At 33.4% G+C, this 72,089-nt stretch overlaps 1 protein-coding gene across 2 annotated transcripts; it reads left to right on the top strand.

Annotated features, from left to right (window-relative positions):
• Positions 1-40,033: 40,033 nt before the first annotated feature.
• Positions 40,034-56,050, top strand: LOC128244641 (galactoside alpha-(1,2)-fucosyltransferase 2-like). 2 transcript variants are annotated; one of them, XM_052962660.1, is made up of 2 exons: positions 40,034-41,007; positions 55,593-56,050. In XM_052962660.1, the coding sequence occupies exons 1-2, from the start codon at positions 40,182-40,184 to the stop codon at positions 55,625-55,627; spliced, it is 861 nt and encodes a 286-aa protein (XP_052818620.1). In that variant the 5' UTR covers positions 40,034-40,181; the 3' UTR covers positions 55,628-56,050. The 2 variants fall into 2 exon arrangements, with proteins under 2 accessions (XP_052818620.1, XP_052818619.1); XM_052962659.1 differs by lacking the exon at positions 55,593-56,050 and adding an exon at positions 41,744-44,497.
• Positions 56,051-72,089: the final 16,039 nt, after the last annotated feature.

Below are 72,089 nucleotides of genomic sequence, written 5' to 3'. Positions count from 1 at the left end.
TTTCAAATTTTGTAAATTGAACACTGAAAACTTGGAATAGATTCATTAATATTAAAGTGAAAAACCAAAAATAACGGGAAAACTTTGAAGATTTTAATAATTTGTTTTTGTTTTCAAAACAGATTTTTACACACAGTAACATATTAAATAAATAGGTCAAGTTGTCTCATCATTTAGTGTTTTCTAATCTGCTTTTCCTATTCTGAATAAAAGTATTATTAATACTTAATTGAAAAACTACAGAAGCAAGCTCAGTAGCAAACGTAAAACATAAACCCGGTTTAATGGCACCTAGTAAACGCCAGTACTCTTCAAAGTGTTGCATTTATATCCACGGTTTAAATAAAATCCAAGCAATTTTTTGATTCTATTTGCCCAACTACCTGAGTAGTGATGAAATGCATAAACAGTGAGTAAACACAGAATTGAAAAAACCGGGTTTATGTTTAAACTTTTTGCTACATAGCTTGTTTCTGTAGTTTTACGCATAAATTTTAAAGTGACAGAAATATACAAAAATAACTGGTAACCTATGAGTAAAACGCCATTTTATTGTCGGATGCTATTATTATAGAAATATAATTTCTAACAAAAAAGGATTGAGACATACACGGTGGGGAGGGGGGGGGGGTAGTAATGATAGAAAAGAGGGGAGAAGGAAGGGGGTAGGTGTAGTCACTCACAATACTCAGAGATTGTGGGAATGTTCGTAATCGGTATGTGCTAGAGCTTAAAGCGTTTTGTACTAAATGTGTATGTGAGTACATGTTGGAAAATAGTCTTGTTTACATCTGATGGGGCATTTTTATCGCCAAATAGCAAAATTGCAATGTGGCGTTAAATTGTGATCTAAGGCTAGTAAGCAATGCGATACTCTGGTCGGCAAATGGAGGACAAAAAAATAGTGAAATGAATCTTTGATTTCTCCAAAGACACATACAGGACTGTCAATGATGTTGTTTGAGAACGGATGTTCATGCAAAGAACTACAGTGCATGCGAAGTGGTGTGTGTGGAACGGATATGTCTCTGGTTCAAATATAAAATTGGTCTGAAACGACCAGGCTATTTTTATTGAGTATATGCTTAAAAGAACAGAGCGATTGTGATTCTCTAGTTCAATCGGAAAGAGAGTTCCATAAAGGTATGGTTGAAAGAAGAAAGGATGAATCGAAATGTTTAGAGTTACACTGGATATTGCGCATATTGCGAGGGTTTCTTAATCTGTATCAAAACGCTTTGATGCTGCAATGAATCTCTGGACTTTTAAAAACAAGCTTGAATTGGCATCAAGGGTAAGACGATCATTACCGAAAAGAAGATTTTCTACAGTAGCAGCACAAGGTAAATCATGGATAAAACGGTCACGCATTAATTGATATCTAGGACACTGAGTGAGATAATGTGACACAGTTTCAACGGCACCACAAGCACAAAGGGGAGAAGGAATAATATTTCTTCTGTGAATGTCATAATTTAATGAGCTACATCCTAATCGCAGACGAGCATGGTTAACTTGATGTTGTCTGTTTCCTACATTATACAGGAGTTGTGATTTCTTTGGTTTCGTGTTAAGTTGTGATTTAAACTCGCTGAGAGTAGGTGCATGTCTGATATCTTCAGGAAGTGAGTTCCACTGGTGAATTCACAGGGGTAGAAATAAAGTAGCATAGGCTTGAGTTTTACAAGGGATGACTGGAACTTCTGAGCGATTTCGTAGGGCATATGGCTGATCTCTCGGCTGAGGAATAAGATTTGTAAGATACTCTGGAGAAAGACCATTTTTCATTTTAAAGAACAGAATAAGGCGATGTTTGCGTCTCCTTTCCGCAAGTGTATCCCAGTTAACGTCAGCCATAAGCCGCTCAATACTACAAAGTTTGGTAGCACCGGTTACAATTCTACCCGCCTCGTGTTGGACAGTTTCGATATCATTTTTTAATTCGTTACTACAATTGTCCCAGACAACATCGGCATAATCGAGTAAAGGTCTAATAAAAGTGACATACATTTTGTCCAATGCTGCACGGGAAATTACAAATTTTAACGTCCTAAGAATACCAGTTCTCTGCCATGCCTTGTTGACGTTTGAAGATATGTGGGATTGCCATTTGCCATCTGAAGAGAAGGTTACCCCAAGATGTTTATGAGTGCTGATTTGAGATATGGGTACATTGTCGAGATAAAGTGAGGGTTGATTTTGTTGTTGACGTTTACGAGAAAAAAGAACAGATTCTGTCTTGGATGGATTAAAAGTTACTAGCCATTTCTTCGACCAAGATGATATTTGAGATAGGTCATGGATAAGGTCGGCTGCAGAAGATACGGGGTCTTCGACAATAATGTAAAGACTGGTGTCATCTGCGAATAAGCGCATGTTTGCCTTAATGTCATTGACAATGTCATTAATGAAAATAAAGAGCAAAGGACCAAGGATAGATCCTTGAGGAACACCAGCGTTGATAGTGAGGATTCCTGAAGCAGAGTTGGATAGGACTACCCGTTGTTTGCGGTCAGAAAGATAAGAGGAGAACCAATGAAGAAGTGAACCACTTATACCGATGGATGACAGCTTATGAATAAGGCCACGCTGCCAGACTCGGTCGAACGCCTTTGAAACGTCGTTGTGAAAGAAAGCTAACTGGTTGACGCTAGAATCGCCTTTGATGAAACCAGATTGGAAGGATGTAAGTATTTTATTCGAGATGACGTAGTTGTAGAGGTATTTGTGGATACAGCGCTCACCAATACAACTTAGAAGTGAAATTGGTCTATAATTGCAGCGACTAGATGGATCAGTTTTTTTTTAAAATGGGGCAGACGTTCGCCAACTTCCATGGAGAGGGGAAGGTAGAATTTGCCAACAATATGTTAAAAAAATTCGAGAGAGGTACAGCAAGTTCGTCTTTGCACTCTTTGATAAGTTTAGGACTAATCGAGTCAGGAACACTGGCTTTACTAGGATCAATACAGGAAATTGCATCTCTAACGTCCTGGCTTGTCAATACTATTTCTGAGAGGAAAGTGGATGGAACGTTCTCAACTGCTTAAGTGGGATGTTGCTGGGGTTCTATGGTTGATAGTTTGCTAAAGTATGAGTTTAGAAGGTCTGCCTTTTCTTCATCGGACTCTGCCTTAACTGTTCCATCAATAAGAGTTGCAATTGGTGAAGATGTTTGTTTTTGAGTTAGTTGTTTAGCTAGTTTGAACCATACTTTAGTTGTTATGTTATCAGAGTTAATTTTGTTTATTATTTTACGTTCGTATTCCTTTTTAATTGTTCGAATTATGTTTGTTGTTTTGATGCGATAGTTTCTGAATTGTTCCCAAGCCAGTGCATTATTTAAAAGTTTAGCTTTTCGGTGTAATTTGTTACGTTTTCTGATTCGTTGTTTTACCTCTTTGTTTATCCAAGGTACGTCACCTGGACGAATCGTTTCGTTTTTATTTGGAATACTCTCAGAGGCTGATTTTAAGATTGAGCTAGCGATTGTGTCTGCGGTAGCATCTAGATTTTGATTGTTTTCGATGAACGACCAGTCGGTGGATCTGAGTTTTCGTTATATTTAACATAATCGCCTTTGTCATATAACCATATTTGGCGCTGAAAGTAAGTCTGCTTAGGTTTTGTGAATTTTAAGACAGCAACAGTCGGACAGTGAATCCGGACAAGATTTGGAACAAAAGGATCTGCAACGAAACTTGAAATAACTTGATTAGTGTGTTTAATGAACATGAGGCCAATAAGTGAACTAGAATGCTCGGTGAAGTGAGTTGGTGAGTTAATGAGCTGTTCAGAATTTAGGGAGTCTATCAATCTACACATTTTATTTGACGAGTTCAAGCTGATGTTGATGTTAAAATCACCTGCTACAAGTATGCTGTCAACATGCTGGTTGAATGCTTGGTCGAGTGAATGTTCCATGTTAAGCCACTGTGTGTTGTTTGAGTTAGGCGGTCGATACATTCCGCCCACAAGTAATTTAAGCTGGCATACATGTATTTCAACCCAAACCGCTTCGACACCATTAACATTAATATCATTTCGTTGAATTGCATGCAGAGTATCTCGGACATATATTGCGACACCCCCACCAAGACGATCGTTTCTGTCATAACGAAATGGGTTTTTAAAGTTTGGGAGTTCGACATTTTCGTCTGAAATTGTATTTGACAGCCATGTTTCAGTTAGGAAAAGAATATCGTACGGTTGTGCTTCTACTGTTAGAATGTCAAGTTTTGGTTTCAAACTTTGTATGTTCAGATTCATGATGCTCAGACCACTATTGGTTAGTGCTGCATACATGTATGAATTTAATGAGGAGTTCAAGCTATCAGAGTTTGTCGAAGGATCAGGATTAAGCTCAATATCGCCCGATCTGCTGATGAGCAGTGTGGCGATGTACAAGAAAACAAGAACAAAGTACATTAATGAAGCCAGGGATGCTACAAGTTGGCGAGTTAAATAAGAAAAACTATTTGAGATTAGCATCTAGAAAGTTGGTCGTTAAATCATAATATGTCGCCAGCTGAAATTGGAGGGGCGTCCGATTTCCCAACAATATCTCACCAACAGTGAATCGATGATCGATAACAGTGTGTGTGTGTGTGACAAAACAAAAATATGAAGAAAAGGAAGATAATTGAAAAGAAAACAAAAAAACATTGCCATAGAAAAACTGTTGATATATGTGGAGGGACATTTATAAATACATAATACATTTTAATTTGTCAGTATGTTAAAGATGGTAAACTCCATGGAGTTGAAAAGTATAAGTTAAGATTGAAATATGTGATATAGTAAGTATACGAGAAATACGAGAGGTGCACTGTTGTCATTATCTGTTGATTAAACACTAAAAAATACATCTCCAGTCTGGTTGTCAACAAGTTTCAATAAAATTTAAACAACAAAGAAAAAATAAGAAAACAAAAACAAAAAACAAATACAGATTTTGAACAATGTGTTTGAACGTGTACCTTTACAACGGTTTTATTATTATACAATGTATATTAAAAAAACAAAAACAAAAAACAAAAAAACCTTCGTCTAGAAAGAAAACAAGTATCAAAATGCTTACAAATCGACGTACAAGAAAAATAAAAAGTAATGAACACCATAAGTGTACCTTTAGCTTAATAAACAAACAAACAAATAATCAATAAAATAGAAATAATACTAATACTAATTAAGACTACGCTCTTATCAACTTACCAATAATGAACTGAACAAATAAATACAGCAGCGACTCACAGCAACATCAAGCTTAATTAACAATTACAGGATATAGTCAGATAGAAAATGTCAGGCACACAGACGCACACGTATGCACGCACGCACCCACACACGCACACACACGCGCGCGCACACACATACTTGCAAGCACCACCAACTGAGGACACGCAACATTTCACATCCAAATGAGGACACCATTTTCCAGGGTGTAATTTTGAAAAATAATTACGTCAATGTGTTAAACGGACTTAAAGCTATCTGGGTAGAGGTTTAAATACGTAAACATTTTTTTTAACAAAACACCGCCAACCAGGGACATTGACACACCCCAAAAAATGCAAACGAAACACCTCCAACCAAGGCCATTCTGCCTCCGACCTCCAAATGAGGACAATTTATTACCAGGCAAATTTGAAGAAAAAAACAAAGCGGTTGTTCGGGAAACGTTATACGTCAACCTGTTCGTTGTGTGATTTGACTGTAAACCCTCATTTAAGAAAAAAATATACTCGGACAACGAAGAACCCAACGGGGGTCACACCGACCTCATTGGTTCATTTGTTTAACATTATGCATGGCGTTTTTTAACAGATTCCGTCTGTCATTCTTACATGTTTGCTTCCTTGATCCACATATATCCCTCGATATTCTTTGTTTACGACAACTTCTAAATCCCAGAATCTGTTCAGGATGCACATTATCAAGTATGTTCATTCTAGATGGACCTTCGATTTCGATTTCATTATTCTGTCAAAGTCGACATTGTTTCTCCGTTGTGTTTTTTTTCACTGGTCCATGGGACTCGTTTCGTGGCCGTTGGAGCGCTAGATTGCAGAGTTGGTGTCATGGACGTTGAAGCACAGGCTCGCGGGCTTGGAGTCATGGTAGTTCCGGCGCTGGGTCGCGTGACAAGATACGTAGTCGTTTGAGCGCTAGGTTGCGGGGTTAGAGTCAGAGTCGTTACAGCGCTGGGTTGGTTGATGAGAGACGTGGTTATTAGAGCGCTAGGTCGCGGGATAGGAGTCAATGTCGTTGAAACCATCGGCTTGTAATGAGACACGTGTTCGTTAGAGCGCTAGGTCGCGTGAATGAAGTCATGGTTGTTGAAACGCTGAGTCGTGTGATGATAGACGTGGTCGTTAGAGCGCTAGGTCGCGGGAATGGAGTCATGGTCGTTGAAATGCTGGGTCGTGCATTGAGAGACGTGGTCGTTAGAGCGCTAGGTCGCGGGAATGGAGTCATGATTATTGAAACGCTGAGTCGTGTGATGAGAGACGTGGTCGTTAGAGCGCTAGGTCGCGGGAATGGAGTCATGGTCGTTGAAACGCTGGGTCGTGCATTTAGAGACGTGGTCGTTGGAGCGCTAGGACACTTGAATGGAGTCATGGTTGTTGAAACGCCGGGTCGTGTGATGGGAGACGTGGTCGTTAGAGCGCTAGGTTGCGAAATTGGAGTTATGGTCGTTGAAACACTGGATCGTGTAATGAGAGACGTGGTCGTTGGAGCGCTAGGACGTGGGAATGGAGTCATGGTCGTTGAAATGCTGGGTCGTGCATTGAGAGACGTGGTCGTTAGAGCGCTAGGTCGCGGGAATGGAGTCATGATTGTTGAAACGCTGAGTCGTGTGATGAGAGACGTGGTCGTTAGAGCGCTAGGTCGCGGGAATGGAGTCATGGTCGTTGAAACGCTGGGTCGTGCATTTAGAGATGTGGTCGTTGGAGCGCTAGGACACTGGAATGGAGTCATGGTTGTTGAAACGCCGGGTCGTGTGATGGGAGACGTGGTCGTTAGAGCGCTAGGTTGCGAAATTGGAGTCATGGTCGTTGAAACACTGAATCGTGTAATGAGAGACGTGGTCGTTGGAGCGCTAGGACGTGGGAATGGAGTCATGGTCGTTGAAATGCTGGGTCGTGTGAAGACAGACATTGTCTTTAAAACATAAGATCGCGGGATTGGAGTCATGGTCGTTGAAACGCCGGGTCGTGTGATGAGAGACGTGGTCGTTGGAGCGCTAGGATCCGGAAATGTAGTCATGGTCGTGGAAACGTTTGGTCGTGTGATGAGTGACGTTGTTGTTGGAGCGCTAGGTCGCGGGATTGAAGTCATGGTCGTTGAAACATAGGCTCGCGGGGTTTAAGTCATGTTCGTTCCAGCGTTTGGTCGTGTGAAGACTTGATCGTTGAAGAGCTGTATCACTGGTTGGGGTCGTGGTCTTTGAAGCGCTTGGTCAGACTATGCTGTCAATATACAAGATAACACTGGGCGGACACTTATTCTTAGTAAATCAATAAGGTTATTGACCAGATAAGGCGTTGTACGTATGTAAATCAAACAGTTCAATGGAATTTCGCTAGATTTCGCTTATGTTTATTTTTATTTAATCAAGTTCTGCCCGTAATCATTAGCTGCATTATGACTTTGAACTGCCATGATGCTATCACTAAATGTGTTGTGGTTAATGAACCTAGTAAGATGAGATAGCAGTGACTGCACTTCTCAGTCAATTTATATGAACATTTGAAGAAACAGAGTGATCCGTGACAAGAGAGCCGTGTGCGAAGCATGCAACCGCTTGGTTCTTTAAAGCACCGGCACTTTCCTTTGTATCACCAGAACAAGGCAAGAAATGTTTATTTGTAATACACGTGTATTAACAAATGAGCTATTTTCCGACACGTTTAACATCATAATAAGCAATATCATAAAAAAGTGCTCAGCGGGAAAGAAATACAATATAGTAAATTTAATGCCGAAAATAGAACGACACAAAGGCAATCATAAAATTGATTCCTAAATAGTGGGTGATTAGGAATTGATTCACACAAATAGAAACATTATCATTTTGGGCCAAGGCATAAAAATAGCTAGCATAAATATAGCCGTGATCCATGACAACTTTATAAATATTCTTATATATGGTTGACTTCGCCAGCATTCTACGATTTTGAATAATATATTTCCTTTACTTTTTTCTTAATTTCGAAAATAAATTTAGATAAAACAAATAGGACCATGGGATATTCATTTGAAAAACTTTGTCGCCAAAGACTGTGAAATCTACGGTCATTTTTCAAACTTGCATATTTTAAAGCATTTTAATACTGTACTTTGATAGCTGTATTGGTAGGGAATTTCTCATGCATTTTGTTTTCTTTTTCATAAGCCGAACTTCAATGAGTAAATATTTTTTTCAATATATCTATAGAGTCGTATACCACCCAATAGAGCGGTGTTTTACCCTATACAGTTATTCACACTATTACCAAATAAGTTTACGGTCGGAACGCCCGAACGAAATTTAACAATGAATTAAGAAATAATTAACATTATACAGGATCCCTGAAAGGGCCGTGTTTTCCGTATACAAATATCATAGGGCCTTACTTGGGCCGCATTTTACACTAGTTCACAATCGGAACACCCTGACCATCTCTGCCATAAAACGACGGCCGAGGTGTTCCGATTGATTACTGTAAAAGGTTGCGTTGCACGAAATTTGTGATGGTTGGCTTATACCATATTTATAATAAATAATAAATTTATAATTTAAAATATTGATACTTGAACACAAGCACTATTTTTTCTGTATTCACATCCGGATCTTGGTCAAGGGGGGGGGGCGTTAGATAATTGTGGTCTTGAGCCTATTTAAGCAACTTTTTATCAGAAAACTTCAAAACTCCTATAGTTCAGCTTCATGCTATATGCAGCACATACTGAAAGTTTGGCAATGATATATTAAACACTAAATGAATGAGACAAGCATTAGCACCTGTGGTATTTTCACAAAAAGCAGAAATAGCCATTTCCTTCAAATGGTAAGCCGCAAACCTTTGAAGAGCCATTATTTCCTTATGCATTGGAATAATTTTGACCAAGTAAAGTTTTCCTTGTAGATTTCAATGGTGTCTATAGAACAGCACCACAAAATGGCCTGCCTACTCTTTTAAGATTTTTTTCTAAGCAAAATAAGTTTTACAAAAGAAATGTAGTGATCATGTGTTTATAGACAGTCTAAACACCACTATATGCCAAATTGTTTGCTTCCGGGACAAATTGCGCAACAAAGGAAATGGCAAAAAAACACCAAAACTGAAAGATTCATGACAACTGCTAGTGTGTTCATGTATGAGGTGGCTACATGATGTAGAAAATGCAGAGATAGCATTATTATGCCCATTTATTTTTATTTATTTTTATTTTGAGTATCTGTTTTGAAGGCTAGATTTGGCATTAAATTCAGAGTACAGCAGTTCACCATTGTCTATTAGTTGCTTAATTACACCTGAAATGCTATACATCTCACTCTTTGGAATAATTTACACACAAATAAGTACTACAGAGTTGACTAACATCTTCATTCTTCTGAAATATTGGATTCAGAGCTGCATCTCCAGAATTCAGATTGCAGGACTACCGCCGGGGGAAAAAGCCGCAGCTAACTGGAGCTTATTGGCACATCATGATCTGCAAGCAAGACACAAAAGCAATGTTTTACACTAATAAAACTGTCTGCAAATTTTATGAAATATATAATCTTTTGGACATTTTGCAATCAGCCGGTATGGAAAACCACACGAGACCACATTTTGACCAGCACTGGTTTTTTGTCCTTGAAAATTCCTCTGTGGCTACAGCAACCAGGCTGGCTATTGAAATAAGCAATAAATTAGGGTTTTTAAGACATTTATAATGTATTAAGGTTTTTTTAATGCATGCAGGGAAAAGGCTCGAATCTTTATGAAAACGGCTCACATTTTATTTCTTTTGTATTGAGAAATGTCATGTTTTTCAATGTATAAACTGAATAAATGAATGAATTAATGAACATATATGAATGATTAATATAATGAATTAATGAATTAATGAAAGGTGGCATTATTTCTTTAAAATAGGGATCTCATTGTGTTGCCGTGATTGTTGAAGTAGATGTTTTCTTATCCATAAGCTGAAAATCATATGCACACTAAATAAAACATCAGTCTGCGTCATATATTTAGTAAGTTTTGTTTAATTGCTTATAGAATTTTCAATTAATGTAATGTTTGCTTAAAAGAGCAAAAAAAATCTGGCAGTAGTTGAAAATGTAAAGTGATAGTTGGAAATATTGTCCTGGAGTTTTTACTATATGATGAATAAATATCAGGTATAATAATTTTAATTATCTGAATGTGTGTACACAAAATTCTGTTTGCAATAAAAAATGCAAACGAGACAAGTTTTTTACCTGTTATTGAATGAGCTGTTATGTTGGCAGGACTGTCCTCCTCAGCAATGTAAAGAACAGCAATGACTGGCTGGCACTCTGTAAAATGGCGATTAAAACATTATGTCCAATTAAAACTGTCCCATTCTAAACAATCCATCAACAAAATATATAAATGAGCTGCGCCATGTGAAAATATGTCTTGGGAAGTTGACATCATTCCATGTAATGATGTCATAAAGATGAGCAAAAGACATTACTTACTATGCAGTAAAAGTTCTTACTTTAACAATAAAGATATCTTTTTTTGAGAAAATTAATCAAACTGAGCTCTTTTATGTCATGTTTCTAAAGTTAGTCTTATACACATCTATGTTACATGTATAAATAATAAACAGGAATTTACTGTTCATAAAGTCTGCAATTAACATATGAAAAAAAATGAGGAGTTGTGTACACACTAATTCCTCCTTATGTACTGTGTAACTCAAGAAAAACAATCCATAATTCTCGTAAATTTCTAGAATTCCCTTACTTTTCTCGCTGTACAAAAATGAATGAGGAGTTGCAAACAAGCAGGGCCATAAAACTTTTGCTTTTAAACTGTAGCAGCAATTTAAAGACAGTGATACTCATTGACGGAATAGGCACTTAGACAGCTACATTTTCTGAGAAATGGAGACTAAATTCTCCAGAGATAATTTATAGATTTATTTGAAGTAAAGAACATGTTACAGTGTTTGTGTTAAACTTGTTACTTATCCCTGATTTAACACAATCATTACCTTCAAAATGGTGATAAAATAAAAACAAATATACCTACTAAAACACTGTTAACTATCACATCTGTACCCCCCCCCCCTTCTTGCATACTTAAGCAGCTCTTATCAAAGTAAAGAATGAAAGGTCCACAAGGCCACTTATAAACCATGAACCATGAGAATCCTGTTTACTAATTTGATTTTAAATCACCTAAAAGGCTTTCTACACATAATGGTTCCTTAATTTAAATCAAGTCTCCAAAGGTGTCACAGTTGTGATTTCATTGAAAGACTTGAGATAAGTTATTTAAAAAATGACGAAAGGAAAGCTTAAACGCAGAAGTCTGGCCGGGTATACGAGCCTGGAAATAAATACGCAAAAGCTCACTATGCTGCTAAGGAGTCTTATATAATTCCCGGCCCCAGTTCAGCTTGAGATGTTGATTCCACACGGCTGGAAAACTGGCCCGGTGCACCCAAGCTTCACCATCGGCAGTCTCTGCAAGAGGAGGGTGTAAATCTGGGAAAACGCATTTATAATCAATTTGCGAAAGTTCTTATCCGTCATATGTAGTGAACATGTATGTGGCTTATAGAACATCTGAAATTAAGTTTAATGAAGGAGACAAAGTTCGGTCTGGGATCTAAACCTGGATTTTGATGCTGAAATTGGAAGGCCGAATTCAGAACATCCACTCTCACTCACACTCCAACCACATTCCCGTAAGGGACACTCAAGTGATCACTTGAGTGGAATGCGGGGAGTGACACTCAAGTGATCTGTTCGTATTCACACGCCTCGCTAACACTCCACTTCATCAAGTGAGCAATACAGTATATAATTATACACGTATGTTTACATGATCATATCGGATTATCTGTTAGAGTATAGTGATGTTTACATTATACATTGTAAACATATGTTTATTTGAGATTTGAGTACCTTATTGTTAGTTATGGCGACAAACAAATGATAATAATTGATATTCTGAAACTGAAATTTACATTTTAAAACGATTGCTTAATAAAAATAAACGTTTTTGATTGTAAATAACTGTTGCACAATGCGTTTAAATGCATGTTTTTTGTTGTCGTTGTTGTTGCTGTTTTAAATATGTAGCCGTTTTCCATTGTATCACGTAATCTAAATATGTATTCATATATAATCTTGCTTTTGTATTCTACATAAAGCGGTCTCGGGCGTTTGAAAATAATATATGGATGTTGATAAAATAGCAGATGGATAGAATTAGCGAATGAATCTACTTCTTATGGGGAAATTCACCTCGGAGTGAAAAACAACTCCAGAAATGTAGGGGAAAATGGATGAAGATGACGATAATAATAATAATAATAACAAAAATAATAATAATAATAATGATGATGTTGATGATGATATGGTGGTGTTGGTGTTGGTGGTGCTGCTGCTGGTGTTGTTGCTGCTGCTGCTGCTGATGATGATGAAAATGATAATAATAATTATAATTATAATAATGATAATAATAATAATATTAATAATAATAATAATAATAATAGTAATAATAATACAGCTGAATGTAGGCTGGAAAATACATATCAATTCCCTGACCACGCTATGAAATGGCCTAGCGGCGTCAAGTTAGCGGCCTGGCGGCCTAGCTGCCCCATGTGACTAGCGGCCTAAAATTGTTTCCTATTCCAAAGCATTTTATATGCGTTCTTTTCTAAAACAATGATAAATTAAATGTTCCTATATATAAATCAACATCCTTTAGCGAATATCAGCATTTCCCCCTTTTCCTGGGCTGCTGGATTGAGTTTTTGGGGATTTTTAGGTCGCTAGGCCACCAGGCCGCCATGTTCACGCCGCAAGGCCGCTCCAACGTGATGTATTTTGCATAGGAAAACAATTATTTTAGCATTGTTTTAGAAGAAAACTCATATAAAAATGCTCTGAAGTAGAAAACAATTTAAGGCCGCTATGTTAATGTACGACTAAAAACATTGATTTATCATATTTCCCATTTAAACCATTGAACCTTGAAATAGAGAACAATTTTAGGCCGCTAGGCCGCAAACTTCATGCCGCTAGGCTGCTAACTTACGCCACTAGACCGCTAACTTCATGCCGCTAGGCTGCATACTTCGCGTACATTTAGCTGCCTGTCTTTGCAGCCATCGATGAATTGCAAACATCAACAAGATCATTGCGAAACAATACAAATATATGATAGGCGCATCCTTTTGAATTTGTTTTGTTTATAGATGGCCACGTTATTGAATGAACATGTACTTCAATGGATTATCCCGGTCTCTTGTCTGGGAACGAGCATGTCCTTTATTTGTTCCAAATATTTGATATATTTCATCTTTTCTACTTGCCATGTATTTTTTTCACTCCCACTCATTCAATTCGTATTCACAACCAATCATCGAGGGCGGTTCAAGTGGCCTAGCCGAGCACTCACAAATGTCCCACTCACGCAAAACACTTGAGTCTCACTCACACCTGTGAATACGGATATATCTTTCACACGAAAATATCTCGACCTTTATGTGATTACAGAGGATTAACTCATTGAGTGTGAGTGAGAGTGATTGTTCTTAATTCGGCCCTATGTTTTGTTCAAATGAAGTATAAACTTTAAGTGAGTACATCTTGAGTGAGATATCTTGAAGTCCAGATTTATCGCTTACCTGAAGTTCGTAGGGCTACAATTGAGAGCTTTGCTGTAAATTGCAGGAACTGTCCCCATGAGCCTTTTGTCTGTTAGGGGAATGGTGGCTTAGGTGATTGTTGGTACCACTCTGCATGTCTTATCCACACACAACTCAGTGTATCTAAAGATGACAGAGAATGGCCATGCACTTATGAAAGCTATGCTAGAAATACGCCGTTATGAGTGTATCAGAAATTGTGAGGCCTCCAATACAGCAGTACTGACATCAATGACGAAAACATATATATCTGTCATGGAGCTATGCTGGTTCTGTGGCGTCTAGAAACATCTTTTCAGAAAAAAGAAACAACCAATACTGGGTAGCCTTTGTCACCCAGTGAACACCCAGAGCATCTAGTTACTTTGAGCATCTATTTAATTAGAAGTAGCCTCATTAAGATCTCAAATTAACAAAAAGGTGTATCCGAAAGCTTTCAAATACTGAACGAAGTGCAACTTTGAGGCGGGCTGCGAGCAAATATTTTCAAGGGCAGAAATCTCGCAGAAGTTTGAAAAAGATTATGCAAAGCTCTAGCTTGATGATTTTGGCCCAATTTCAAATTGTTACTCAGTAACACGGCGGCGTAAATTCAATCAAACATCAATATAGTTACACAGGAAAATAATAAATAGCTTTAAACTCTCTCACATTCATGGCAGAGTGTCTGATGACGGTCCAGTATGCCAACCAGGACGGAGAATTTGTGAAGCATGCACATACTCACACACCTTTACAGCCCAACATTTGGTTATGGTTTCACAGTTATTCATTTACACAAACTCACAATCAATCAATCAATCAATCAATCAATCAATCAATCAATCAATCAATCAATCAATCAATCAATCAATCAATCAATCAATGCACACCCACCTGGAAAGGGTCGACATCCTTTGGAAGAGATGAATCTTGCAGTCTGGTAGACGGTTGCTGACTTAACTTTATTGTCCCAAGCAGCAACTGCAATTAGATAAACATGTTGATGTTTGCACTAAAACAAAGCTTAGTATTGAGTAAAATTAAACATGCAGCCTGTTGGCTGGGGTAACATATCTGAATCCCCAAATGGATGATCTGATCCCAGCCAACAGATCAGCGAAACATGAATTGTATTGCTTGTCCAGGGCGGGGTGGGGGGTCCCAAGGATATCTTGACGCAACTTACCATAGCCGCCTTGCGTTTTTATTCACAAAGCCGGCACATACAGTTCATTCTCAGTTTGCATGTTGTGTACTGAAAAGTTCCAGCTTTCCATGACACTCGCAATAAACCTATCCATGAATTAAAACAAATTAACAAATAACTACAAGGTAATAATGGAAATATAAATGTCATTTTTTACTTAAATTGATAAATACAACTTATATTGCAGTCAAACTGGATAAAATATCAAAAAATGTGTCCTGTTCCAAAAAGTGTGTTTTGAAGTTGCAGACACTAGTCCAAAGACCAAGAATTTAAGTGTTCAGACAGGGGCAGGCAAATCTTAAAATAAATGTCAAAATTTTAAAACTTAAATAAAACAAAAATTATACAAACCTTATATAAATCATGTGTAAAATTAAAAATACATACAAGAATACAATGTTCACATAATTAAATGCTACCTGAGAGAATCATTTTTTTCAAGAACTACTTGAAGGGGTACTGCGACCTGCAAAGCATTTCGTTGTGGGTCGACACCTTTAAACCTCTTTCCCGCACATTAATTAAACACGTCTTATGTTTTGTCAGTGCCGGTTTTGATGACCAGTATCAATCCAAAAGCAGTCTTTCTGCTAATATTTACCCAAATGATTTGGATGAATGCTTAACAAGAAGGTGCAGTGTACACCATCAAATCAAGTATTTAGTGTTCCAGAAATAATGAGCAATCAGAAATCTGACCCCTTACATTCCTTAAATATTCACAAAGTGTTAAGTTCTAATTTAAGCAACAGAAATCACATTCAAGCAGAATAATTTCAAGCAAAAATGAACAAGAAAATAGAAACCAACTGAATTGAATTTTCAAATGTTTCATCCGTGTTTGTTTGTTATCTTTTTATGATTCAAAGGGTAAAACAATGGTGCAAATGTGAGAATCTCTGAAGAAGAAAACTGATACTTTAATAGAAAAAGTGATGAAATCACTGACATTATGTTTACTTAGCAACTAAAGCAACAGACCAACCAGACCTACCAGTATGCTAATCTATATTTAACTGCTAAATTTTAAAAACCCAAAACATACAGATAAGATCTGTTGCGCAGTTGTTTACATTGTGTGATTAAAATGCATATATTTTTGTTGGTGATAAGTTTAAATCCAACTGAAGCAATCTCTTATCAATATAAACCTTAGTTCATCCAACAAATTAAATTAAATATTTGAATGTTAGAAGATTTGTTTTCAGAAGATCAGCAATAATGTTTTTTCTTTAATTGTCTCAATGAAAAATGTAATGTTCAAGTTCATAAGCGCTGTTTTATCTGAGAATTTCCCTGGGTGTGAACCGCTTACTGTGTCCAAGTTATCAAAGCTGATCTAAGACATTACTACAATATGGGCAATTTGCGTATTCCAAAGGTATTTTTTGGTACATTGAACTCACTACAATATTTGAACTCCTGACGTCCAGCACCGCTGTCAGATTATCTAATCCAACCACTATGCCATTGCATGCTCTTTACTGAACGAAAGATAAATGAATACGCACAAATTTGAACAGTATTTTTTTGGTCACAGATAGCAGCCTTTTAACCCCACTTAAACCTGTCTTCCCTATTTGGTAAACAGAGAATTTTTAGAAAATTTGTTATCTGATGATCCTGTGAATTTTGTGTGGATAGACTAAATACTGTTAGAATTTAGCAAATCAAAACTAACATTTTGGGTTTATTCAGTGTAGAGCCTTAAATATCAATTTTGATTTATAAGTATGTAGGTTTGTTCAAAAGCTCAGTACAGTTTACTTTACTTGTTAAGTTATCCAATTTCTGTAAATAAATATTACTAAACTCGACTATAAAATACTGTAGAGGGGCGTGTCGTAAAATTAGTAAAAAAATCCAAATAATGCAACAGTCAATTGCAGCATGGGCCCCCAAGGTCCTGCTAATAGCGGGGACTTTGACTTTCGATCCAGCCAATCACAGGTAAAATTCCCGCTCTGCACAGACAAACTTCTGGTAAAAGCCCCGTCAAATGAATTATGTTCATTTCGTAACCTTTCCATTTCGTAACCGCTCATTGTAGGTCATTTTGTAACCATTGTGTTAGTCAATTCCTAACCGTTAAGAATTCGAATGGTCATATCGTAACCGTTGACTCCTATATGAGGAATTAGTTTAATACCATTTGAGTTTACAAAATAAATTTACTGTAAGTATAAAACATAAAAAATTGCAGTTAAATCTAGTAGTTGTATTCCTTCTTTATTCCTTATAGTGTAGTGCGATTTGCCAATAAACTCTGAAACTATGACAAATAAAAACATTCAAATTAGCTATTTTTTATGTTGCGAAGGAAATATTATAAGTAGGCTGAGTATTAAATGTAATATTTTTTAGTTCATAGATGTTTAACTATTGAGAGGAATTGTGACCTTAAGCCAATATGTTTAGATATATAGACCATATAAATTTAGACTTTCATTTTTTTTTTAATTGCATAGAAGTATTGTAAAATGTAGTGAGTTTGCCGAATGAGAGTATGCGCTTTTTTATATGCTTATTGTATTAAAAATGTGCCGATATGTTTAATTTTGTATTTTGTTATTGGAAATTAATAATTTTAGGCTGTATTTTGTCGGTTTCGGATATAAAGTATGCAGAATGGAATATGGATCAATTGAGAAAAGAACAGAACAAAATTTTGTTCGTTTTAAACAATTCAAACAAATATAGTCAATGAAATAGGTCAAGAATGACCCTTGATCATTTATGTAAACGTAATTTTACTCAAAAATACATCGCGATCAGTCTTAAATTATTGTTTATAAGTAAGCAAAATGTAAGAAAATAATTATTAACATATTAAGGTAGTATAACAAATCATTTCTAAAACACCATGCTATATTTATATCTAATTACTATTGAGTAACATAAATTATTGGCTTGTTATTAGCGAGAATTTGAGTAATATCTCCCAATTGGTGTCTTGGTTGCTGTGCCATATACATCTTGGTTGCTGTGCCATATACATCCAGGTTCGAACAATACACTTAACGAGGTGCTAAGTGTACTATTTATCACCTTGTTAAATGGTGGTTACCATATGACCAATTGATTTCTTGACGGTTACGAATTGACTAACAGAATGGTTACGGAATAACCAAGATTCAGCGGTTACGAAATGGAAAGGTTACGAAATGACCAGATCCCCGTCAAATACCCCTGGGGACATCCTAAGTTAGGCCCATTCCCCGTTTTCGGCGCAAAACAATAACACCGCATTCACTCAGCACTGCCGGTCCACCTGGAAGGTAAAAACATGGCGCATTTCCCCTGCTATCCCCGGTATAAACAAGACCTGGGGGCCATGGTTACAATTGACTGGTGCATAGCTGCGGCAAAATAAGGGAAATGTTTTATTGTTGCATTTATTATCAAATATAAGAAATTAAGACACATGCAAAAAGCCACAATACGAATGGGTGATAGTGTTCGTTCTGTTCCGCTATTCATAGGTGATGAGAATGACTAATGACATGATATTGACAAACAAAATGTAAGGCATTTGTATCCTTTCGTCTTTTATTTATTAAAATCTGAGATGTTAAGGGAGCAAATCCCTTTTTAGATTGGAACAAACCAACTAATAATAAGCGACGATGTAGTGGTAAACCAAGTTTGCTAGAAATCAATCGAGTTTCTCCAAAATACAAGCCAAAATTATACCGGATGTTTTTTTCTCTTTGGAACTTACTCACAGTCCGTTTATTTCTTTAGAAGAATATACATATAAAATGATACATACAACTGTCATGAATATACACATCTTCAATATATCGTTAGATAATGTGTTTAATGTTGTTAATAAGCTCATTCAGAAAACAAACATTCACATTTTTTTGTCTGTAAAGTAAGCAAATCATAAAACAAATTATTTAAAATAACAATGTGTTTTGCTCTCCTATCACTCATGAAGTATGTTTTATAAATACAGTAGCAGATTTGGCTCAATACAATTTTGACGCAATTATATTCTTTTTGGTATATCTTATATCCTACCAAGATGTATTTTATGTTGTTGAGATGTTTGTTTATACCACTTTTTTTAAACACGGAATTTATGGTGTTCCAAAAAGTTGATAAAGAAGAACACTGTATAAAAAAAATGTTCATAATCTTCTTCTTCATGGCAATATATGCATAAAGGACAGTATCTCAATTTCAACGTGAATAAATTCAGGTTAGTTGCCACAAGATTATGTAACAGTTTAATTTTGAACTGTTTAACTTTATTGTCAACAATACATTTATGATTTATATAATACCATGAATTCCATTCTACTTTTTCTCGAAGACTGCGATTCCAGTAACCATGAATGGACGGTTTTTCAAAAACTTGCCTAATAAAAAGCTGGTAAATGTCTTTATTTGTCATTTCGGTTAGAGGTTTATTTTGAATCTTTATTTCTAGCTTTGTGCTAACTCTCGCATTTAATGATTCATTTGATTTAACAATATTTTTTCCAGCTAGCTGGTAAAGGTTTGTTTAACGTATAAATTTCTGCCATCCAATTTGTTTTGTTTTTAAGATTATTTAAAATTAAATGTGTTTTTATGTCACCGCTATTTGAAATTATGTCATTAATGAATATCAAATCTGAATCAATCCAGGTTTTGAAGAAGAGACTTTTGTTATTACATTTTATGAATTTAATACCCCAGATTATTTCCTTCCTTATATTATAAAAGGTGTTAGACATTTTGTCTTGATGAACAGACATTTGTTTGTAAGTGGTTGTAAGGACTTGATAGAGTCAATGTTCATGTAGAAAATTAGGAAGTTCTTGCCGAATTGGTCAAACATAAGAGATGGTATTGTTTTCCAGCTTGCGCTTGCTGTACTGATAAGGTGGGTTACCCATTTTATTTTAATGGCTTTAGAAAATAACATGAAATCTGGCATATCTAGGCCACTTTCAAGTTTGTTACCAATAACTGTCTTACGTTTGATTTTATCTTTTTTTTCCGTTCCAGAAAAACTCGAAGATCATTGAATTAATTATTTAGAAATATTATCAGGAGTTACAATATTTTGAGCTTAGTAAACAAGCTTGGGAAAAAGTAAGGTTTTTATGGCCGTTATTTTTCCAAAGTATGTAAGTTTTCGTTTAATCCAAGTGTTAATTAGCTGCTTACACACCGATTTTGTCGGTCCAACTTAGGTTCACACATTCATTTTTATAATTTCCAGAGTAGACGCCAAGAGATTTAACATGTTTTGTAGTAAATTGTACACCATGTAACAGAGTGACGGGTTGATTTTTCGACTTACCTATCCAGAGACCTAGCGTTTTCATCTTGTTAAGTTTAAGACCCGAATGTTTTCCAAAGGTATCAATTATTTCTAAAACAATAGGTATTTCTACATGGTTTTTAAGAAATAAAGTAGTATCGTCTGCAAGTTGGGTAACTTTAAAGTTGTTTTCTTTTACTTTTATACCTTCATATGTTTCGCATTGTTTCAGTTTAATTGATAAAACTTCAACAACTATAATAAAAAGAAGAGCAGAAAGAGGGCAGCCTTGTCGAACGCCACGTTGTAAATAAAATGAGTCTGATATCCATCCATTGTTTGCTATTTTGGACGTAATATTGCAATAAAGAGTCTTAACCCATCTAATAAACGAGTTCTTAAAGCCGATTTTTTTCAATATGTCGACCATAAAAGGCCATTCTACTGTGTCAAAGGCTTTTTTTGAAGTCTAAAAATAGAATCTCACCCTCTTTGTTATAAAGATCAGTAAAATCTATGACGTCATCTATAAGTCGTATATTGAAACCTATATTTCTGTTCTTGATATAACATTGCTGATCAAAACTTATAATTTTCGGTAGGACTAATTGCATGCGTTTTGCTAAAATCTTTGCCGCTAGTTTATAGTCGATATTTAAAAGTGATATTGTACACCAATTTACAAGATTTTCGGGATCACCATTTTTATACAATAACGAAAAACCTCCTTGTTTTTGAGTAAAAGATAATATGCCTTTTTCATAGCTTTCGTTAAAAGAATTAATGACAAGATTTAAAGACCAAAAGGCTTTATAAAATTCAACTGTCAGACCATCACGTCCAGGACTTTTATTCAGTTTAATTTCATTGAGCGCTGCTGTCGCTTCTTCGTGAGTTATTTTGCCTTCGCATTTATCAGATAAATTGGGTTCCAAAGTGGTAGGTATGTTAACATCGGTTATATATTGAGTATATTCCACATTGTCTTTATATTTTGTGGTGTACAAATCCGTATCGTCTTAACTTCTGCATCTAATATTTGTTTTGTTTCAAAGACTCTGTCTTCATCAACAAGTATTGAATTAATAACTTTTCTGCTTTGAAGTGATTTCTCTAGATTAAGGAAATATTTAGAATTTGTTTCGCCTTTCTCAATAAAGTCTATTTTTGAGCGTATTTGAGCACCGGTCGTCTTACTTATATATATATATCATTTATTTTTGATTCGATCATGTTAATTTGTATGCTAGTTTCTTCATGTGGTTCTTTATCGTTATCCTCATACAATAGGTTTAGTTTATAGGTTGTCCGGTTAACGCAGTGGTTAGTGCACTCGCTTCTCACCTAGGCGACCCGGGATCGATTCCCGGCTTGGGCGCATGTGAGTTTGGTTTGTGGTCACCAAACCGGACAAGTGGGTTTTCTCCGGGTTCTCCGGTTTCCCCCACAACACAAGACCACACTCTCGCGGAAAATCTTGCCAAGGGGAGTGATTAATATAATGTTGTAATAACTTGTTTCACAATCGTTGTAAAATAAATATGTTTAAACTAATAGTTTAAGTTCTTTTTCTAATTTAGTCAGATGATTATGCTTTTGTCTTGAAATACGTTTACAAAATTGAATTGTTTGATTTCTAAGTTCTATTTTACAAAATTCCCCCTTTGCTTGAAGGTTAACATTCGATTGAAGTTGCTGATTAAGAATATTTTTAATTTTGGCTTTGTATTCTTTGTTTTCGAGAAGAGAGTTATTGAATTTCCAATAGCCAGGACCACGTGTATTAGGTAGTTTAAATTTAAGCGAAATGGCCATGTGATCTCTTGTTTGTATTATTGCGGGTCTGATGTCTGTTGAAAAAACTTGAGGAGTGAAGTTGTGGTCAATAAGCCAATAGTCAATTCTGCTTTTTTCTGTCTCATTCTTACGTCGCCAAGTAAACTGACATTTATTTGTATTGTGGACTTTCCAAATATCACACACTTTATGAGTTTTGATAAGGCGTGTTAAGTTCTTAACAGTTACAATATCTGATTGTTGTGATTTGGTTATTCTGTCATTTATGTTTAACGTATCGTTTTGATCGCCGCCGATAATTTTAATCCCTAAGCATTTCTCCGAAATAACATTTGATAAGGTTAAGTTTTTTTCTTATTCGGCGAATACAGATTTACTAGTGTATATGTATTTTCAAGTATTTTAAGATTTAATAAGATGTATCTACCATTACAATCACAAATTTGGTCTAATATATTGCACTGGAGGTCATTTTTTTATTAAAATAGAACATCCTTTACTGTTTGATTCCCCGTAACTATGTACTAGCCTCCAATTATTAAACTCGTCCCTTATATGATGGTCTATATTGTCAGTAAAATGAGTTTCTTGTAAAAAGGCAACATCTGCATTTTGATTATTAAGCCATTGAATTACACGTGCACGTTTATTTCTATCTCTTAAACGTTGAACGTTAAGCGATATGAAGTGAATTATATGATGTTGCATTTTAAAGCTAATTGATATTTAACAATTGATTACGTTGTTTCTTATTTCTGACGTTTAGTAAGGATTTTGACGGATATCTAAATCATAACGTTGGTTAAGTCCTTTAGAGTAGCAACCTTAATACAAAAGGCGAAAGTTAAGAATTGCGAAAGGAACCATCATATTCAATTCCTAGTACACAGTTCAAAAATGAACTTCGAATGAAGTAAATTAAATGTGTATATACATGTGAATCTAGATTTGTGTCAAAAGATAAACAATTAGATTTAACATCAATAGGATAGACATAGCAAAACCAGTCAGTATTTTGATATAAAAAATATTGATATGTGCATTGCAATTCCTGAAATAAGACAAATATACGAAGTACAATTTGTTAAGAGGTATCGTTTCGTATCTAGATATTTATCAAAAGGTAAACAATTCGGTTTAACAGTAATATAGTCAGAACAAAATATGTATAATGGTTTGTTTGTACAAAACAGAGGTTGGTATGAATGTATTGCAATATTTAGTATAAATAACAATGAACTTGGCATTCAGTGCTAAAAGGTTTTACGTATCGTCAAATTTAATGTCAGTTAGAACAGTTGAATAAGCTGGGTTCAATATAGTACTTGCCACCTGAGTGAACAATCGGTACAGATATTGGACAAACGTAAGGCCAAACAAATTAAGTTTGTTTGTCGGTCAAGTTTTGTAATTAAAAAACAACAACAACAAAACATAACAAGTTCGTATAGTGCAATATATAAACTTGTTGCAATATTTTACATTATTTAAATTTACCTAAGCAAAATGCCTTATACATTTATAAAAAAAAAATCTTTGTGCAATATTTTACATTGATATATATGGAATGGCCATATTCTTCTTTTAATATAAACATTTTGATATAGATGCATAATAATGATAAACGCATGGATTTTTCTTTTTTTTTCCTATGTACTAATATCTATACATATATAGGCATGTATTTATATACATATATATACATACACGCACATACATACAAATATATATATATATACATATACATACACATATACAAATACATATATATTTTTATATTTATTACTGTGATGTGGTCTTTACTATTCTTTATGTTTGTTTTTATACAAAGAGACAAATGAACATCACATAATTTGTTATATATGATGAACATAACTTTTGTTAAAAAAAAGAAATATATATATATATATTTAAAAACACACTATTATTTCTTCTTCTTGGTCTTCTTGGAGACTGCCTGATCGTGAATAACCTCCGTAGGAGTAGGGGGAGAACGTTCTGGAGCAAGTCCTTGTTTGCCTTTATTGGGAGTGTCATTCATGTTACTAGTATTTGACATCATTACAAACTGTTCTATTTTCTGCTGACCTGCGCTCGGAGTTCTCGAGGAAGATGTTCTGTTTAGACTGGCTACCCGACGTTAAGCAGCTTGCTTTTTCGGAGAGCTCTGCTTTCGCGTTGGAGAGGAACATAATGTTGTTTCATCTGACGAAACTGATGATTCGTCCTCGGAACTTTCGCCGTCGGATTCGGTTGCTGATTCATATTGACACTCGTTTTGCTTATGTCCAGGTTGATAACATTTGAAGCAAACCTACTCATTGACACACTCTTTGAATTTGTGCCCTGTTTGAAGACATTTTGTGCACTTTAGCTCTAGCTGGTTGCCAGTCTAATTTTGGCCATAGTGGATGACCCGAACTACAATTTGGCCGAAATACATGAAATTTGGAATGGGTTCCTTGAGGGAGGAGGTTTTTACTATGACTTACCTATCGCCTGTTTCACAATTTGTTAAACGGCCGTCAATTCGCAATTTTTCGCGGATAATTTGTATAACCTCAGCGTTACGCAGCGTAAGGCTTCTTGTAATGATTCCATCATCGGCAGACAGTGGAATGTTCTTTACTCGTACACGTACAGTAATTTCCCCGTCTAATCTACCTGGGTTTGTAGCTAGCACGCGTAACTGTTTGCTCCTAAAGGGAACCCCATCTGCCATTAACCTCACCTTGTCATCTAGATTATCAAGATATATACGCCACATGTTGCGAATTCTCTGTAAACCTTTTATGTAGGTAGATTCAATCTTTGATGCAATGGCTTTGAACAGTTCTGTATGACCGATCCATTCATGCTTCTCGGGTTTTCTTGAACCGAATAGCTCATATTCCATCAAGAATACGAGCGGGACGCCATGTTTGTTTTGGTCAGTGACCTCTAAGTGATCAATATTATTTTCCATAATTTTGGTTCAAGAGAAATAAGATAGCGTTTAAACAACAGTACCTTTGAATCCCTAGATATATATAGTCCTCTTTATAACACTTTTAGCTCTTGATAGCTTGTTACTTTGAGTAAATAAGAATAGTTATATCCTGACGAAGAAACACAACCTTGGTACTTTCGCTTACATCAAATCCTTATAAAATTTTTTATACCGGATGTTGCTTCTAGTGATTTAGTTTCGGATAGACAAAATCCGGATAACTCATTTGCTTTTCATCCAAATGGTGGAGAATTTATACTACTGTCCAAAAGTCATAAAAATAAACGAAAAAACGTTCAATATGTATTTTAAACACTTACCAAGTTATCATTCTCTTTCCGTAAGAGATGTACGCCATACTGCATAACTGCACGGATATGGTACCACGGAGATACCCGAAAATTTCCGTTATATTCCGGAAAGTTAAATTTCTGTATACTGGAAAATTTGGATGCTGATGGTACACGAATTTCTTGTTTCTGTTTTTTTATGGAATGAAACTTCGAGATAGTGTACAATAGGCTTTAAATAAAGTAAAACAAATAAAAAATGCTTAGTATATAGCTATTTTTGACCAAAATTATGATTTTTTTCCCTGGTCGCCTTAATAGTTATTTTTATGGATACACAAATATACTCACACAAAAGTTTAAGAATATATTTTTTTAATATTAAAAGAGAAGAAAATTTAAAACAATGATATGATCTCGTAAATTAACATTCAAGCTTATCAACTTAATGTCAATGGACATTTTTATTGACATTTGATGCAACAAATCTGGACTGAAAATATTAAGGAGACCAATTTTTGTCGCCTTAATCCAGCGGTCCCCATAATGCCTAGATTAATATATATATGGGCACTTTGATATCTGTAGTAGATATATATATATATATATATATATATATATATATATATATATATATATATATATATATATCTACTACAGATAGGGTTAGGGTTATATATATATATATATTTAATATATATTACTTTTGTTTTTATGCAAAACGTGTATCTACTCCCTTTAAATAAACTAATCAAACATGTGTGTTTGTAATTTGTACTTATATTGTAACATGAATACGTCCTTGTGTTGATTTTATCTAGCCCAATAAGATACTGTTTACTTTTTATCCAATACACGTATACCAACAAAGTACATAGTCATAGAACATAATTACATTTATATAACATGAATTCATCATGTCACAGAATACAGATTTGATACATGCATTGTCTCTATGTAGATATGAAAATTGTCCATACCTGAAAAAAAATATGCAAATTATAAAACATGAGGATGAGCTGATATAAACTAATCACTAGTTCTTTCTTCAAGAGCTTCTTTTCTATATTTGGATACTTTAAATACAATATCTTTGTTGTCTTAAGCAGTTCTATGATAATATACCCTTATTGTGCCAGATATGCTTACAGCCTCATCGCTAGACGTTTAAGGTTCAAATAATATATTCCAGGTTCAAATGATATTGCAAGAGTATTGTCTTGTGTATATGTGTGTGAACAGGTAAATATATGAAATGGTCGACCAAAATAATAATCCAGTGTATAAATAAATCAGCTCCATAAGTGTGATAGTAGTGGCTAAAAGCTTAAGTTATAACGTAAGAGTTGTTGGCTCTACTAATTAAAACCAACAACTCGGTAAAACAATTTTGAGATGTATGTAAATTGTGCGTGTAAAAACAACCACCAGCTCATAATAAAGTTTACCTTTAGACTTTCCAGCTGACCAAAATGAATAACTAATTTCACCTATTTTCATAATTATTCTGTCATCTTTTTAATACCTTTAAAGTAATGCGGGATTTCCAAGCAGGGACGTCAAAACATTGAGTTATTGTTTTAATTCAGTATTTTCCTGCTTAATTGTTAGTAGTGACTGTTAATTAGTTTCTAATTGTCCGACCTAATTGATAAACGTACTCCTTCATCAACATTTAAATTTATCTTTTCAATAATATTTATATTTTCCCTTTCAAACACTAAAACATCGGCAGCATTTGCCGTTGATAATATCTTGGCTTTAACTAAAACCATTTCAAATATAGCATTCGTCTTTTTCTTACAATATTACGAAGCTTATATAACTGTTCGTCCTCATTACTAATCCAGTCTCTCACATCCTGTATTTTAGAATCATCAGCATTTACTTTTATGTCTAAGGCATCAGATTTAGCACCTTGCTGAGTACGATGTTGGCTTGAAATTATGTTTAAATATGTTTGTTACTCATCTGTGTCAATTAGTTCGTCCGCCATTTTTTTAAATATTCTCTTAAGTTTAACATATCAGTGTGTTTTTTTTCTAATTCTTTAAATAACTCCTTTTCAGAAGCTTTGTCAAAATTTTCAGCATTTATGTGTGTTTTAACTTGCCCATCTATTTGTTTTTTTACACTCTCATGTGTGTTATGCATAATCATATTGTTAAACTGCATATTTGTTTTAAGTTGTGTTAAAGTCGCAATCATACCTGGTCACTTCTAAATAATATTATTATAACTGTTTTAGGATTTGCGAACTTCCCAAAACACATAGCGTTTATTTACAGAATCATATTTTTCCTCAGAATCGCGAAAATTTTCTATTTTATTATTATGCATGTCAATATCACTATGTAAAATATTTACCAGGTCTGTTCCCTTGTGAAGATAGTTAACTAAATGCTTCTTTGTAACATGCATGTAGTCTGATATCACAATGGCCTGTCTTAAATAGTTTGTGAACGTGTCTGGTTGCTTTGTGATTCCATGAAATGCTATTTAATAATCCCATTATACTATATTGTTTTATGAATGTTTCTTATAACTAATGTCCGTGGTTTGTCTAAAAAAATAATATAAAAAGGTACCTTAAAAGCAGAATTGTAAAGAAATTCATCACTGCTCCAAACTCATTGCATACAAGTAATCTTATCGTAATAAATCAATAGTTTAAATGGCAGACGAAGAAGCGTATTAGTATTTCCGAAACAAATATTGCCAGATTTAAATAATCTAAATCAAGACTGTGGCATGTTATCGTGAATTACCTTAAAGGAATCATGTTCTTGATTATCATCATAGTTCGGAATTTACATTATATCAATTTCTTTACTAAAAATTGGAATTAAAAACTTAATTATGCTCTTTTATTCTTAATATACGAAGGCAGTCGAACCTGCTGTAATTAGGTAAGTGTAAAAGGGTTGGCACAGTAAATCAAACGAAGTAGTATGTAATCATTGACTTATTTGGAATTTACTTGTGTTGATTGTTTGCGAGATAGTTGGTGGTGATGATGATGATGATGATGATGGCCGATAATGATGATGATGATGATGATGATGATGACGACGACGACGACGAGGATGATGATGATGGTGATGATGATGATGATGATGATGATGATGATGATGATGATGGTTATGATGACGAATTTCATCGATACATTTCATAATTATATGTATCAGCTTGTTTTTCAAAATATAGTCGAGAAATTTTTAACTGGTTATATTTTATTTTGTATATGTATGCCATATGTAAGAAAGGTTTTAACTTTTATCCTTAACAACACTAAACATTCTTGATGTTTAAGTACCTGAAGGGGCATGAAATCCAAATCAGCATTGACTCAGCATTGGTAAGTTATCATCTGTGCACACCCTACAAGTACAAACGCATGGGAAATGACCGAACTTCAAATGTCGAAGAGTGAAGAATTATTGTGAATATATCTAAATGTTAAAATACCAATGGCAAAATAAAACACGGTCAAACATATAGACATCAAATTAACCACAGCGGTTGTTAATATGTTATGATAACAAAGTCAAGAACTTGCACTTTGACATTTTTGGAGGGGCATTTACGCCCGCTTAGTGTTCTTGTTTCTTCACATATCTAGTTCAAAAGTACTCTCATTTCTTTTAACTCTGCATTCTGAGTAAATGTCATAAGTAAAATGCATTTACTTGAAAGAGTACATTTTATGAATAAGTCCAATTCAGCTTTAAGGTTGATTTTTAAGCATTTTATTAGCTATAAAAATGTACGGTAACATGTCAATATGTCAAAGAATTCAAAACTGAACGGTAAACTATCACAAAATGTCTTTTAAATTGTACAATAGACATCAAAGAAAATATTTATCATGCTTTCACCAGCTGGCCTTATATTAAATAATTTATTTATGAATTTTATAATACTACTTTATATTTTCAAACATCGAAAAACTGCTCTGTTCCTAAGAACAATCAAAATGAATTTTTTTCCATTTCTTTCAATACTGTGTTCGTTTGAACTTTAATTTTCTGTTAACTGAAGTTTATTTTACAGAAAATATTGTGTTTATTTCTAAAACTTTGATAATGCGATAACATTTTCAAATAATACAAAATATTTACTTGTCGATCTTTGTAGCCCTTTCAGTTTTGGAGTGGGCGTAATGAAACACAAATAACTATTTTACTCCACGAAAATCTTTACAATTTGGATAAAATTGCCAAAGTGTACCATGATTATAACTATGTTGATAGTTAAAGCATTTTTAAAGATGTGCATAACATGGATTATACCTTAAAAAATCTTTGTTCGGAAAATAACTTATTCTTTAAAATTAAACAAGAACAGTCAAAGAAACGTGCCATATGCCCATTCACATATGAGCAAATGCTGATGGATAATAAGATATAGACAATAAGGGGTAAAGGGTTTCGTTCCCCCCGGGGAGAGTTTGTTGACCATGATTTTATGAAAGTGTTTCATCTAACAATCATTTTAAGACATGTTTACGCCTTGGCCGTTGGGGAGTTTGGAAACAACAGCATTTTAAAGTTCGTTACCAAATAATTTTAAACTTTCGAACATAGATTTCGCTTGTAAAATTCTGTCGTTTTATGAGAGAAAAAGTGTAGAAAAGTGTTTACAATGATATATGACGCAATTTTACACACCAGTAGTGTTTCAGCTAAAAGCACAGACGTTTAATGGCTCACTATACTGTAATTTACGTTACTTCAAAAATTTCAATATTTTATGACGAACAACAATGATCAAAATAATCTACATCAATTTCATGAAAAATCTTTAATTAGACTTTAAACTTCAGACAGTACTGATGAATAAAACGTAATGCCGAGTTAAACTTTCACATTTACATTACGTTACATCATCAGAAAAGTATGTTGGCTGTTTATATATATTAAAAAAATAAAAACAATGAGCATTTATCATTTTGCAATCATATCTATACAGCGATCCTTGTGTATGGCACTAAAACAAATTACAAATATTATTCAAAGAAACACATTTTTTTATGAACGTGCATGAAGAATACGTTACTTTGTACGTTACAAACTATTTCTAAAGTTAACAGCACTAGATTTATTGACTTTACACTTTTCACATCACAACTCTAATCTGTTATCCAAAATAAATTGCAAAAACAAAATGAACGATCTTTAAACTGAAATTAAAAGTATATGACAAAAATACTAATCTGTAGATAATATACTTCAATGTTCAATTATATCACATATTGACTCGATGAAGCATAACATACCACTTCTAAATATTTTACGTTAATGAACCATGCTGCGGGATTATATAATTATAAATAAATACAATATGTTAAAAAATCACAGTCTGCACACCCTCGTGTTTTCCTTTACAAGTATCTTATGGTATATTAAAACAACTTGACATTTGTTCACATTTTTGTCATATACGTGACAAATTGTAATGCTCATACATCTTACCAATTTTGCATAATGTCAACACGTTTTTAAAATTATACATTATAATTAAATTTTGAAAATAAATTCTGCAATCAATGAAGTCAAGTAACCTCCAGACGTACTCTTACTCCCGAATATGGTTTACCACATATATTACAAATGTTTTACAAAAAGGATTAATAATTGTCGAAAATAATTGTTATTATGAAGAATACCGAGTGTTATTTGGAATTAAGGTGCAGGCAACACGGTATTTCTACCTTATGAGACGAAAATAGATCACCGTAAATGTTTAGTAATCACCAATCTCAGAAAACTGCGCGTAAAGATATAAAATACACTGTTACAACCTTGTTATCAGTAAATACTTTTTCTAAAAATGCATTATTGCGTAAGTTACAAAGGTAAATGTTTTTTCACTCAAAATCTATGGCTGTTTTATAAATGTGTGTATTGATTTTGAAATAATCGATATGCTCGTAATATAGCAACATTCTACTCTAGTCTGTATCAGATTTTTCTTCAAATACGATGTCAGTCATATTATCAAGCTCCATTTCCTCATCGTCCTTTTTCGAGTCATTGTAATTTTCTTCTCCCCTAGTACACAAACTTTAAATAATTTCTTGTGAAACAATCTTACCACATGTCCACACGTTTTCGATACTACTTGGCACTTTTATCTAAACACTTCATTTTAAATCAAGTCATACTGGTAGTTGACTTGATGATCATGCGTTTTATGGGTTGCTCTACAACTCATACGAGTCTAGAGAGAAACCTTGAGAACCTAGGTTTTTTTTGCAGATCGTATTATCTCAATATGTTTACCTCTGTATATTTTGGTTTACCATTCAACAGACAAAGCATTTGATTCCTTCAAGACGTTGACCAAGTTTACTTTCAATACTTAAATATATATACTGGTTAGCGACCTCTGTTTAGCGACCTATTATTCGCCCGTACCACTTTTTCGCCCACCAACTTATTGTAACGTAGTTTATAAGTCCGTTTCTCACTTATGCCCCCTCCCCCAGAGCGTAAACATATCTCATTTTGTGGCATTTTGCCTATGCTTTATGAAAATCATAACTTTCAAAATACCCCCTATGGGGGGTCAATTGGCAGCTTAAGGTCTAATATATGTCGAAAAAAATGTTATATAATATTGGAACACAAATATCATACACTACTTCAGCCTAATTTTTAGAAATAGTTAGATGACATGAAGAGAGATCTTAATTTTAAAGAATGCGCGGAGTGAGCGTAGCAGAGCTGAGAGCCCTTTTTTAATTATTAAGATATTACTTTAGGTCAATTAACTGACTTAGAATACAACCACATTGGTTGTCACATTGTTAATACAAGATCTGACTCAGAGAGTGTTGGATGATTGACAGAAAGCGGACCTTTAACTACTTGCGAAATCAGCCTAGAAATTAATGAATACCCATGCAATTGTATATACTGACAATAAAGGTTTATTCGGGAGTATGGGCGGACGCACGCGTGCGTGCGTGCGTGTGCATACGCTTGTGTGTGTAATTCTTAGGTCAGTATTTAATAATGTAGACAATATTGAAACTGGCTTCAAAGTTCCAGGATATGTAATTTACAATACATCGGTATGTTGGTCAAGTCAGTGGTTTGTAATTCAATAGTGATTAGATCCCAGAAGATGTTATCTGCTAGTTTTGTTAGCTCCCTTTTATTCTAATAACAAACACTACACTGACCTCCAGGTAAGAAGTTTTTTGGGGAAACTGAAGATTAAGCACAATGCATAGGACTGTACATTTATGGACTCATTGTCGGCAACAACAGTACTTGCGTCCGTTTCACCCCATGATAAATACGAACATTGACTAACACAATCTTGTTTTAATGAAATTGCACGAGGAGGGGGAGACAAATTTTCCAATCAAATCGTATTTTACAATTTATTATTCTTTAATTACCGTATTTTGTCAGTTATCTACAAAGAATATATTCAGGCGGCTGATCATGTAGACCTTTTATAATTTGTATTTATCTTTCTAAAGGGTCATGCAACGAAGCTACCTGTAAAGTTTCAAAAAGTTTGGCCTGGTAGTTTCAGAGTTTTTTTTTTCAAGAAAAACAGTACGTCGGCCATTTTGTTGTTGTGGTTGTTGATCAATGCCTTGTTTTATTGTAGTAGAGGGTCATGCAATGAAGTTTCAGTGAATTCGGCCTGGAAGTTTCAGAGGGGAGGCGTTTTTTTAAGCAAAACGGGAAGTTGGCCAGATTGTTGTTGTTGTTGATCAATCGAGACCCCTTGTTGTATTTTTGCAGAAGGCTACCCAAAAAAGCTTCCTGTAAAGTTTCATTAAATTTGGACAGGTAGTTTTTGAGGAGATGCTTTTTAAAGCAAAACAGGAAGTTGGCCATTTTGTTGTTGTTGTTGTTGTTGTTGTTGATCAATTGTTACTCCCTGTTGTATTTTTGTAGAGGGTCACCAAAGGAAGCTTCCTGATAAGTTTCATTGAGTTTGGACTGGTAGTTTCAGAGCAGATGTTTTTTAAGCAATTGTTGACGGACGGACGGACAGACAAACAAACAAACAAACTGGACGGACGGACGGGCGGACGGACAGACACACAAACAAACAAACAAACAAACAAATAAATAAATAAATAAATAAATAAATAAATAAATAAATAAATAAATAAATAAATAAATAAATAAATAAATGAATAAATAAATAAATAAATAAATAAATAAATAAATAAATAAATAAATAAATAAATAAATAAATAAATATATAAATAAATAAATAAATAAATAAATAAATAAATAAATAAATAAATAAATAAATAAATAAATAAATAAATAAATAAATAAAGGAATAAATAAAGGAATAAATAAAAGAATAAATAAAAGAATAAAAAATAAAAACAAAACAAAATAGAAAAAAAAAAAACATAAAAAAATACAAAAACAAGTATAAATAAGTCAATAAGTAAATAAATAAATAAATAAATAAATAAATAAATAAATAAATAAATAAATAAATAAATAAATAAATAAATAAATATCTAAATATCTAAATAAATAAATAAATAAATATAATAATAAATAAATAAATAAATAAATAAATAAATAAATAAATAAATAAATAAATAAATAAATAAATAAACAAATAAATGAATTAATAAATAAATAAATCAATCAATCAACAAACAAATAAATATCCAGCATGTGTATCTCACTTTAATTGTATTCAAACAATATTATAATAATTGTGACATCTGCTTCGTGTGCATAATGAATGACCCGAATGGGAAACCCGGAAGTGACATTAAATGACAGTTTCATGTATGCCAGCTATATAAACTTATATTTTATAGCTATATATTAGGGTAATGCATAACAAGTTTTAGTTCTCAGCGACTGAACACTCTCCCTTATAAATAATAGTGTAATAGTTGACAAGTGACAATCGTGGGTGATACCAATCAGTAACTTTCACATACTTTGATACTTGTTCTTACATATATTGTGGAACATGTTCACACACTATGGCTGTTAACGTAAACCTGGTAGGAAAAAATGCCCCCGGTGTGGGGCTCGAACTCACGACCACCGGAACACTAGCACGGCGCTCTAACCAAGTTGACCGGGTAGCTGGGTCTAACCCACACCCACTACTACTTATGGATATAAGGAAGTCCCCTCGTTATTGTCTTCAACGAGCCTACCATCAACAGGGGACCTAGAATAAGACCAGAACCCGCCTCCAACATGATATTTGCCAGTCCAGGAAATGTCAACCGCAAAAGAAAGCCAGAGATGGCAAATTTTACAGATAATCGGTAGGACCTGTTTTAAAAGTTTTTAAAGCATTTAGTTTTACTCTGCTGTACAAAACCATAAGACCGAATATAATTTACTTAAATTATTAATTTCATGTTGAATGTTTAAACAATAAGAATAATTGACTTTTATAAATACATTTAACAACATATCTATTTATCCAGAAAAAACAACAACCACAAAACATACAGCTATTTATTGTCTTGTCAATATTTCGTGTGTTTTTTTATTATATAAATGTAGAAAGCAAATATCAAAAGCAGTAGCATTTAGAGCCAGAAAAATTATTAAACAAAACATGAAACTGATTTATTTTAATAGTGGCATCTTTTATTTATTTCATGAAAGTGTGGTTCCTTCATTTTTCTTTGAATATATTCCTTGAAGTTATTCAGCATGTTGTGTTGTTGGGTTCTTGAAAGGACTCTATGGTATTAGCTTCAGTTCTGGAGTATAACACCAGTTGATGCATATTTATTATCAGATTTATTAAATACATTGTTGTTTTGCAAACATTACTTATATTTTTATATTTCTTTGGTGCCTATGTATGATATTGTAGGTGTACATCTCTTTAATGCAATGGCAATTATATTTTAAAATATATAGCATAAACAGAAGTCATTTTTCACTGTTAAAGCTGCACTTTCACAGATTGATCGTTTTGACAAGTTACAAAATATCCGATTGCATTGATCTTATTTTGGCTCAAAGAGGTGCTTTGTGATTTATATATTAGGACTTAATTGAAGGAATGCCAAAATCAGCCAATTCTGAGACAAAAAAAAGTCAAAACAGAAATCTGTTGAAGATTGTAGATTTATGTAAATGGCACCAAATATAAGAATAACATTGAAATCATGTACATGTTTGACTTGTTCTTTATTCAAAATAAGAGTCTTAGTCTTTACAGCACATGTTTGGCAGAATCAATATCTAAAGAACTTACTAATTGACTGATCGATGAAATTTAAGCGACATTTTTATGATACAAAATAATAAGATTTGACAATGCTGAGTGGTGTTATATTTGACAGCATATATGACAGGTAATCAACATTTATTACATATACCATTGACTTATTCGTTTTTCAGAGTTTTGCAGAGTAACAGGAGTCGCGTTTTGTAGAAATATTGACGCGTTTATTGTGTTTAAACAGCCTTAGAAGAAATTACAATGACATTTATATGCTATAAAATAAATGAATTCGACAATGCTGAGTGGATAAATTCACGGCTAGAGCTCGGGAATATTTTGTTTCCCGTACATCATGAATATACTGGCATGTACAAATCCCGTATATTATGGATGTTCGGGATTATACAAGTAAAATTACCCGTACAAAATGGAAACATGGGCATGTTGTGCTATATATATATATATATATATATATATATATATATATATATATATATATATATATATATATATATATATATATATATATATAAATACAAAATGCTATAATATTTGTTGAATGTTTAACCTCTTGAAATGCAATGTTTATAGAAATCAAGATGTACGTAAGACAAAAACACACTTATACTTCTTTCAGATATTTATATATACTATGTCTATATTCTCTTTATCTGATAAATCTTTTTTTTTTATTATTTTACTCAAGAGTTTCGTTTTGTACTTACATAACTTGATATTTGGACGTCCATTGACTGTGAACTATCATATAAATGTTTTACTGCTTGTCTACGCATAGGCAAATTACCTATGTTTTCGAAATAGTTATATCCATGTATTAAAATATATAACAAAATATCAAACATATATTGTAACTTAAACAGACACACATATTGTGTTAACCAACAAATTTCGTTGACAATCAAAGCATAGATGGTCGAAAATGTAAAAAAAAAGATTATTGCCGGAAAAAAATATTAGTGGTATCTACTTCATGACTAGAAATATACGTGTGTTCCTAAATAATGTGTGTATGCAACCATTTCTATTTCAAACCAAAACTAAACACGAGTTTAGTGAGTTATGTGGGCACAGATAATGTGTAAATCCGGAACATTTACGTGCCTTATTAATACAGGCCTAGGCCAACCCGTGGGAAAAAAATAGTTGATCAGGTGAAAGATATATAATAAATGTATGAAGAAGAAGATAGCAATATGGTAAGGTAAGCGACAGAAAGTAGAGGAAACGGAAGAACCAGAAATAAATAAGGGGAAAGTTCGTTGTTGTTTTTTTTTAAATCATTAAGTTTAGTATAGTGCATATTTAGCATTCAATTTGCATGATTGACCTTCAATTTGCGTTTATCCTAATAGTAGAAATTAGAACTGATGTTTTATTCAGATGGTTCACGAAGGAGGACAAGGCTGGAGAAAAAAAATGTTTCCGCGAGCGCATCCATGACGATATTTTGTAAATGGCAGAAATACTCCGAAAAAATAATATGTTTTTCATGACTTTCAAAGAGGGTACGAGGTCGTATCAGTAACTCGGAATTGGATAAATGTAGCAGAAAAAGAAGTGGCGGCGAGAATCATTTCCGGAGCATTTACTACATCTACTGCATCTTTCTACACTTATTCCATATCGAGTTGGATATATAACGTCTTACAATTTTCAAAATCGGGTTAACCTCCGTCATTTATTATGAAACTCTATGATCACACAGTTTTAAACCTTTTATTCTATAAGGCAGACTGTGTGTGATGTTCATAGTTTCAAACAATGACTGCATCGTATCTTTGAAAAGTTTTTGTATTAGGTGCTCTGAATTGTATTCCTCCGTCTGAATATAGAGTTTGGATCTCTTATCATAGAAGTACTTTGGGTTTACCTATCGGTTTATTTGTTTTATTGTTAAGTTTCCTCAAGTTAATGCATACTTTGATAATATTTACCTTTTGCGTTTTATATTTATTTAGGATTGTTGGGATAAGAGTGAGGTTTGTGCACGTAAACTGGTTTTAACCCCCAGTAAATTAACATTTTACTGACCGTTCCAAGGCGGTACCTAACAAACCTTGATAAACACCCCTAGTGTTTTTAAATAGTTAGTATATATGTACAGAGCTGTTTGTGGAGTTTTGTGCTTTTGTTCCGTGTTTCTGGTTTGTGATTGTTTTTGTGTTCGATGTCTTTGGCGTTTGCCCTGTGCCGTTAAACGGGGTTAAAGTTCCCTCAAGTTAATTCATACGTTGATAGGATTTGCAATTTACTTTATTCGGGATTGTTGGAATAAGAGTGAGGTTGTGCACACAAACTGGTTTAAACCTCCAGTAAATTTACATTGACCGTTCCAAGGCGGTACCTAACAATCCTTGATAAACATACCTGGTTTTTATATATAGTATATAATTATGCACTACGCTGCTTGTGGAGTTTTGTGCTGTTCTTCCATGTTTCTTGTTTGTGATTTTATGTTTTATGTCTTTGGCGTTTACCCAGTGCCATTAAACAGGGTTTATATTTAAACGTTTTGCTACTGAGCTTGTTTCTGTAGCTTTTCGCATAAATATTGTTTTGGTTTTACGGGAGCGTCTTCGAGGTTGTCGAGATCCGAACCGAGACCGTCGATAAACAAAGAGATCCGTTTTTATTCGGAGGGAAACGGGCCTTTTTCGGTTCGACGAGGCATGCGTCTCGTTTCCTTTTCCCGGAAGTGTCGTCAAGATCGCCAAGATCAGATCCAACGTCATCGATTATTTCACTGGCTTTGGGTTTCTCAGTTCGTTTTGGCCTTACAGTATTTACATATTCATCTTCAAGATCAGATCATATACCATCAATAAATGCCCTGGGTTTGGGTTTCACATTCGTTTTGGACTTAATTGTCTTTTTTATCAATCAGTTGTCGTTTTTGACTCAATTGTCTTCTCGTGACGGGGTTCTCGACTATCTACAAAAGACCAATAAATAACAGACATTTTGTCGTCTCAATTAATGGACTAGCAAGGACTCGTCGAAACGTTTCTTTCAAAACAATCACACCACTCAGCTTTACTACCGCATTTCCATCATTGTTTTCGTTTAAATTGTAGGTAGCTGAGTAGGCGTGGCTCATTAATTTTGTTCAACATAACTGGCATCTTTTATCTAAAAATGTATTCTTATTTGTAATTGCTAGTACATTATTTCTCCAACACTCATAAGAGCGGGATACAATAGAAGGGACTGGTTTTACCGAGCAACAACCCTCGTCCCTCATAAGCCTCGTCAGGGACTCGGTAAACATATATCAATAACATCATATTGAGCAATTCCATCCCTTCGGTCCGAATAGCCATCCGCCTGTTGCCCATTACTCATTTGGAAAAAAACACCAATCATGACAACTTTTATTGCTGAATGCTTCCTGTGCACATTTAAGCAAATTACTTCGAAATAAAACACATCTGAGTTGACAACCTACTTCATGCCATGCATTTATCATTGTATGAACAAACCTTAGCCACGCAATCTGGTAAATCCCCAGTAAATTTACATTTTACTGACCGTACCAAGGCAGTACCAAACAATCCTTGATATACAAGTTTGTTTCATACAGTATATATGCACTATGTTGTTTGTGGAGTTTTGTGCTGCTGTTCCATGATTCTTGTTTGTGATTATTATTTTTGTTTGTGTTCTATGTCTTTGCCGTTTTCCCTGTGCCATTAGTGCCGGGGTTAATGTTTAAACTTTTGGCTAATAAGCTTGTTTCTGGAGTTTCATATAAATATTAATATTTTGATTTATATGTCTTTCATCTTCAATTGCATATTGCAGTACTCATCATGGCCTTTTATGATCTCGAGGAATTGATTATATTCGGGCGATGTAAATTTGCTATATCGCCAATTATTTGCAATAACTTACTTGTAGCAGTTTTATTTCTGAATTTTGTTTTATTTGAGTAAATACATTTTTTGCAATATATGTATTTCAACGTTCACTGCATATTAAGTTTACAATGTTCTTTTTGTTCGTAACATATCCACGTTACAAGTGCATGTTTAAGGTATGTTTGTTTTAATTTACCGAAAAGAATGCATATATATCGAAAATAATGGTTCTTATGAAGGATACTGTGCTAAATTTGAATGAAAGTGTGTCTACCTTATGAGACGATCGATGATCACTGTAAATCTTTAACCACTCACCAGTCATTTAATATGTGTGCGTGTTCAGCTATTAAAGACGGTTACAATCTTGTTATAAGTAAATGATAGTTTCCATAAATGCATAATAAAAAGAGTACATGTGTTATGCATTGATTTTAATAAGAGTGTCAAATTAATGCTTATCGCCATAAGCGAATTTTGTTGTCAATACGTCGTATTTCTAAAATCGGCGTTCGAGCATGGATAAAAGATATGTAAAACTATGATGTATATTATGCAACATTGCGTCATATTCGACTAAAACTGTGTGCTGCACTTGTGTATTCCGGGTATTACTTTGACATCCGTAACACGATACGTTTCATCGTGTCATTAAATACATTACCCATGTATGCAATATTTTGATTACATATATAATGCGTGTAACATGAATAACCGAATTATCTATATTTTTTTAGTACTTTGTGCAGCATTTATTGTTGCATACATCAGTTTGATACAAAACGCAATAGCGCAATGGGATGTGATATTTGGAAAACAACCGAAGAAAATGTTTGAAGTAATGAATGATACGTCACAAACTTGTAATCGCGAGTATCAGAACGGTGTTTGTAATATGACATGTTTTGAGATATTCTGGCTGAAGTACGAACAACAGAGGGAACGGACATTTACTGGAAAAGGACGTAAATTAATCAATGAAGAATCGGACAGAAAAGTTGAGTGTAAAAATAAATCTTGCAACACAACCATTCTATCAACTAAACGGAAGGGGGAGAACATAAATGGTGAAACTCATCGAGTGTGTAACGTTGCTTGTAGAAACAAATCTTGTAACACCTATATTTCTTCCAAAGGCCCTCGAGGTAGGGCTGGAAATCTTATGTTTGAAATAGCGGCCTTGATCGGAATTGCCAAACGACGAGGTTTCACGCCTCAATCGCGGTACAATCAGTACATATTTGAATGGTTCGAAACACTGCGGCTTTACGTTAATGTGCCAGCAGTCAACGAAAAACATGTCGATGAAGAAAAGTATGGTACGTATCAGAAAGCGGTGGAGTTTTTAGATAGTGGTAAGAATTGGACGCTAGGTGGTTATCGTTGTAGTTGGAAATATTTCGACAATGCGAAGGATGAAGTGCGAAAAATATTTACTTTGAAAGCTGAATTCACGGATAAAGCAAACGCATTTCTGCAAAACATATCATCACCAGGTACTAATTATTATATTAAATTGTACTTGATACGTTTAAAGGGACTAGACACCAGATGATTTCATAGTATGATAAAATAAACATTGTCAAAAACTTACATAACTATGATATCTTTGTGTACAACGCATTAAATCTTACTAACTGATAATCACATCGCTAACGACACATGTATCTTTCGCAGTTTTTGCATATTTTTCCAATGCGAAATTAACTGTGTCTGTCTTCCACGTCTATCATAGTGAATTTTAAAAAAAAGCTAAATATGTACTTATCACGGGACCTTCACATGCTAAATATACACACTAAATACTGGAAAACCGTTATGCGCTATTTTAAGACGGGTTGACTCAGCTGAGACCACGATTAATTATTATTTTCATCATGTAAAAGAACTTATTATCGGATTCTTACTAAGTCTACTTCGTATTGATAAGTCTATGATTGTTTTGGGAAAATACAGAATTTGCCGTTTTTCGGAATATCTGGTGTCTAGTCTCTTTAAGTATATATTGTTTTTTGTTGATTGACAATTTAATTAAGGTTGACGTTGACTAGAACACAATAAACCTCTTGGGCAAAACAAAATGACGTTTCATCTTTATAACTATATTTGTTTTTCATGATAGCATAAAAAGTATACCTATCATTGTGGCATCTAATATGTTTTAACGTCCCATTCATGTCTTAGCGAACACAACTGTCAATACTAGTGTGGATATAATTTACAATATTATAGGCGCAGTAAATGTGTGTGTGCACGTTCGAAGAGGCGATATGGCATCAAATGCAAACGTCAAACTAGGTTATGTTCCGTCGGACGCATCATACCTAAATAGATCCATGGAATACTTCAGAAACATGTTAAGAAAGAAGAAAGTTCAATTTGTGTTCGTCAGCAATGGTATGGAATGGTGCAAAAACAATACCTCAGGACCCGACGTGTTTTACTCCCCTTTTAAAGAAGCTGTCCTAGACTTTGCACTCATGGTGTGTTGTGATCACGTGATTATAACCATTGGGACATTTGGTTGGTGGGGGGCTTGGCTATCTGGTGGAATAACCGTGTATGACTCCTCGTGGCCAACAAAAGATTCATTTGTTGGAAAAGGCTTGAACAAAAATGATTATTATCCAAAACACTGGATAGGTCTATGATTTTGTTTAACAGTTTGACTCTGTCGAATGTGAAACATAGCAATGTATTTATTATACCTTACGATCGTTAATGCCCGATAATTCTTTTGATTATTAAAGGGGACTTGGTATAAACAATGTTTTGAGTACAACAATCGATCTCGCATTCCATTGACCAATAGCTTTAAAGCACTTCACTATGATTTGATTACTTTGATAAAAAAGTAAAACCAATTATACTTTACGGATGTGAAATTAAGGGATAAGAAATATTGATGTCCCATAAAGGGACCAAGTTAATTATTGAAATAAATGATCAACTTAAACAAAGATAAAACCAAATTACATGGTCTACGGCGGTATAAAAATTACTCAGTAGACATAAAACAATATTTTATCTCAATGGGTGATCGATTACAAGGTAAACAGTTTAGTACGGAAGCTGAACTTAAAATTAAATTTTCATCAAATTGAATTGTTTTATTCCCTTGGTTCTAAAACGTTAATATCATTCTTTGGAATAGCGGTGATTTTTGTACAGCCATAGTTTTGGCTAATTAATTTGATTCACCAAAAGCAAAACGAATATTTCTTTCAACAAATGCACTCTGACATTGACAGGAGCTTAGCATCATTCCTCGAACTAAATGTACCAGGAAAATGCTCACATATATGTAATTCAAAGTAGTTATCGGCACATTTATCTATTTAAAGCACCTTTTTCTTTATAGAATACCTATTGAATGAAATTAATGTGTTAACTGCGATAATGATGATGCTTATGATGAATCTCACTTTCTGCTGACTTGTAATATATTTCCAAATCGCAGGCATAAATACATAATTTGACATTATTAAACATAATAATCAAAAAATGATTAAACAACTCAGAAATTTAAAGAAATAACTTACAGACAAAACAACTTTTTTCAACTACATCGTATTAGTATATTTTATCATAAAATGTTAAAACTATTTTCACTGAACAATGGCAATAATATACAATCTTCTTATTTAAATTTTATCAAATTATGTCAATTTATGCTATATTCGTAGTTGCATCGCATAATGATCAGGATATAATTATTTTAAAGCACCTTCAACTAATTTTGTTTCGTTTGCGACAAGTAATTACTCCATTCCGTAAATAGTTGAAACCCCTCATTTAAATTATATATTTCTGATTCGTCATATATAGATATCGTCCTGCTAACAACATTTTTTATAATATCTTCTGGCATGTATCATATATTTTATTGTGCACAATAATTATTTCTGAAATACGATTTTTTTTGCAATACGAGGGGCAAAAACTAATGCATAATCGTATTGGGAAATGCTTAAAGGATATTAACAATTAACAATCCATGTTCAATTACATAAAATGATTTTTCAGATTTTTTTAAATCAACTTTCGACACTGATTCAGTGTTTTTTCTAGCATGATGGTGTTTTTTTAATGAAAGTTACCTTGAAGGAACCGCATGTAGGTCTAGAAATGGCTGGTTTAGGGTTTCATCCTGTTCAAAAATAGGTAGGGAAAGTAGGCCTTTCATCTTATTTTATTGTATTAATTTGGCTTTATATAAGAAACGGTTTTTTTTATAATCCGAGAATGCGTTAAAGTAATCTTCTGTAAAAAGAGGTCAAGGGTCTAAACTAATATCATTAAAACACACTTTTTCTTTTTTAGATTTTTTTTTTCAACTGACTATAAAAACTGTAGCGTAAGTAGTGTCGGGTTACCCTTACCAAATGTATTTTTGTAGCCCTTATGTTTGAGGGACAAAATGAACATTTTCAAAATTGAAGAATTTGGAAAAACATACTATTGAATCAGGTGGTCTGGCTGTTTTATTACTGAGTTGTTCAAGGATGGATACAAGTCGTACAGTATCTTTATACAAGAAGAAGCAGGCAGATGGACAAGCTCGTTGCTAAAAAATTGTCATTTGTGTTATGCGCATACATATGAGTTTTGATTTGTTCTTGACTGTAGACTTTTATCTGTTATAAGACAAAACACATACATAGATACACTCTCCACACGCTTCATGTCATGCATGGTATCATATTACTTACTAATAATTCTTAAAATTTGCACTTACATATATATGTTCAAACTTTAACAATATATATTGCTTCAAATTTTAATTATTTAACACTAACACATTAACTTTCTCAATTTTCACGTTTATTTTAATGCAATATGTTAATAACATGTGTATTGTGTACACTATAGCTAATAATTATATTGTATATTTGCGAGCTCTTATTTGCACCCTTATTTGTTTCATGAGGATTTGAACTACCATGCTAACAAATGTAGTGTCAACGTGTTTTAATAGATATAGTGCACCAAGTTCTGAACGTGTGCTTTGATAAGACAATATCATACTCCTATGTCTACACTCATCTTGGAATAAACTGTGAGGGCATCTGAACCTGCTTTTATAGAGTCCGTAAAGGGGCTCTTTGAAGGCAGGTTGTTGAAAATTGATTGGGATGCTTTGAATGTATGCAATTGCGATCTTCATCCTAAGTCAGTATCCCCACTGACTTTAAAAATAATAAATGAAATCATTGTGATTTCCAAGGTTCGATTCGGATGTGAAACCTGGACATTATACTCACAAGAAGAAATTCTTTGCTTTGAACAAGCCTATCGGTTTTGTGTCAAATATATTCAGAAGAATTCATCGAAGTACAAACATCGAATTTACTTTATGTTCCTTAAATATAAAACCTATTGGCAACATTATTGATTATAGAAAATTACAATTTTGCGGACAAATATGCCGGCTTTCAACTCAATACCAAGCGAAGCAAATTCTCATTGCTAGAATTGTGCGATTTGATTTTATTGACAATCAGCATCGATAATTATTTTTGATACATTTCGTGTATTTGGCAAAAAAGCTCAAAGGCCTAGTTTTATCCTTCTTTAAGTGACCCCCCTAACAAAACCGTGTAATGTACACAACCTATGTGTATTGATCTTAATCTAATTACCTAATCGTTTTATCAGATCTCTGATTTGAATATCCTGCTGTGCAGTTTCGGAGGCTTCATTAAAGAAATGGTCCCTAAATGGCCATGAGCCAATAAACAAATAAATAGAAAATTGGCCCCTACTGTGACATCACTGCAATGAGCAAGTTATATAAGCACAGCTTCCCGGCGAAGTTTCAGTGGAAACGTACATTTTACTATCATGCAAAGTGTGTAAGATGGCTTGACTATTTCAGGTTTTTAGATGAACCGAAGCTGAAAAACAATGTTTAAATTCGATAGTTTGTCTTCTATTAACTTTTAAACGTCGTATTGTACCAGGGCAGATATTTCCTAATGGAATAGATATTGCATATTTCATATCATTTTCATTCAGAACATTGTTCTTTGAAATCAGTCTGTCTAACTGGAAAAGAAGCTCTGAATTTTACTTGTTTTAATCTTTGATATGGTTTTACCGGACAGTCGAATTACCGTTAATGTCAAGCCCTGACTACAGAACTAGAATGAAGGAAACCATAAAAGGGTTACTAGGATTGTTTTATGATATTTTATAGACAAAGTTTAAAAACCAGAAACATATTCGGAATGAATGGCCCAGAATGTCGTCAAGGCAAAATGTGAAGTGAACTGGTCCAAATAATTGTACTTAGACGGATTATCTGTTTTCATTTTCGGCCAGTTGTTATTTTTACATCGTTAAAATTGAATATAATATTTTATCACTTATTTCAAGCATCAAACACTTATCTTAATGCAATTGCAATATTTTTCAAAACCTCCCTGTTTTCGACAATCCCGTTAAGATGTTTCAACGTTAATAATATTTGAGTACACTATTGCCTAGTCCTAGTGGATTTTTGTTTTGGCGACTCGTTAAGGGAAACACAATGAATATCTAAATGCTAAATCAAATCCTTCACGCGCATTATTGTGGCTACACTGTGACCGTACCGGCCGGTCACAAAATCGAAAACAAATGACAGGATCTTATGATTGTCAAACTAGGGCTTTAGTCTTAACCGACTGTGCTAGCCGGGCCGGTTATTTGAGCAATATACAAAATATTAATACAAATAATATCAATAAAATGCTCAACCGCTGTGTTGACAAAATAAAATAGTCCTCACAATATCTCAATTTCAATACATTTCATCGAATCGTTTAACAAAATTAATTCTGAGTTTCGATTTGTTTAAGTTTAGTTCCAAAACAAAATCTGTCAAATAAGCTTTTACAATACCTAACAGTTGTATGACTTTTCAGATCTTTGAGAGGAAATATGGCTTCCCCATCGCAAGTGTTCCAAATTTTGATAATGCGGGATCGAGTCACTCGTAAATCTTCGACAAAATTCTGAAAACTTATTACATTACAAAAAATATTGGAAACCGGTCGATATTAACTATGAGGCCTATGTTGTATTTGTGGGTTATTTTATTAATATAAAAAAATGAAGATCAGGATGGAATAATCAAATTTACTTTCGATTTAAAGTTCGTATCCATTGAAGATATTTCATAAAATAGAGGCCACCTTTTTGCAAGGTCCTTTACAAAATCCTTTTTTTTTATATGGACAACACATAACAGGTCAAGATACGATCGAGTCCAAACATATCGTTATCATCGTTATAGCGTCATATATATCAGTGTTTTAAATTGATTATATATATATATATATATATATATATATATATATATATATATATATATATATATATATATATATATATATATATATTACGCCTCCAACATGAATCACGCAACGCAATTTTCGGGTTAGAACTTCGCTCTCACCCGATATGGTTTCCTTTTCCCCGTATATCCCATATCTGGTCACCTACTTACCCCGTAACTTATAATATAGTATATGTGACGACGCCTATTAGAAGGGACTAACAAGTGAAGGTAATTATTGAAAAGAATTCTCCATTAGAAACCTTTGCCGAAAATGTTCGTGCTTTCAACGTAATACCTATTTCAAGCACAAGAGTCGATATTATTTTACGGTGTGAATTTTAGGGATGGTTATAAATATTATATTACTTAACTGATGACAAAATTCTAGGAAAATCATGATACTATAAATTATAAAATGTTGCCATGACAACTACAATACAATGCAAATCAATACGTTACATTTTAGGGCACAAACATACAGCTCTTAAAACACTACTCAAAACACCTAATTATACGCAGTCATTTACAAATATATATTGGGAAAGATGATTCAGACTGATTAAAACTTTGCCATGGCGATTGAATTCCGAAGTTGATTTGTGTTGTGCACAAAACCTCTTAAAAGACTTGGAAAAGTAGTACAATGTACAATGTACAGGAAATGTCATGTTTTAGGCAATTTGTACCTATGTTCACTAAACACAATATAATTTCAAAAAGTTACAAATATAGCTTAACTACAATAAAAGTAACAAATACGTATACATAACAATGACTACATGTTTTTGATGTTAATTACAACATTATTACATAACACAATGACATATTATAACCAAATGCAATATTATATATAATGAATAATTACAAAAGTAACAAGCAATTTGTTACCATGGCAACAACAAGTATCCTTTACAATGCATTACATATTAGGAACCAACATTTCAATTTTTAATATATTTTTAGAAATTACTGCATAACACAACTCACAAATACTAGTAGCTTAATAAACCATTTAAATGTACACATTTCAATATATAGCATGTGTTGTGTCGACATTGCAGTTCAGACTTCATACAAATAAGTTCCAAAATTAACTAGCTCGATATATATGTAAGGATTTAAGCATAAGGCAATCGGTAAAATATTCACAGGTGAATGATATTCTATGGTTAGCTACAATATACAAATATAGTTTAAATCATATTTCACTCTATTATACATAAATTGTATTATGTGTTAATAGAAAATGTACTGTATATTGCTGATAAAATAAGGATAGGGTTTTAGCTAAAGAGTTTTGATCAGTGTCGGTGACAATTTCATCAGAAATACTGTAATCCCCTGACTAAAAAACCAACTGACTCATTATGATACAAAGAACTATACAGATTCATACATTATTGTCGACAATGTTGTATGGAAAATTAAATCCGAGCGTCAGTTCAAGGCAGTTGTTTAAATACTATGACACGATGATTTTGCTCTTTTAATTTATCATTTAAACGCCACAAAGCTTAATAATTATTGTATATAACTGCAATACAACTTGCATCTTTAAGATTGTTCTCCCCAGTAACACTTTGTTAATTATGGGTATAACGTGTAATGTGTCAAAAAACAATAAAAAAGAGCTTGTGAGGCCTGCAACAGGCTGTTACCCATTTGTTACGGTGATGTTACATGAGTGTCACATGATAAAAAACGTAAACATTTTAATTTGTTCACCTTATAACGCTTGTACATGTAACAGTTGCAGATACCGCCAAAAATGGGACAATAATTTCTATAGTGTTACACCCTGATATACAGTGTTACATAAGGGGATGTAACAGATTGAAAATGTCAAAAATATTATGAAAATAGGCGTGCTAGGCTTGTTACAGGTTGTACACCCTTGTTAAGATGATGTTCCTTAAATAAGAGATGATAAACTTCTTTTATAATTTTATACACACTTGAAACGTTGATGATACATGAGTGACAGGTTCTAAAAAAACGTGAGTATGTACTAACTGCAGAAACCGGAAATTTTAAGCTTTTTCAGATTGTAACACCCTTTTATACATTGATACAGTAGGGGGTGTTTTATTTTGAAATAGACGATGTGCTGGTTACAGGGTGTTACACCCTTGTTAAGTTGATGTTGAATGAGTAACAAATGATAATAAAACGTCAACATGTTTTAAAGTTATGCTTGTTACATGTTTGAACTGCAAAATTCAATCATTGGAATCCAATGAATGTTACAGGGTGTAAAACAGGTTTATTTATATAAAAAAATATATTATCGACACAATCAGAGAAAACGATTTTTTCATCAAAAATATAAACATTTCTTTTAAAACAGCAAGGGTCTACTGAAATCAATGTTCATGTCATGACTGTATTTTTCAATTTTCAGAACATGACTTAACAGTGGAAGTTCGCGATGTGTTGTTTTAATCTTTAGAATAAATGACGAATCCATATTTCTGTGTACACACACGTATTAGTGTATAAGAAAGTATCCGTTGTAGGTATCGAACCCACGACGTCTTGAGTGATAGACGTACACTTGTGACACTTGACACTCTCATTTTAAATTCATCCGTAGAGGAATGGTTTCTATATGAAGCCTTTATACAAATCTTCAACTGATGGAGAAAACAATATTTATGCGAAAAATTACAGAAACAAGCACAGTAGCAAAAATTAAAAAACAACAACCCTGTTTAATGGCACTGGGTAAACGCCAAAGACAGAGAACATAAAATCACAAACAAGAAACATGGAAGAACAGCAAAAAACTCCACAAGCAGCACAGTGCATACATATTATGTATAAAAAACTAGGTATGTTTATCAAGGATTGTTAGGTACCGCCTTGGAACGGTCAGTAAAATGTAAATTTACTGGGGGTTTAAACCAGTGTGTTTAACCCTTTCTTGCTTAAAGGCCTAGTTTAAGGATTTTTTATATTATAATATTCTGCTGTGCATCTCCTGTTTATTGCACTGGTGTCACAATACTGTGCATTTACTGTGTATTTATTTTTTGGCTCAGGGTCATGTAGGGTTGACACTATTTGAGTAAAAAATCTCATTGTCTCACTAATACAAATTGACAATATACATAGCTAATGTATTTATTAATTAAACCGATTGGAAATAATAAATGAACAAACAAGAGTGATAGGTTTTTAGATAGCAGTGTACATTGTAAAGCATTCTGATTTCATCTTATTAATGGGCTATGATATATATCATAACTATAATTCTTAGTCTAAGGCTTTGTAATAATAATAATAATATTATTATTTGAAACCAACAGCAACAAATCAAAGAAAAGATGTATTGTCCATGTCTATACTAAAACTTCCAGCAGGATACTCAGATCGGAGATCTGATAAACTGAAGAAGGCAATTAAGATAAAGATCAATTCACAAAAGCGTTGTACTATACACGGATATAGGGGGGAGAGGGGCACTTATTGAAGGCTTACACTAGGTCTTTTACTTTTTATGCAAAAATTAAGTTTTTAATGAAAACAGATCATGACATATTTGAAAATGTAAAAGTCTGATTGCGTACTTAAACAATGCTCACAAACAAAGGCTTTTGATCAGGAAGTGTTGGGGCCCATATAAGCAAATTTAAAATAAGAGATGGAAATGGTACGTTTCTTTCAACCAGTAAAATCACCCACACTATCCGTATTTTTAGCGGTATTGGTTATGTTTTGTCTTACGACATACTATCTGTTCAAATGGCAAGTACCATTTTTGTATTAAAATTACGACAATGTAGCTGAAAGGAAAGGAATAATTCCAAAGTACGTGTTAGATTTTGATAGCTCAATCATAGTTCTCAAAAATCATGTTAATGGCTTTTTACGTCACATTGACTGTCAACATTAGAAATGTATGATTTGTTGCTTAAACTCTGAAATTTTAGTTCTACAGATGTAGATGAATGAAAATCATGAACCGGATTGTATTTAATTCTCTAGCATGTATTCTCCCCGTATTGATGATATCATTATGACTAATAAAATGTAGATTATAATATATTCTTTCATTATTTAAAAGGAATGCTAAATTAATTGACTGTATTCTTGTTCATCAAGAAAATTGACAAAATATACAGTCACACAACGATAAAGTCCATGGCGATATCAGTAAAAACAGAGAATCACCGATTTGCCTAAACCAATTATCAATATGTATGTGCGGGTAGGTGGAGACTTACTGAAATGATAACAGTATGCACTGAAATTGTAAGGACAGGCGCTTGTTACATGTAACAATTGCAGAAACCACCATCAATTGGACATTGTTGGCCATTTTAGACTGTTAAACCCTGTTACACCTTGTTAAAATACGAACAAATTATTTGTCGGCTTTGGACCTCCAGACAGTAGAGCAAGCCTCATCAAGAACACTTAGAAATTCATCCAATATATCTAGTTTCCTAACCCGCACATCCTTGTTTATGAATTCATTTCTTCCTTCTATACAATATCTGCATGGAATTCTCTCCTTGTTGAGCCAAAGACTGTAAACAACATTGCTAGTTTTAAATCATACCTTTAATAATAAGCCAAAAACAGTTAGCATATTTTTGGTATCGTCGGCTTCAGGTCCTGCACACTCTAGGTTTGTAATCTCAATCAAGTAACACTATGCATATACGTCAATATTTACATCAGAATCAAAATACAATACCATATATAAGTTTTTTTATGAAAAAAGATTGTGTGGAAATATTATGCATACAATAAGGATGAATGTTTCGTTATACATTGTTTAATATTGATGCCCACAATAGTCGTATAGTTATTTCAGTACCACACCGATTGATACTCCCATTCTTGACATAAGACATTCAACTAGTAAGAATTTTGATGCATGTTGGTTCATTTAAGCTCAACAATTCTTTATTGTAAATTTTTATTTTCAAAGCAATGTTGTCTAACTTGTCTCTAAATCTGAATGACAATTGCATGTGTATATGTCTTGGTGTTTATGTCTAAAACAGAATACACAAATACTGCTTGTTAATATATACAAATTCATACTTGAATAGTTTATAAAAGACCTTCCTAAATATACACCTATGTATCTTCTTATGTTCTTGAGTATACGATGTATGCACATCCATTGCAAATATTATTTTATTTACAATGTAATATTCATTTATGCCAATTCTTCTTACCATCACAGTTTGTTTATTTTGTCCGTTTGTTTTTTTTCCAAAGCAAGATATCATTTTCATCATGAGCATATGCCTTTAATCCGGTGTAGAATAGTCCATGTGTATATGTTTGTTCATGTACCTTGGAGACATACTTCCGTAACCAAATAATTTAGAAAAAAATGCTTTTTATCGTTACAATACAAATAACACATAATAAAATTACATCTTCATGGAATCGAACAAGTCTTCATGGAAGCTTTTCGCATAAATATTGATATCGAACTAATAAGAGATACTACAGAAACAAACTCAGTAGCCAAACGTTTAAACATTAACCCCGGCACCAATGGCACAGGGTAAACGGCAAAGACATAGAACAAAAAAAACACAAACAGGAAACATAGAACAGCAGCACAAAACTCCACAAACAACAGTGCATATATACTATATAAAAACTAGGTATGTTTATCAAGTGGCAATAACGTGGTAATTAACACTTCTGTGGCAATTCATATGCACACATAAAGAGTGTTAATATTTATTTGAAAACCTACAGACACAAGCCGAAAGTTTAAAGATGAACCCCGTTTAATGGCACAGGGTAAACGTCAAAGACATAGAACACACAAAAAAAATAATTAACAAACCCAGAAACATGGAACAACAGCTCAAAACTCCACAAACAACACAGTAAATATATACGATATAAAATATAGATGTGTTTAACAAGGATTTAACCCAAACAAATGGATGATAAAACAAAAAAGGTTGCGAATATTTTGGAAAGATATCACGAAAATCGATAAAATGTCACATAATTGATCTTTTGTATCTCTATAAAGACTATAATTGAACGCGTATGTAGTTACATACAATGACACTCACACTGTGTATCTTCATCACATTAAAGTCAATACATGTTATAAAATTGGAAATTTCGATATATACATAATATGAATAAATTTAACCACACAAATACATACAGTTTATTATCTTAAACGTTTTGGCGTAACACCTTCATCAGTAAACAAACATTATAAACAGGAAGTGACGTCAACGTAATATACCTGCCGCACGTCCTTTGACGACAAAATAAGTGACGTTGCTAAATATATATATATTATATATATGATAAAGAAACATACAAATTAACATAATATTATTATGGATCATTAAATTATAATAGGCAAACATAATAAATTATGACAACCATGTAGTTTTGTTAAATATCATATTAATGTTTATTATTTAGGACAAAACATGTGGCAAAAAAAATCAAATTTTAAATTGTCAAAAAATGGATATTCTCGTATCTACATTAATATAAAAAATAACACATGTGTAAAGGGTGAAATAGTCACACTAATATTATTTCGTTGAATCAGCAAGAACAGTCTAGGAGATAAAAATATAAAAAAGCATAAAGTGTCGAGTAATAATACAAAGTTTGATATTTTTTCAATCAATATCAAGACCACATTTTAGCACGTAAATGAAGTTGTCATATTTAGCGTCTAAAACCCCTACTCCTAATTACAAAACAAGTTGAAAAATCTGCAATAGTTGAGTATTGTCACCAAAATCGATATTTTTTCCGCATCAACTTTAACGCCAAGAACTCATGTGTAGTAAGTTTAACATGCTACCATGTGTCAAAAAAACAACAACAATAAATATCTATATTACAGGTTGGAAAATATGGCACAAACACTAAACAACTCAAAATGTTCTAGCTTCAATGACAAAACAAAAACTAGAATGACAAAAACAAAGATAAAAGGGTCAGATACTATGGAACATTACTGGCGGGTGATACCGGTAAAAAAGATGTTACTTTGAAGCAATACAGGCCGGAAAGAACGTAGAGAATTTCTAACCGATATCTTGACATAAAGGTTAATTTTTCTTTAATTCAAATTATTAATCAACCGTTCTCTAGTTTCCAACTCAAATTCATACATTTATTTCTATCATCAAATGTACACCAAGTTATATAACGTTGTTTGAGGTAAAATTAAAGTTATGCAAACTATTGATTCCATTCTGTTGCACTTGGAAATCCAGAGACCTTGTGTTTTTGCCTTATTTAATTTCAGTCCTGAATAATTTCCAAATTCTTTTTTAATGAATCATATCAGTTTTTTATACAGAACATTTGATATTTTATAATGAGCATTTATAAAAAGATGTGTCATCCGCGAACTGATTTACTTTAAGATGTTCCTTATATTTATAATAGGAATGGCAACGAGTAGTAATATTGGTACTCGAGTATTCGGACAATCTTTCGATCGAGTACCTGATTACTCGGAAAACTTGAATTGGTTTACGGGAGAGACTAGTTCGTTTGCGTATCATATGTTCATATACAATGTTCGTGAGTAGTCGTTAAATTGGCCATTTACATCTGTTAATAAGTCTGTCACAATGTAATTATGTCCTTTAAACAGAAAATGAATGTAAAACAAAATTATGTTTCATTCTTTTAAGTTGTTCTTTTTATCTTATTTTATTAATAAATATGCGACACTTCATACAGCGCATGCCAAGAGGTGAATAATACATAAACTGTACGAAAAGTACATTTACGGGACTTAAAACCTAGATTTCTGAGATTATTCACGTAATTATTGAATTGTCATGGTTATTCACAATGTAGATGTTTCTTTGTGCACATACTGTTTATGTTCTTGACCGCTTAGAAAGGCCTAAATAATGATCCGACATGTTCATTTTTATAATCTGTCGAGCAAATTTCAAAGACGTACATGTCGCATTGTTTACCTGTTTTTGTTATGTTTTATTATGCATAAGTGATCTCCATACATTTTATGAACTTGTGATGTCAACTAACATTTGTGACCTACTTCGCACATTGCATCACTAGTTTTGAAAGGTTGAAGAAAGCGTAGGGGAATAACTTGCACTTCAGTAAACTTAGTCATGGTAATTGTGGAACTCTGAGAAAATATTTGATAATGATTAAAATGATGAATTAAATTGTTGTGATGCAAGCTGGATCCTCACAAATTGACTGTTTGACAACGTATTTCTTGATCTTATAATGAGCTCATCAAGACTGAGAAGGCAGGGTAAAAGACTGTTGACAAAAAATAAGATCGCAGTTTTCGTATCTACGAAATTGATGTTTAGTGCTTGAATCATAAGTATTAAATGCTTTTAGCCAAAAAATATCAACTTTCGAACGTATATATTATGATTTCCGTCCCATATTTTGTCACAAGTTTTATATTACTAGTTTCCAGATATTTAAACAAAGATTGGTTCATTCCAAGATATAAAAATGAGTTGTCTTAAAGGTCAATCTGTGAGAGAACAGCTGTAAGTTGGGGAATATTTCATAATGATATTGCACCAGTCAATTGCAACCTTGAACTTAAATTCTACTTCGCAAATACCAGAAAATTTGAATTTGCTTTATTGATATCAAGCTTTAACTTATCCTTTGCTGCTATAAAATGTCCTATGTTTCAAGTATATTTTGTCAATAATAATGTTTTGCCATCGTTAATTGTTTGTAACATGTAAACAAAAAATCAGCTCTGCACAATGCCTTTTTCAGATGTCGTCCATAACTGCCTTGGTAGATCACAGTGATACAACACGCTGCAATTAGCCTGAACGATGTGATCAGGAGAGGTTGCAATCGATGTCACATAGTGGTGACTAAAAGCACCATTAACATGGGGCTCGGGGATAGTCACTGGCCAACCCATTCTCTGCAGAAGTGGTGCCTCTTTAGGAAGCACTTTTCTCCTTTGAAAAGTATTGTATGCACCCTTTAGGTTCAGGTATGGTTTCAAAATAAGACAAAGTCTTTCTTATCGGCTTGACCGTGTGATATCAAAATAATATAAGACCACACCAGTTCCATATAGGAAACATTATCATCTTTTGTGAAATCAGTTGCGTTTATGATTTAAATCAGTCTTGTTCATCTAAAAATATATATTGAAAACGATATCAGATATAGATCATATATGTGTTCTTATGCTTTATCACGCTTAGAAATAATCTGCAATTCCCTAGTTATATGTACATGCTATATCTCAGCTATTAGACAAACTATTGGGAAATTATCAGCAATACAATTATGATATATTGATTTAATAATGATACAAATTTCATGACCCCAATAAAAACACCAACTAGCTGTTCCATTCTTATCAGTTTTCAAATGAAAAATAACATGACTGACTATTTATTAAATATTAGCCTTTAATGCTTTGTTGACAAAAACATTAACAAAAAAGTGTCGGATAAAAATTCATATTTAGATACTAGAAGCACATCATTCCCTTTTTTGCCAGCTTTCATGTTGCTTCCTAGGGAAAGATGCTGTATTAGGCAATGAATATTGAAATGTTGGTTTCAGGAAGACTATATCACGGGGGATGAACAAAAAAGTCACGTGACCACAAATGCAAACGCTAGAAGTATTTTGGCTCGATTCATTGTCAATCCAGATGAGTTTCTTGTCGATATTGTTGTTATACGAAGGAGTTCGTTAAAGTGACATAGCGCAAAAAAAGAATGCATTGTTTTGTCTTAATCGGATTGCTGTCTTTGATAAAAGTTGAAGGTCACACTAACCTTAAATGCGATAAGGTTGTCCAAGTGATAACTTGACAATACATGCACCCATTACTCTCAAACTATACTAAGAGGTTTGGCCTGACCACTTGATGACCCCTTTTGATTTTATGAGTTATCAGGTAAGAGGTTACAGTGACCTTGAATGCAAACATTATGTCCGTGTAATAACTTGACAATGCTTACACCCGTGGCCCTCAAACTTGATATTTTAGTTGGAGGGTGTGGCCAGTAGATTGTTTCTATTAAATTTAGGTCATCTAGTCAAAGGTCCAGAACAAAACTTACATTGGTTATTAAAACTAGATTTGGAGGTTAGGCCTCATCACTAGATGACCCCTATTGATTGTATGAGTCATCAGGTAAAAGGTCACAGTGACTTTGAATGCAAACATTTTGTCCGTGTGATAAATTGACAATGCTTGCACACATGGCCCTCAAACTTTAAGTTGGAGGTGGTGATCAGTAGATGGTTCCTATTAAATTTAGGTCATCTAGTCAAAGGTCCAGGTCACAACTTACATTGGTGATTAAAAGTCAGGTCATGTTTACTTATTCCCTGCTATTAAGAAAATACACGTCTACTGCAAATATCAGTCATCATATTAACATTATATACAACAAATTACTGTTCCTGCTATCCATACACTTTGAATGGTCATAAACTTAAAACTACCTCGAAGGCATCCAATGCAAATAAAAAATCAGCTGTCCTTTTGGTCCATGCATATTCATTCAATTGTCCAAATATTCCTGACAACATGGCGCTCGGGTGGGCATTTTGTTTGACACACATCCTTTGTTATAAAAATAATGCTCTATTGATCTTACCATTGAAAAGCTATTAATATAGTTGAAGTCCTCCAGCAAGGACGTCAGTTTTTGTCGTGAAACATATGAATCCTACCACTATAGTTTGAAAGTTTGTCATCATTAAATCATTGCTAATATGTTCATAGTCAGAAAATAGTCAGTTCATAATAAACATATGGACTTACTCTCGGGGCCACCGTTCATCAGCACTTTCAGAGCTTTGATTTTACTATATTATCAAGGACAACGCTCAATAAAATATTTGCGGAATAAAGAAAATCGATGAAGTTATCCGCATTATAGTAAAAGGTCAGCTACGCCCATTTTACGTCGTTCGAATATAAATTACTTATATATTTTCATAAAATTGTTTTTTTCTCAGACAAATTGTTATACTATATTTTACACGTCTGAATTAATTCCTCTTTCAGAAGTTTTGACATTTACTTGAATATTTTTTTATTTAAAGTCTTTGTAAATATGATTGAAATTTAGTACATCGGCCTTGAAATTTATTTATTTCTAGAATAACTGAATCTTAGTTTAACATAAATATTGCATTAAAAATTAAAGCATATGATATAGTAAATTAAAATAGAGTGAGAGATGATTTTTATTTCATTTCAAAAACCTGATTTGACATTTCCCAAAAAAAACTATAACACTCTAACAACTACAGGGACAAGCCCAGTAGTCTAACAAATTAACCCTAATAATGGTCACAAACCATAGATGCAATATGCAATCCATTTTCTGATAAGGGCCTTGGAAAGCAGACATCTCATGACATTGACACTCAAAATTGTTTACATGCCTAGGCTGGCGATGCCTTCTCCACCCGGATCCGTTGTAGCGAGCAGTCTCCGTCAGGCGTCAAGGAGCGCCGGAAGTTTTCTCATCCCCGCTATTATCAAGGCCCGTCAGGATTGCAAAACGGCCTACCTGTCATATGACAAACAGTTAATTAACAACAAAATGTACATTGTAGTCACTGCCCGTACTGGCCATACACAACCTTTTTTTCTAGTTTAAAGTGTCCATGGCATAACATCAAAACTTGACAGGTCAATTTTTCAAAATTGTATTTTACTATGAACTAATATTAGTTACTACGGCTTGCTGAGACTTCGAAATCTAAAAAAAACAATATTTCTTTTAGAGGTGATGTGTGTTATGAGGTGATCATAATTCAAGCATGGGCGAGTTTCCGGAATAAATTCCTATAAAACACCTTGACCGATATTTCGATTCATTAGATTAAAGTCAGATTGCCAATAACTACCCCACATACGATATAAAGATAAAATATGATACCCATTTGGTACGAGACTTTTTATCACTTTATAAAGAAAAAGTTTGCAACGAAAACGTCAACAATCAAAGAAACTCTTCCATCTTGTCACATATGGAAGAGTTTGATGTGTACCTTAAGTTTTATAACAAATATTAGGTAAATCAAGATGCATTTACTTTAAACACAATGTGCACGCATCCAAAGGTATATGTCTTGAACTTTACTCATTTTGTAAATATTAATTGGTTGCTCTGGACAAGATATATGGTCGCTATGGAATTAAGTGTATGTTTCCTTAAAAAATGATTTTGTTTCTTATCATTAAAATAGCAGTCAATATTTGGAATGTTGATGATTAGTAGGCAAAAACGTTGTTGTATATATGCAATCGGTTGTCATAGCAACACAAGACAACGAATGTCTTTGATTATTTTTTTCATTTGCATTTTGGTCTGTTTGTGAATCTGTTTCTGGACATTTTTTTTAATTTTTATGTTCACTATATGGTATAAAATGTTACAATACACTTGCAGTTCAATGAAGATTCTTAAACTTTATGTGATTCTAAATTATCGTTTTAATGTTTTATAAAAAGAAACCATGTGATACATATATATACTAACATTAAGTCTTACAAGTGCAACTCAGCAAGGAACTAGTATCTGATTGTAGTTGAAACAAAGTTGTTGTGTTTTTTTATCGCTTATATTCAATTTAACATGTTAGATAGTTGTTGCTATGGAAACTTTAACGCGACAGTTAGACACCTTTAGGCACAATACAAACTAAACAAAAAGTACGGAAATACCTACTTAACATGTTTGTTGCAGAAGTTTATTTATAGGTATAATACAACTAGCATTAACATGTAATGGAATAACAGCCCTATCAAAATCGTGCCATATACCCTTCATATTTCCATGACATAATTGATTACATTTTTACCACCGGTAGTGGAGCTAAAAATTGTTATACTTTTCCTCATAGTTTACCGAATTGGACGAACAAAACAGTTATGATGTCATGAAAGATGGTAGTTTAACAATATCTCACGTCATGAGTATTGAATCCACCAAGTAAAAACCATATGAACCACCTACTTACTGACGAAATGTTTTTTTTTCTGCAATCACTGTCTAACAAGGCTAATAAGTTTGATAATATAACTGAAATTTTATTGTCCAATGAACATTCGAATCATAATTGTTTGCAAAATTGTTCTATTTCTATGTATGATATTTCTTCAAGCTGTTTCGGGAATACTCTTTGCAATAGCGAATCTACGGGAAATAGAAATACCAAAAAAGCGCATACGTTTCATGAAAGCTTTTCACGTAATTAACATGATTTTTAAACAGCGAAACACCTTTTTGATTCTAATCGTATTGATGTAAATAGATAACGGATTTTAAGCGCTAGAACTTAATCTTCCAAATCAATCGATCGATCAACCCGATCGAACAAAGACAAGGGTACTATTATATGCCCTAAGGGCTTGATCATGTAACGTCCGAAGAGCTCTAGACATATAGCCTTGATACATAAAATCAACACCTGATTATGTAAAATTCACCACAGTTCAATAAGCTCATTATTAATATTTTAATTTGCTTCCTTTTTTTAAAATACAAGAATTTAAGGCTTGTTAACGTTTATTGCCAGTGGCTATTTTATAGAATAATAATTATTTTAATCAGTCTGAATTTGCAGATTATTGTCGTAAGAATATTGCATTAGTTGTAGAATGACCATCACTGAAATTGGCCATCATAGTACTTACTATTAATTTTACACGCTTTGAAATGCGATTGCTTAAATATAGGTGAGGCCACACCAAATTGATGTTTCGTTCCGCGGATTTACTGCTCTTATTTTTTGATAATGTAAAAACAAATAATATATTTTATTTTTTGCACAAGCTCCTATTTCTTTATTGCCAACTAAATTTTATGTTGTAGTTAAAGGCTGAAAAAATATCAATAATATTCTTTCTACGCCAGTGCATTGGTTTCAATAAATTCAATCAAAATGGCGGCTTCCGGTATAAACACTGTGGCTCGAAATTTGGAAATTTAATCTTATTTTTTACAATAAATGTGTTTTGATAATGCTGAAAGCCTAACCTAAGTTTATCACCTTATTTCAATTTTCTTTTAAGCATAATCCGGGATTATAAAAACATCTCACTGACCATAAAAGTACTCTTACCACACCCTTGTACTCTTCAATTTGATATGCACATGCCATTGCATTTAGTGATATTAAAAAACGGATTAATAAATAGTATGCATTCGGACATTTTCCCAATGTCAATTAGAGGCACAGTTCAAGATTTCATTCAAATTGTTTTTTAGGGCATTAACAATCTTTCTAACTGATATTGTTTATAAGAAAACAAATAAAACTAACAAACTAACCCTTCGTTCGCTTCAGATTTTATTACAAGTGACAAAAAATAGAAAAAATAATATATATATATATATATATTATTCCCTCGTCGCTCCATTTTTTTGGCAAATTTCCGAGGAACGAAACATTATTTTGGTGTGGCCTGAATATAATATGGCAGAAACATTACTCAAGTAATGCCTCACAATTTGCTAGGATAGAATAATTTTTAAATTTAGGAATTTAGGAGCCCGGCAATTCGGATAAACGCAATTATCATATATAATGAAAGGTTATGCAACATTCTTTCCGAATTCATAGGCTTCGTGCCGCTTTAGCGACTTGATGGTTTTAAACAATTTCTTCCAAATTCGATAATTAAATTGATCAATGGAGAGCGTTTTGTCTCTCGAGTAATTCTACCCCCTCACGTTGAAAAATGATCAAAATCGAATTTTCGGAGACATTATAGGAAGACTTTTCAGAATTGAATGTCCAAAAAATTCATCGTGCTAATTCTTTTCAAGATGATTTTTTTCTGCATTATGAAATATTTTTTCAGCTTTGCGTTTACTTTGGAAAATTTAATTCTAGAGTTTAAAAACTGTTATTTATTTACATCAATACTATTACAATTAACAAGGCGTTTCGCTGACAAAAAATTGTGATTCGCGCTTTTACAGCTTTTGTCAAACCAAGGCCAATTTGGGTAAGTTAATTTCCGATAAGTTCTCTACTGCAAATGGAATTCCCGTAAAAACTTAAAGAAATGTCACACGTATAATTTGAGAAAGTTTGAGAGCAATCACAAATTAAGGGCCTTCAACAATAAAAATGTTGGTGGGATAGGCAGGAAATTTAGAAGTGTAAAAGTTTATGTTGTTCTTTAGTTTTTACGAACGATCTTTTTAGCCTGTTCAGCATACATTATTTGTGACAGGTTTTGCGGTAGTAAGGGGTTGACCAAATTTTATGAAAGACGATCTTATCAGATTAAGATCAAAAGGCATTCACATTTGTTCGGTCAAATATGTCGACAATATATCTTTTTATGCCAAAATGCCCCAGACTAACTAATACACAAGGACATGTGGGTTCTTGATAAGATATTTCAAATGAGAAAGATATTCTATAAAATAATAAGAATTGTGGATTAAATGCATTTCCTGGTTAAAAAAATACAATTATATTTCTTAGAATAACTGCAATTACAACAAAGCCTTAATCACCACAAATCCTCAAAACATTGTTGATTGAATAGTACTGACAATTTTGTCACAAATACATGTTCATTTTGTATTAAGACATTTCCGGAACTGTAAATGATTTTTATTGGAAATCTTATAAAATCTTCTTTTGTAAAATTGGATCGACTCCATATTACAGCTATACATGATGCAATGTATAAAGTATGTTTGTTAATTATTGAACCTAAAAACTAAATAAAAAAATAGTGTTTGTCCTTTAAACGACCTTTGCGCTGTGAAAGACCCTTAAATGGATAAAAACAAATAATACCAAACTTATTAGCCTTGTTTGCAGAAATTCATTTCTTCAGTAAGTATCCCACATACCTTTGATATTTTTCTAAACAAGAATCGTTTAATATAAGTTCTAATAAAACATATACAGGACATTGGTCCTAGAAGAAGTTGAGTTTCTAACATACATTCTATCAATGTAGTCACAACTATTATGATTTTAAATGACATAATCCATTTGAGGTAGGTCTATTTCTCCACGATTCGTAAATTTTCAGATACCTGCCTCTAAACAGCCATTGAGAATAACTCATTCTTGTTACAAAATGATAACAGTCTTGTACGAAATGGGTTATATATCGAGGGGTAATAATAAATGTCACTAAGAACCCTTTCGCATTCACCCCTCGATATGGAATAAATATTTTATCATTATAACGAATGTGGGGTAGGTTATTTTCAATCTGACTTTAATCTTGTGAATCAATCTATTGGTCAATGTGTTTTAGGTATATAGTCCGAGAACTTACCCATGCGTGATTATGGTAACCAAACACACATCATCGAGACTACTATAATAACAATAACACAAGTGCATAGAAATCAAATGCAAACAATGTTGAATTGAAACTTCTATAAATCATGTGAAGGAATGATACTTACATACAAATGCGCTTACGAGTTGAATTTATTATTCGGTTTAAAGTATATCTTATTTTGCATAAGTCAATAAGTTCAATGTGTTTTTTAAGCATTCTAAGTTTGAAAAAAAAAACACCGCCTCGGTGGCGCTTAGCGCTGAGTTAAACTCAAGTCTTTGGTGGCTAATATACTGGAAACCTTCACTAGAAACATTGGTTGTTTAGAGTTCCAAGATTCAGCAAGTCTAAGGTACAAAACGTAAGTCATAATAAGAGACAATTTAAAAACATAATCTGAATCGTCAAGTTATGATTTTATGCCAGGGACATTCTACTAGAAAACAAGTTGTGTTTGGATAAAAACTTAGCTTAATCCCGACGTACGGACAGGTTCTACCGAGTATAGTTTGTTAAAGTTTGACAGGTTGGCCGTTTTGCCCTCCGGGCGGGCCTTGATCATAGCGGGGATGAGGGAACTTCCAGCGCTTCTAAATGCCTGGCGTAAACTGCTCGCTTCGACGGATCTGGGTGGAGTAAACATCGCCGGTGGTGGCATTAAGACCCTTGTGGTGTCAAGGTTACGACTGCCTGCTTTCCTAGGACTTTATCAGAAAATAGACTCTACATTGCTTCAAATGCCTTGTGCCCCTAAACAGAGATCATATTTAAATGTTCGACTACTGGGCTTGTCCCTGAAGATATTGTTGTATTAAATAATTAGAGAAAAAAAGGAAAGGAATGGAGTATATAAAATTGATAGTGTCTGATATACTGTCTGATCCATTCCCGAGGTCCAAACGATTCTTTTTAGGTAAAAATATAACACAACTAATATAAAGCAACATAGACATTAAAAGAGTCACGGGAATTCGCATAGACGTTGAGCGCGCTAAAATTAGATTTGCTTTCAATTTTGTTGCATTTTGTAATTGTGCTAAATGCATTTTTTTTTATAATTTTAGAGGTGAAAAAATGTCATTTATAAAAAGAAGTCATTCCAATATGCAAACAATTAAATAACTTTTAATCGCTAAATCATGGTCAGACTTTAAACAAAAATAAATTAAATAAATGATAAAACTTCTCCAATGAATAGAATTACCTTTTCCAACTATGTATGTAGATACTTGAGACAATACAATGGAGTTTGGCTGAAACGTTTTACTGTGAGCAGGTTTCTGGAAATGGAATTTAAAGCAATCTTGTAAAATATGGTACAACAATTGGTCTGATGAAAAACAATTATGTGAAAATATTTTTGTATTTATATTCGCACGATGGGTATCAATAAGAAACATCAGACAGCAGATAATTACGGACAGGCGTCATTTCATAATTTAACAAGACCCAATGAAACCCCAAGAAAGGAAGTCGACGGCTGTTTCTTTAAAGGCTTTTTAATTCCAAAAATGAATGCAGCACTATGTATTAGAGAACAATCTCAATATTTTTTTATATTGTCATTAAGTTCAACTGATTTAAATAAAATTCCATCGAGTTTTAAACAGTCCGATGATAAGTAGGAGTCGGCGATTACTATTGACTGAAAGCTGCTATTGTACATTGTTTTAGAGTGTTTCTTCCTTCCACTCTACACACGAGCATCCTATCGGATCGACTACAAATTAAATGGGCGTCGCTAAACTATAACTAAGGTGCTGATAACTTACAAAGTTATTCATTTATTCCGAACATAATTTGTTGAACGTTGTCCTTGTTAATATACTTTTAAACAGTACCATTTCCGACATCCCTCTTGATTAAATGTTTATACGACTATACCGCCAGCAGAGCTATTGAAAAGGTATCTTCTAACGGTTGGTTTAAACATTATTTATTTCGATATAATAGTTACAATTAGTTTGGTTTAACAAATTTGAGCATACTCAACGTTAACAAAGACCAAATATGTAATGCATTTAAACAAAGAACATGTAAATTATGCACAAAACAATAGTGTAAACATAATTGAGAAGTAAGCCTTAAGGCTTATATTATGTCTCGCTTCTGTGGGTCATTCACGGTGCTTAGGCTGGTGCGCAAGTTGCGGTGTCTCGAATAAATATAATCTTATAGTCGTATTGTGTAAACTATGGTATGTACAAACAAGTTGTTTTAGTCTGTAATCCGTTAGTTAGAAGGAAGAAATGATTAAGATAGAAGAACAGGAAGGTGAAATGAGAGGGGTGGTACAGGCACTGGTCAGATCGGGCTAAGGTTTGTTAGAATGTGCACTCAAAAACGTTTAGATTGACGTACATAGTTCTGGACGCTGTCAAAGATAAGTTTGTTCGTTTGATATGAGGCTTCCTTCGATCCAAGGAGTAACAGTTGGAGAGAAAATTGACCAACGGTAACTGACCAATCAGATGATTTCTTTGACCGCTATATAATGGACAGGTGAAGAAATAGTGAAAAGTGTCCTTAATTTCACCGCATTGACAATTAGGACTGTTGACAATATTTTTTTGAGAATAGATGTTCATTAAGATTGCTACAGTATACGCGTGATTGACACAAGATTTGCGGTCATCTTCATAGTAGAAGTCAGGAACTTGCTTTGTGTTCTTATTAAGTTTGTTTTTGAAAGAAGGCACGAATGGAGATGAACGAATTTATTCCGGGGTGCAATTCATGCGGATATAGTTGATGGCAGAAATGAACTCAACAACTGTGATTTGCATAAAATGTTCCGAAGGTTTCCTATGTTTCAACGGTTATACGAAGTAGTATCGCCAACTCTTGTTGGAATTAGTAAAAGTTAGTTATGCTGGTGCAAGAGAGTTAAACATGTTGTAAAATAGGATCAGTTTATGTTTACATCACCTTTCTTTGAGTGGTTCGATTCCAATTTCAACATAAAGATTGGTTAAAGATACTAGTCGAGTTGCACCCGATATAATACTGGCCGCCTCATGTTTAAAGTTTTCTAAGTCATCCTTATCAGCTTGCGTCAGATTATTCCAGACAACATCGGCATATTTCAACAAAGGCCTTATGAATGTGAAATACAGAACCTCAAGCGATTTACGATCAAGAACGTATTTGAATGATCGCATGAAGTGAATTCGCTGCCAAGCCGTCTGTTTGACGAATTGAATATGAGGAGCAGGTGCTAGAAAGAGTGACGCTCAAGTGTTAATGAGTTGTTACTTTGGATAGTTGGGTGTTATTCATGAATATTGAGGGATGCACTTGCCTATTCGACTTAGTAAAAAGTAACGATTTGGTTTTTGTAGGATGAAATGTAACAAGCCATCTGTCAGCCCACATATGATTTTTTTCTAGGTCATCAGTAAGTTGCTGCGCGGCAAACACGGGGTCTTCAACAATTAAATACAAAATTGTATCATCTGCGAATGGTCGTATATGTGATTTTATATCGCAAACAATGACATAAATGTAGATAAGAAAGTGCAGATAACCAAGAATTGAGCATTGAGGGATTTCAGCTAATATTGTTAACGTATCAGACATATAACCAGAAAGTACAACACGTTGTTTACGTTCGCTGAGATAATCACATAGCCATAACAATAAAGAACCGGTGATACCACTTTCACGAAGTTTATGGATTAGATCGTCATGCCATACTCGATCAAAGGCTTTCGTAATATCACAAAATACTGCTCTTACTTCTTAACCTTCATCTAGAGCGAGACAAAAAGAATGATAACTCGATACGAGCTGGTTGACAGTGGAGTACTTAGGAACAAAACCAGATTGAAATGGTGTAAACGCAAGACGCAAGAAATTGAACATACACTTATGCAAAATACTTTCAAAAACTTCGTGAGGGTCAGACTTCTTATAAATAGCACAGACATGAGCTAGCTTCCACTTACATGGTACTTCACCAAGACGAAGAAAGGTATTATAAAGGTCTCGAAGTGGGTAAGATATTTCAATTGCTACTTCCCTCAGCACATAGCTATTTATTAAGTCTGCTTTGCCTGTTTTAAGAACCATTATTGAATCAGTTACATCTTGAAGTGAAATAACAAAGTCTTGTAGTTTTGGTTTATCAGTGTCAGTGGAGAAATTGTTGGTATAGCGAAGTTTTTTTATGGTTTTCCAAAAGTCGGAGCTGGGAATGGGAATATTTTCCTTAAGTCGTGTAGATAGTTTTTCATAATGTGACTGTTTTGCAGTTCGAACAAGGTTGGTAACACGATTTCGTATTTGATTGTATATACACCATTGGAGTTTAGAATTTACACGTTTTGCCTTTTTATAAGCGCGACGTCTTTGTCAAAGAGATTTTCGGATTTCGTTGTGAATCCAATGGGGGTCCCTATTGCGAATTACAACAGTCTTTGTAGGTATTCAGGTCTCACACTTAGCCATGAAGTGATTAGTGAAATTATCGGTATATATGTTGATATCTGTGTGCACACAAGACTGCCAGTCAAGGTTAGAGATATGGTTCCTTAGATTTGCATAACCACCTTGAACGAATTTCCAAACCTCGACAGTTTTATCGAAGCGTAGGTTGCAATAAACTGGAAAATGTTACCGATCTAACTGTTCGAGGAATGGTTCACCTACTCCAAAGTCGAAAACAATATCTCTTAAAGAGACGAGAAATAGGTCAATGTGAGACTCAGAGGTCTCGGTAAAATGGGTAGGGTCTCGAATTACCTGGGTCAAAATGAACTGCTGACATATATAATCAATATTTTGACGGGTTAAGGGTTTATTTATATCTAGGTTAAAATCCCCTGTGATAAGACTGCCTGTAATGCCAGTATCAACAGCCAATGAAATTGAGTTGGTAATACATTCAAGGACATATGGGTTGGAGTTAGGAGGTCTATAGAATGTACCAAGTAGAACGCGTCTATTTTTAATTCGCAGTGCAGGCCAAATGCATTCAATGTCGTTTATCTCTAGGTCATGTCTTTCTAATACAAACAAATCTGACTTTATGCATACAATAATACCACCATGTGCATCAGAAAGTACATCTCTTCTGTAAGGTTCATGGAAATTTGTAAATATTAAATCGGGGGTTGCTGAGTTAGGAGTGAGCCATGTTTCGGTGAAGGCTAATACACTTAACAAAACTTTTAAGTATACAGGTATAAATATGCTCATATCTCGGTAAATATCGGCCTGATTTGGCTGAAATTTTCAACAAATATTGCTTAGATATACGGTATGTTATTTTATTTATTACATTTCATAAACGATCAGATTTAACACACAAAAATCAATAAATGTGATGACGCGTAAAATGTAAATGTCACAATACATAAAAAAGAGAATCTGCCACCCACGGTTGAATTTGACCAAGTCTAATAACGTGTGTGTCCACCCTGACTGTTGATCACAGCAATGCAGCGTCGACGCATTGACATGACATATCTATCTGATAGTAGCAGAACAAACCTACCCTCATTCGAAATGTACCTAATTCAATAAACATTTGATACAAGTGATTCCGAGATCAAACGGCGATAATAATTAGGGGTATCCTAAAACCGTCTGACCATTACCGCCATGAAATAGAAAGAAGAAAGATGAGGTTGAGAAGTAAGTAAGTCAATAGAAGTTAGATAACATATTATAAGAAAAAATGTGATGAGTTCCCTTTTTAAAAGAATTGTTATGGTAAGTGTACATATTTAAGCGTACGGAGGAAATAAGTGTTGTGCTCATTGTATAAAGCGAGTAGTCTACGTTTACATGTATTTGCAAAACTGTGTCATTTATATCATTCAAAATATTCTGATCGGTGATACGTTTCATACCTTTATACTGCGACTAAAACAACAATGTGGTAGAATAAAATAAGAGTATCCGATTAGAATGGTTAATCGGTCAATGTACCTATATATCTATCGCTTGACTAGCCACGACTCTGACCTACCAGAAATGAATGAAATGTTAAAGTAACAACTACAGCTAAGATAAGAAAATTTGTGTGCCAGTAATGAAAAAAGAGCAGTGTTGCAGAGTAAGTCATATTGGATTTGATAAATGGTTTATAATGATTAAATACTAAATAGTAGTTGACTAAATGCTACAACATCTGCTCGCCAAAATAATTTAACTGTGCACAGCTTATTTAATTAGTGCGATTGAGAATGCGCCTTTTATGTGTCTACAATTGTGCACGCTTTCCTCAAAATAGGCATGGATTAATTTGGCTTAAATGTTTACTAGTGAATATAGTAAATTTGTGATTGTGAAGCAAAAAGGAAATCAATTGTTTAGGCTGTGTTCGATGGAATTCAGATGGAAATTAGGAAAGAAAAACAAAACAAAAAGCATCTAGAATTAAATTGTGGATGAAGTTGTTTGAGTGAACGTTCGTATATGCATGTATTTGATTATACATGCAAATAATGACAGCAGCCTAAGTAAATTAGCAGTAAACTTAGTGGTGTAATAGGTAAGTTAGGTGTTACAACATTTTAACTTATGTTTGTACATTTGTACATAGTTCAAACATATGTATTCATTGTAAGAGGCAAATTTCTATATCAACATTACTATACACACATGTGTAGAGTGTTTAGGGACCAAAAAAATAACAATTAAAATATAGAAATATGAGAGAAATTGCACTTCAGTAACTAGCCGATGAACTTTGTAAAATGATGAATTTGTAGTTTCCATGATTAAGTTTAGAAATGGTTCACTATATAAAACTGCATTGTACATAATTATTATTAAGAAATAAGCAAAAAAGAACAAGATACAAAGATAGATGGAAATAGATAGCAAAGCTACAAATTTGCAAAATAAAAACATCAAGACAATACAGTGTACAGTTGTTTCATCCTGTACAAAATAATTCTTATAATGATGTTATTCAACATTTAGAGTAGCAAATATTCAAATATTTAGTTGGAATAATTGGAAATGCTCAATATATATATATATTGTTTTCAGATCTTTTGGATTAAATACTTTACAAAATTATTCCTTAAATCATCTACAATAATATAAACAAAATAAAAACTACCGAATTCAGTAGATCTTAATGAGATATATTAGGTATGCAGTTTTTATATTAGTTTGAACATATTTTAGTTTAATTCATATAACCTTTTGCCTTGCAGGTCATGTCATTATTTAACTATTTATAAAACATATTTACATTTAACATACTGATATTAATCCTTTAATAGTTTGTTTATCTTTATAGTGAAATACACTCATCGTGCAACGCATAGACCTTCTACTACTACACCCCTTGCACACTGAATTATTTTCCGGTTATTCCGTTTTATTTTGGTAATTCCACAAAATGAACCCCTTAGGTCGGTCATTTCATATTCTTCAATGTATTATTAGTCTCTTTAACCATACAGGTGTAGGTATTTTGATCAATTCTTATTACGTTATATTAAAGACTGTGTGGTGTATGAAACTCCCCTTACCATTTTTGATGCCGAATATATTCCGTTTATGTTTTGGTTCCCAAGTACACGCCTAGACTGGACATGAAGCCCGATTGGAGGAATTGACAAAATTTCTATGTTAATATTACAAGGCTATAAAGTTGCAATTTAAGATCTAGCAAAACAATCCTTTTCAGATGAAAATACATTTATTGACTTTGGATTATTTGGATTATTGATAATGGAATTACTATTGAAAGTGAAATATGTTATGTCATTGATACTGATATCTATAATACAGTATACAGCTGTTGGTCTCAGAATTACAGACGATTAGTTTACGTACGTGTAAAATAAAACATAAAAATATATTCTTCTTTACTTCTTATCACTTTGTCATTTGATTTTTTCTTCTTCCACCAATTTTTCATTTTTCTCATTTTTCTTATATTTATTGATACGTTTATCCAATTCATTCCTTTTTTTTTCTTTTATCAAATTTTTAAGAAATCTGGCAGTCCCCCATCTTAGAATGAGATTATTTGGATTGAATGATGCATTATGGGATCAACTCATATTTAACAAAATGTTAAGTAACGCCCCGTTAGGTATTTAACGGACTGCTAATGTAACGTAGCGTTATATTTAACAGAGAATTTGAGCAACTGGCCCCAGGGCCTATACCCGACTTATTTCGATTGAATTATCAAACTTTCCTTAAATTATGCTCCATAAAGTTTTTGTGTTAGGATACGAACTAAAACGATACGCTCGTTTAAATATTGATACGATAATTATGAGTGCAATTTCAATAATATACTTTTATTATGACCTCATGTGTGTCACGCAAAATTCCATATACAAAATGCGCAATGAATCGTCTTACTTGTCAGCATGTATCTTTCACGTGCAATTTTAATAATATACTTTTATTATGACCTCATGCGTGTGACGCGAAACTCTAAATACAAAATACGCAATGAATCGTCTAACTTGTCAACATGTATCTTTCACTACCTAAGGTAGATCATCATAAAAGTTTCGTATTTCCTCGTGAATGCCATTTAACTGAATCATATAAGGCTCATTATTATTTCGGATTATTACATCTATTTTGAAATAGTTTCTTTCACCACATTATAGATATCATCATGCAATAATCAGTATTGCTTCCAAAAATGTCATTTAACTGAAACACCATAGAAAACAACAAAGGTCAATGTATGTCATAAGGCCTCAATGTAACCCAAGACACTTCACATTCGGATTGCATTGGTTTCGTAACATTAGACTTTTGGTTTAAACGGGTTTATTTATTGTTTACAGTGAAGCCTATGCATAATTCTTCAGTGTTAGAATTTGCAAATACAAAAGTTATATTGATGTAAATGTTTAGCAAACATTTTAACTTTTGACATTCAGCAGTAACTGATAAAAAACTCGTCGAAGAAGGATTACTATATTTCTTTTAAAAATGACACGTATATCTTTCACAAT

This window comes from Mya arenaria, chromosome 8, assembly GCF_026914265.1.
Source record: "Mya arenaria isolate MELC-2E11 chromosome 8, ASM2691426v1".
Taxonomy (NCBI): Eukaryota; Metazoa; Mollusca; class Bivalvia; order Myida; family Myidae; genus Mya; species Mya arenaria.
The sequence above is the reverse complement of the archived record's forward strand: the minus strand, read 5'-3'. Positions and strand labels throughout refer to the sequence as shown.

Bases quoted from the DNA above. Each gene is read 5' to 3' on its own strand.
- LOC128244641 (XM_052962659.1), top strand. From the start codon at position 40,182: ATGCAATATTTTGATTACATATATAATGCGTGTAACATGAATAACCGA. The intron at 41,008-41,743 runs GTACTAATTATT...ACAATATTATAG, and splicing joins GCAAAACATATCATCACCAG to GCGCAGTAAATGTGTGTGTG.